Below are 71,547 nucleotides of genomic sequence, written 5' to 3' on the forward strand. Positions count from 1 at the left end.
AATCCAGTCAACTGCATGTCTCAAAATGCAAGCCAGGTTATAGCCTCTAATATTTGGTAGTTTGATCCCCCCCCTCTCCGTTGGTAGCATTAACTTATTAGCGTTAATCCTCGGTCTCTTTCCCTTCCACAAAAAGTGAGAGAATGCCTTTGTCAATCTTTTTATGTCTGTATGTTTGAGAAGTAATGGGATTGTCTGCATGGGGTAAAGGAGCCTAGAGAAGCTCATCATTTTTATCAGATGATTTCTTCCCAAAAGGGTCAGCGGAAGATTAGCCCATCCCTGCAGTTCTTTCTCTATACGTTCGATTAGTGGGGAATAATTTAAGGAATATAAAGCTTTTGGATCCCTCCCCACCAGCACTCCCAAGTATTTAATTGTTTCTGGCAATAGGAATTTCACATGTTGAGCCTCTCTCTCCGCTCTTTTTTCTCCCAAAAAGAGTATTTCACATTTATTTTTGTTAAGTCTGAATCCTGTCAGTTTCCCAAACCCCTCAATTTGTGCTATAACTTCACTCAGTTGTGTTTTGGGCCTACTCATAAACAGGACAATATCATCAGCAAACAATGCCGAACACAGTGCTCTGCCCCCACTTTGATCAATTCAAACCATCGTCCACCGTTCAAATGTCTAGCCAATGGTTCGATAGCTAAATTGAATAACAAAGGTGACATCGGGCAACCCTGCCTGTTTCCCTTTAAAAAGTAAACGTTCTTGATAAGAATCCCGGGGTGTTCACCTTAGCTTGAGGATTCGCGTACAGCACCTGCACAAAATTTCTAAAGGCTCCATGCAAACCCAGATGATCTAACACCTGTTCCAGCCATGACCACCTCACATTGTCAAATGCTTTTTCCGCATCCAAGGTGATCAAGGATGGAGTTTCTCCCCCTCTCCACTTAGCTATGTCAACTGCCAACATTACTTTCCAGATGTTCGTCACTGCTGAGCGCCCCTTGACAAATCCCTCCTGGGGGAGATCTATAATCTCTGTCAATATCGATGCCAATCTATTAGCCATCAACTTTGCCAAAACTTTCAGATCCTGGTTGATTAAAGAGATATGCCTATAACTAGTTGGGTCCTCTAGGTCCTTTCCTGCTTTAGGGATGAGCTTTATGTATGCTGTGTTAAGGGTAGCCGATACTCGCTCTCCCCCTAATATCTTATTAAATAACTCCTTAAATACAGGTGAAATTTGTTCCTTTAAAATCTTGAAGAAACTGCCATTGAACCCGTCTTGTCCCGGGGCTTTCGTTGAACTCATCTTTCCTATGATTTCCCCTATTTCTTCCTCCGTCACCTCCCTATTCAATATCTGTAGATGCTCCTCCGTAAACCTAGTCATTTGCGTTCCCCTTAGCCATTCCTCTCCTTCCCCCCTCCTAACTAACCCCTCCTCTTTGTATAGATCTGCATAGAAGTCTCCCAGGATATCATTTATTTCCTTTGGATCTGTTGTTTTTTTTCCCAAAGCATTCCTCAGTGTCATTATATGAGTCATTGGTCGCCTTCCCCTTGCCAAGTTTGCCATTAATTTCCCTGCCTTATTCCCGTAGCGCGTCAACTCAGCCTCCTGTTGCGTTCTGTACATATTCTCTTTCCTTTCCGCCCAGTTTTCAAAGTCTCCCTTCGCCTCCACCCACTTTGCTTTTGTCACCCTTGATGGTTTTTCCAGATAGACCGTATATGCTTCCCTAACTAACTGACTGGCTTCTTGAAATTTTACTTGCGCCTGTTGTTTTGCCTTCATCGTGCATCCCATCACCTTCCCCCTCAGTACTGCCTTGGCTGTCTCCCAAAACAACCCTATCTCTCCTCTATGTTCCTGATTCGTCAGTGTGTACTCCACCCACCACTCTCTCAATATCCTGTGAAAGTTTTTGTTTGTCGCCAAGAAAGTGGGGAATCGCCAAATGTAGTCCTGTCCTCTCTGAGATTTGTCAGCTACACTTGCTACCACTGGACTATGGTCTGAAATCACCATGTTTTCTATGTCAATCCCTTCCACCCTCTGCATCAAAGTCTCACTTGTCAAAAGATCAATCCACGACCACGAATCATGCGGGTGTGAGTAGTGCGTAAACTCTCTTTCTTGTGGGTGATACATTCTCCAGCAGTCGTGTAGGGTCGTGGTTTCCAATATCGCTTTTAAAGGTCCCTCTGTATGCCTCCCCTGTTTCCCCTGGCTTCTCCTGTCTTCTTCCTGGGAGACTACAGTGTTGAAATCACCACCCACCATTTTACACACTTCTCCACCAAGTAATAACCTGTTTGTTATGTTTTCAAAAAATTTTTTTGTTCCGTGTTGGGAGTGTAAACATTGTGGATGCTAAAAGTGCCCTGAGTGTCTACGATTTTGATATGTAGGTATCTTCCTTCCTCATCTGATTCTTGTGACTCCACCGTGTGTGCCAAGCTGTTATTGATCAGAGTGAGCACTCCTGCCTTCCTACCTTGTGATGCCGACCCATACACCTTTCCCACCCACATCTTGTTCATATGGAAGAAATCCTCTTTCCGCAAGTGTGTCTCTTGCAATAAAGCAATATCAGTTTTAAGCTTTTTAAGATGACGTAAAATCATATTTCGTTTGTGTGGAGATCTGAGTCCCTTAACATTTCATGTTACTATCCTAACAATAATCCTTTAAAATGATTGCTCTTTTTCCGAGCCGTGTCGCATGAGCTAGAAAAACTACTGTCCAAATCCCCCCTCAACTGATTGCTTGAAACCACCCTCGTTTTCAACTGTACATAAACATTTTTCCACTTCCATTTTTTCTGAGATGTTTAATTTACCTCCCAAGCTTCTGCGATAAGTCAAACCGTCTTGATTGACACCCCTTTCCTGATGTCTCCCTCCTCCCCTCTCACAATCTCCCACCAATTCCATCCCCTTCCATCATTTTTTGCAGATTTACCAAGATATGACACTTCTAGTTAGAAGACAGAGAGAAGCACAAGACATAACGATACGCTTATCACCGTATTCCTCCTCCCAATGTTCCAAAAATTACAATCTTTGCTTCCTCATTTCAAATCACCAGCGACTGCTTCTTCCTTCTTTCTTCCCAGTTGACGTGGCTATGTGTCGTTTTTCTTTTTGACTTTCCGCCCTGGTGCCTGCTTGACTCCACTCTGATTCTGGATCCGGTCTGTCTGAAGATGGTCTGTAAGGCCTCTTTCACACTTCAGTTTTTTGCATCAGTTCAAATCCGCCAAAAAGGCAGACAAGCGGATCCGTTCTCAACTGATGTGAACGGATGGCACAGGATCCGTTTTCAGACGGATCCTGAAAATGAGGAAATTTAAAGTAACTGCTGGCCGGGAAGGAGAGAGAGAGAGAAAGAGAAAGAGAGAAAGAGAGAGAGAGAAAGAGAGAGAGAAAGAGAGAGAGAGAGATAGATTTTTTTTTTGTCCGGCACCCAGAAAGAATTTCGGGTTAAATCAGTGTCTGGAGGATCCGCCAGAAAAAAAACATTGCAAGCTCCGTTTTCAAATCTTTGAGGATGGTGACGGACAGCAACCGCCAATAATGGAAGTCAATGGGGAAAAAAAACGGATCCTCAAAAGAAAACTGAGGATCCGTTTTTTTCAAAACCTGGCGGATTGTGACTGATTGTAAAAAACTGAAGTGTGAAAGAGGCCTTAGAAACGGAGCCTCCTCCATCCGATTCCGTGACAGTCCCCTCTTTCGGGTTCTTGTCCTGTCGCCGTGAACTCCCCTCCTGGGTTAGCATCCGCTTCGCTTCCAACTGCTCCCGAAAAGTCTTAGTCACTCCATCTGGCCCTCTTACCCTCAATATTGCAGGGTAGAGGAGCTGGAATTTGATGTGTTTGTGGTAAAGAGTTGTGCACACCTGACTAAAATCTTTTATTTTCCGGGTGACTTCCGCAGAGTAGTCCCCAAATATTAAGATCTTATGTCCTTGGATACACAGAGGTTGCTTTCTGTTCCTGAAGGCACTCATGATTTCTTCCTTGTCTTTTTATTCTAGATATTTGACTATGACCTGACGTGCTCTGGACCTTTCATCTTGCTTGGATGTATCGTCTGTAGTGGTCCTTCTCTCCTCCTACCTCGTCATCGGTCCCACTCTGTGGGCTCTTTCCACACGACAGCTGTGTGTTAGGCCCAGGGCCTGTGGAAGTTCTTTCTCACAGATTGCATCCAGCTGGCTTGGCATCACTGACTCCGGCAGTCCCACCACTCTCAGATTGCTCCTCCTTGACCTGTTTTCCAGGTCATCCATTTTTTTTTTCATCAACTGGGTGCTCGTGTCTAATTCTTTAAATCTGCTCTCCAGCCATGCCAGTGTATCTTCAGCATCGGACACCCTCTGTTTTGCCTCAGTCAGCCGGACATTCTGATGTTCTATGTCCTCCTGCAATCCTGCTAAAGCCTCCTTCACGGTATCCTTCAGAGCCTCTCTGACCTCTGCAGCCAGGTGATCTGCTACTTCTCTGGCCAGTCTGGAATAGTTGATCTCTCCCCCACTCAGCCTCTGTGATTCATTATCAGGTACAGTGTTAATGCTCCTCTGTCTGTCAGCGTTCTCTCCCTGGAGCTGCTGCTTCTCCCCCTCAGCTCCCTCCTCTTTCCTCTCTACCGGTGCCATCTTGAGACCGCTCACTGCCCCCACTCTGGACGCTGTCTCAGCCCTGCTCGGCGTACCCCCACTCCTGAGAAGATACCACTCCATGCACTGACACTCTGTGAGGTTATCAGCTGTTTTCACGCCGTCCTGGGGAGTCTGCTTGTCTTTTTGTGAGATTTAGTGCAGTGGCCAGCCGGAGCTTCTCACCTCCCTCACCTCACATCACAGCGCCGGAACTGGAAGTCAAAAGGTGTTTTTAAATGTAATACACCAAACTGCTTATGCTGTGCCACCATCTGCCATAAGAAAACATATTTTTCTGCTCTACATTACAGACTTTTGCCATAAAAACCTTAAGAACCTGCCAGACAGATTTTGTTATTTACCTTATTGAGTGTCCATATCAAAAACAATATATTGGTAGAACAAACCAAAAACTACACTAATGAATTAGTTCGCACAGTTCCAATGTCTTAAAAGGGTTTCACTTTCATGGTCTATCAAGACATTAGCCCATAATAGGTGTTATAACATACTCAGCTTTATTCCAATTGAACATTTTCATCACAATATACCCAAACGTCATGAACATCTCAATAGGAAAGAAGTATTTTGGATCTACAAGCTTAACACACTTAAACTACATGGTCTCAATGAACTAACAGATATTTTTTATAAAATTTTATTGAATTCTGTATGCTAATATTTTATCTTTCTATTATATGTATTTTAATTAAGATTTTTTAAACAATTTAACAAACACTGCTCACAAAAATAAAGGGAACATTTAAACAACACAATGAAGCAACACCAATTGTGAATCAATCTATCCTGCTGTTGTGCAAATGGCACAGACAACAGGTAGAAATGATAGGCAATTAGCAAGAAAACTATAAAGGAGTAGTTCTTCAGGGAGTTAACATAGATCATTTCTCTGTTCTCATCCTTTTTGGCTGTTGTTTGGTCACTTTTTGCACTTTGTCATTGTTCTTATCCTTAGAGGTACAGAGCATGGAGAAGATATCAGGAGACAGACCTGTACACCAGATGTGGAGGGGGTCATAGGAGGGCAACAATCCAGCAGTAGGATCACTACCTCCTCCATTGTGCAAGGAGGAACAGAAGGAGCAGTGCCAGAACCCCGCAAAATCAACTCCAGCAGGCCACTAACATCCATATGTCTGCTCAAACTGTCAGAAACAGAGTCCATAAGGGTGGTATGAGGGCCCAACGTCCACAAGTGGGTGTTGCGCTTACAACCCAACACTCTGCAGGGCGATTGGCATTTGCCAGAGAACACCAAGATTGACAGATTCAACCCTGTGCTCTTCACGGATGAGAGTAGGTTCACACTGAGCACATGTCACAAACGTTATAGAGTCTGGAGACGCCGTGGAGAACATTCTGATGTCTTCAGCATCCTCCAGCATGACCAGTTTGGCAGTGTATCAGTGAGGGTGTGGGGGGGAATTTATTTGGAGGGTTGCTCACCCCTCCATGTGCTAGCCAGATGTACCCTGACTTCCAATAGGTACCGGGATGAGATCCTCAGACCCATTGTGAGATCATATGTAGGTGCACTGGGCCCTGGGTTCTTCTGATGCATGACAATGATATTCCTCATGTGGCTGAAGTGTGTTTGCAGTTCCTGCATGATGAAGGCATTGATCCTATGGACTGGCCTTCCCTTTCCCCAGATCTGATTCAAGTCGAGCACATCTGGGACATCATGTCTCGTTCCATCCACCATGTTGCACCATAGACTGTCCAGGAATTGACTGATTCTATAATCCAGGTCTGGAAGAAGATTCCTCAGGATAACATACACTGCCTCATCAGGAGCATGCCCAGGAGTTGTGGGGAGGTCATACGGGCACAGGGAGGCCACACACAACTGAGCATCATTTCCTTGTCTTGAGGCATTTCCACTGAAGTTGGATCAGCCTGTAATTTGATTTTCCACTTTGATTTTGAGTATCATTCCAAATCCAGACCTCCATGGGATATTCATTTTGATTTACATTGATCATTTTTATGTTTTATTGTTCTCAATGCATTCCTCTATGTAAGGAATAAAGATTTGCAGCTGGAATATTTCATTGTGTAATATCGAGGATGTTGGATTTTAGTGTTCCCTATATTTTTTGAGCACTGTATGTGTATATAATGCAAGGAGTTTGTATGTTCTCCCCGTGTTTGCGTGGGTGTCTTCCGGGTTCTCCAGTTTCCTCCCACACTCCAAAGACATACTGATAGGGGAATTAGATTGTGAGCCCCATTGGGGACAGTGATGATAATGTCTGAAAAGCGCTGCAGAATATCACTATATAAGCAAAGCATAATAAACAAATAATATGTATTTACCTAATATATACTTACAGTACCTTGTAATGTCTTCACATCCTGTTCCATCCAGATGTGTCCGGATCCCAGAATTCCAAGCGGTGGAAGTTCACCAACCGCCATATTGGGACACCCAAGTGATAGGTGTCTCAATATGGAAACTGCTGGTAGTACCAGCTACTTGCACGTTACCACCAGCGGAACACCGTCGCACCACACACACAGTTTATGCTGTACGCACTACACACTGTATATGCCATACACACACACAAACTATATATGCCGTACACACCACACACATTATATGTCGTACGCACTACACGCACACAAACTGTATACGCCATACGCACCGCACACACACACTGTATACACCGTCCACACCAGACGTACACTGTATACGCCGTCTGCACCCCACACTGTATACAGTACACCAGGTCAAAGAAGAGATGAGAGAAGACAGCAGATTGGGGAGAGAGACGGAGTCCAGGAGGGAGACAGCTCAAACGGGACAGCACATGAGGGGAGAACACAGCACAGTAAAGTGAGAGACAACCCACAAGGGGGATAGCACATGGGGTAGACAGGTCAAAGAAGAGAGCACAGACGGGAGAAGTCAGCACATGGTGAAAGAGAGAGTGGATAGGTGGGTGAGCACGTGGGGGGGAGAGATTCTCAACGCTGCAAAGCCTGCCCCCATCGTGACATTACCGCCCTCCCGATACTATCGCATCGGGCCTCGATCTAGTTTGCATATATGCATTTTTATCTGTACACATAAGTATATATATTATTAATATATTATATTTTTCATATCTCATTTTTTGCTTGTATGGATGCAGTGTTTTATCTTGTTTCCGGTAATCCAAATAATGTTGATTCAATGACGTTTTCAGCACAGTCCAACATGTGCACAGGATTTTTATACAAATTCTTCAATGATTATTATATTCACTTCTTTATTCATTTCCTCACAACTACATGATCTAAACAGACATTTTATTATTATTAATTATTATAGCGCCATTTATTCCATAGTGCTTTACATGTGATGAGGGGTATACACAATAAAAGCAAGCACAATAATCTTAATACAAGTCATGATTGGTACAGGAGGAGAGAGGACCCTGCCTACGAGGGCTCACAATCTACAAGGGATGGGTGAGGATACAATAAGTGAGGGCACAGCTGGTTTTGCAGCGGTTTGGTGGATAGGTGGTTACTGCAGGTTGTAGGCTTGTCGGAAGAGGTTGGTCTTCAGGTTCCTTTTGAAGGTTTCCACAGCAGGTGAGAGTATGATATGTTGGGGTAGAGAGTTCCAGAGGCAGGGGGATGCGTGGGAGAAAGCTTGTATGCGATTGTGGGAAGGAGATAAGAGAGTAGAGATCTTGTGAGGTTGGAGGTCATAGCTATATGGAGCAGACAGGTTGCTGATGGCTTTGTATAACATGGTTATGGTTTTGAACTGGAGTCTCTGGGTAATGGGGAGCCAGTGAAAGGATTGACAGACTAGAGGCCGGGAAATAGCAGGGGAATAGGTGGATTAGTTGGGCAGCAGAGTTTAGGATAGATTGGAGAGGCACGAGAGTGGTAGAGGGGAGACCACAGAGCAGGAGGTTGCAGTAGTCAAGGCGGGAGATGATGAAGGCATGCACTAGAGTTTTTGCTGATTATAGGTTGAGGAATGTACAGATCCGGGAGATGTTCTTGAGCTGAAGTTGGCAGGAAGTGGAAATGGCTTAGATATGTGGTTTGAAGGAGAGATCAGAGTCAAGGTTTACTCCGAGGCAGCGAGCTTGTGGAACTGTGGAGAGTGAGCAGCCATTTACTTTAATGGATAGATTTGTTGGGAGAGTCGAGTGAGATGGGGGAAAGATGATGAATTCTGTTTTGTCCATGTTTAGTTTTAGAAATTAGTGGAGGATGAAATAGCAGACATTGTGGGATTTTGGTTAGCAGGGAGGTGATTGTATTGTAAGGGTTCCAATGGATTGTGATGACTAAGAAAATGCTCACACAAGAATTGAATTTACTAAATTGATTTACTATATAAAGTGATAAGATCAAATAATAAACAATATAAAACTATAAATACATATGCATTAATCAGAAACAGGTATTATTCATACATTACATTATTCAGATAGTCTCATCTCTGTGTCCTCATGTCCTCTCTGGTCTGTCACATCTCTTTCTTTGTGTCTCATCCCTCTGCTAATCAGTACCCTCCTTTTATATGTAAGAACTTCTCTAAAACCTTTGATGTCCCAAAGTAAGTGTGAGACTTAAACAGTATCTATCCTTGGATGCCAGTGAGACGACCCCCTGAGGCCAAATAGATGAGATTTCACCAGTTGACAATCCATGGGGAAAGTTAACACACCCAATCTAATTATGGCAACGAAGGTCCTTTGTTGGTAGATAAGTGTAAGCCAGTTATTTGCTCTGCTTGGACAATCTGACCATCTCGTTGAAACAAGTTTCAATGACCTTCTAGGAAGGTTCAAAGAGCTGATTGAAACTATATCTATAGTTGGTATTAATTAATTGGAGTGTTGAAACCATTAAGAATAAATCATAGTATACAGTGATATCTGGTCCAGAGAGGTAGATCTGTGTATCATAAATACAGAGGTGAATACTGCAAACCGTGAGATTCTATGAGCTCTCCCAGTCCAAAGGTGTAAATGGAAAAGAGCAGGGGCCCTAGAACTGAACATTTGAACCTTGAGGGACTGACAGATAGGGGGCGAGGTGAGGAGGTGGTGTGTGAGGGGGAGACATTGAATGTCCGGTCTGTTAGGTATGATGCGATCCAAGATAGGGAAAAATGTTGTGATGCGAAGAGATGAAAGGGTCTGTAGTAATAGGGAGTGGTCCACTGTGTCAATGGCAGAGGACAGGTCCAGAAGAAGGAGGACAGAGTAGAGTCGCTTGGCTTTGGCAGTCAGCAGGTCATTGGTGACTTTAGTTAGGGCAGTTTCATTGGAGTGATACAGTCAGAATAGATTGTAAGCGGTCGAAGAGGGAGCAGGAAGAGAGGTGGGAGGACAGTTCGAAATGGACATGTTGTTCCAGTAGTCTTGAGGCAAAGGGGAGAAGGGATATAGGGCGATAGCTAGCTACAGAGGATGGGTCAAGAGAGGGCTTTTTTAGGATGGGTGAGATTGTGGCATGTTTGAAGCATGAGAGGAAAACACCAGTTGTTATTGATAGGTTGAAGAGATGGGTTAGAGTTGGGATGAAGACTGTGGTGAGGTTTGGGATGAAGTGGGATGGGATTGGGTCAAGTGCACAGGTGGTGAGATGTGATCTCAAAAGTAGGGAGAAAAGTTGGGGTTCCATAATTATTATTATTATACAGCCATTTATTCCATGGTGCTTTATATGTTAATTGGGTATACATAATAAAAACAAGCACAATAACCTTAAACATAGTAACATAGTTAGCAAGGCCAAAAAAAGACATTTGTCCATCCAGTTCAGCCTATATTCCGTCAGAATAAATCCCCAGATCTACGTCCTTCTAAAGAACCTAATAACTAAGATACAGTATTATTACGCTCCAGGAAGACATCCAGGCCTCTTTTGAACCCCTCCACTGAGTTCGCCATCATCACCTCCACAGGCAAGGAATTCCAGATTCTCACTGCCCTAACAGTAAAGAATCCTCTTCTATGTTGGTGGAAAAACCTTCTCTCCTCCAGACGTAGAGAATGCCTCCTTGTGACTGCCAAGATTAGGGAAGATCCTCTCCGAGGATTTCCGCTCCGTCCAAAGCGCAAGGAATGCGCTACGTGGAAACTCACCATAAGCCTTCACAACAATACAGGTTTTTCTTTAATAAAAGCAGGAATATTCTCCTTCATCACTCCACAATGCTTGAGTTTTCATAATTGTACTTTTTTCATTAAAAGCAAACATCTTTTTCTTTCATCACTCCACAATATTTTTAGCTTTTTTAATTGAAAATGTTTTTCTTTACCCCCCATTTTTTATCTTCTCATCCCCCTTTTTCCTTTTCACCCCCTCTTTTTTTCTAATACCTTTACTGATGAAGAGGTATGATCACCTTGAAATGCATTGACTAATAAAACCACATCTGGCTTCCTATTGTACAGGGTGGGCCTAAATAAAATGGGAATGGTAGATGATATCAACTTCCTGTTTGTGGCACTTTAGTATATGGGAGTGAGAAACTTTTCAAGATGCATGGTGACCATTTTGAAGTCGGCCATTTTGGATCCAACTTTATTTTTTTCAATGGGAAGAGGGTCATGTGACATCAAACTAATTGAGAATTTCACAAGAAAAACAATGGTGTGCTTGGCTTTAACGTAATTTTATTCATTCATGAGTTATTTACAAGTTTATGACCTCTTATAAAATGTGTTCACAGTGCAGCCCATTGTGTTGGATTGTCAATGCAACCCTCTTCTCCCTCTCTTGACACACTGACAGCAACACCACAGAAGAAATGCTAGCACAGTCTTCCAGTATCCATTGTTTCAGATGCTGCACATCTCGTATCTTCACAGCATAGACAATTGCCTTCAGATGACCCCAAAGATAAAAGTCTAAGGGGGTCAGATTGGGAGACCTTGGTGGCCATTCAACCTGCCCACGATGACCAATCCACTTGCCAGGAAACTGTTCATGTAGGAATGCTTGGATCTGACACCCATAATTGATGGTATGGTGTGGTATTTGGGGTACAAAGATAGTGGGGCCATTTTTCATCAATGGAAACCTCAATGCCACTGGATATCTGAAATTGCTGTATGATGATGTGTTGCCCTCTTTATGCACTGAAGATGGCACGTCCCCTGAGTTTTTCCAGCAAGATGGTGCACCACCACATTCTGACCCCCTTAGACTAGCATTTCTTCTGCGGTGTTGTCTGTTTGGTGGATCTGCAGCACTTCACTTACATACTCTTTACTTACAAGCTAACAAAGAGGTTGTGCCTTTCACAACCCTAACCAGGTAAGCAAATCCCATTTTACTCTTTCTTTTGTAATCTGGATAAGACCTTATTGAGCTTATTGTCATTCCAGTTTTTATCTACCCACTGTTATCATGTGCGACTTCAACGTCCCCATTGACATTTCCCACTCACCTGTGTCTAAGCTTCTAACTCTCACTTCTTTCTTTGGCTTTGCTCAATGGTCCTCAGCAGCCGTTGAAGTTGGCCACACAATGGACCTCATCTTCACCCGCCTCTATTTGCTATCTAATCTCGCTAACTCACCTCTCTCCTATCTGACCACAACCTACTACATTCTCTTTCCTCTCATATCCATGTGCACAATCCCCAAACCAAAAACTTTCACACTTTTGCAGAAAATTCAAACACCTTGATTTACATTCACTTTCTGAGCCCCTTCTAATTTTTGCAGACATAGGTTCCTTACACAATGAAGATGCTGTTGATGCTCTATATAACACCGCTACATCTATTGAATAGGTTGCCCCCTCACACATACTGTAGCTTGAGAAATAACAAGTAACCCCGGCACCTCAGTCTGACTATTCTTGTCCTTGACCTATTCTTGATGTCTTGCTATGGCTCCATATCACTTCTCCAATTTGCCTCAACCATACTGGAACAACACGGCCATCTTGAACTGTCCCACCTCTCCTTCTGCTCCCTCTTTGACTGCTTACAATCTGGCTTGACTGCATCATTCCACAGAAACTTCCCTGACTAATGTCACCAATGACCTACTATCCACCAAATCCAAATGACGCTACTCTGTCCTCTTCCTCCTGTACCTTTCCTCTGCCTTCAACACAGTAGACCACTGAGTGATCAGTGATTAGGAAGGACACTATCTCAGCATTCTCCTCTATCACGGAAAGCTGCCTACAGTCAAGAGGCACTCACTTATTAACAAGATTTTATTCATAATAAAAGCATGTCTAATAGTCAAAAAACATGGTAAGTTCTAAAGTTATTACCCTTTCTCAATAAATTATATGACTTTCTTACCAGGAAGGGGGAGGCGGTGGAACAGAGTCACAGGAGGCAGGGTCTCTGCTGCAGGGAGCTGGCAGTGGTAGTAGAAGTGGCACAATGTACGGGAGCTGAGATCTCAATCTTCGCATGCTCCACCAGAGGCGGCCTTTTTCCTAAAAGCTACTGCCAAGAAATCAATGGGAAATGCAGGCACTGCAGCATTGCCCCACTCCTGCCACCACCGTCCTCCTGCAGGACTGACCCTGCCCACTCCATGACAGAGACCTCCGCCCCCCTGGTGAGCTACATTCGGATTATGAGATGCACTCCCATTCTCCTCCCAAATCTGGGAGGGGGGAGTTATTCTTTTTATCTGAAAAATACAGTATATAGTTTTTCCCCGTCTGAGTTATTTTTGATGATCAACAAAATATGATTTTCCAGTCATTTGTTTTTCACACCCTAGGTATGATAATGCCACCTCTCTGTGTGGGATTTTTAATGTTTAAAATTGTTATTCACTACTTGGCCAACCCCTTCTTAGGCCAGGTTCACATTGCGTTATGCAGACCGTTCAACGCAATCGCGTTAATGCTGTACCGCTAGCGCAGATGCTTTATCTGTGCTAGCCGTGACGGAGCCTCAGACGCTCTAGCCCGCGTCCGAGGCTCCGTTACTGAATGACGGCACAACGCGAACGTGTGCCGCTTTATGGCATGCCTCGCGATGCGCCCGACAATGGAGGGAATTGGCAGCGTTAACTGACTGCGTTACACCGCGTTATGCTGCGGTGTAATGCAGTCCGTCTAGTGGACTGCCTAAACGTAATGTGAACCCAGCCTTATTCCTCTTGTTTAGTTCTATAAAAAAAAAAAAAAATCCTTACACGAACCTCCCATGCAGGTGCAGTTCCAGCGGTGTCAGCATGTTTGTTCCTTGGGCTCATGTGAGATTGTTACATTATATGAGCCCTACACTCAATCTGTGTTGGTGTAACTGTCCCCTCCCTCGGACAAATTGAACATCATGAGGAAGTCAGAGAGTAGCTGAAGTACTGGCTTCCTTTTGATGAAATATGTCCGTAGGTGGGGACAATGAAGTCTGCACTCATTGGATGCAGGTCATGTGTGATGTAACAATATCACGTGAGCCCCAGGAATGCTCGTTCTAACGCCGGCAGAATGGCGCTGACATGGAAGCTGAGTATATTTTTTTATTTAACTAGGCCACACATGATGAATGATAACGGATTATCCTAGTAGAGGACAATTCCATTAAGAAGATATAATTTTCTGTTAAAACATTTCCAAAATTCTGAACATGAAAAATGCTTCTTCCCTGTGTGACTGCTCTGGTGACTTAAAAAAAGATGATTTCTTCTCAAAACATTTTCATATTCTGAACAGGAAAAAGGCTTCTCCCCTGTGTGGGTTCTCTGATGTCTATCATGATGCATTTTCTGATTAAAACATTTCCCACATTATGAAAGAGTAAAAAAGTTCTCCCCTGTGTGAGTTCTCAGGTGCTTAACAAAATTTGATTTCTGTATAAAATATTTCCCACATTCTGAACAGGAAAAAGGTTTATCCTCTGTGTGTGTTCTCAGATGCCTGATAAGACTTGAATTCTCTGTAAAACATCGTCCACATTCTGAACAAGAAAAGGGCTTCACCCCTGTGTGAGTTCTCTGATGTGTAAAAAGATTTGATTTATCTAGAAAGCATTTCCCACACTCTGAACATGAAAAAGGCTTTTCCCCTGTGTGAGTTCTCTGATGTGTAACAAGATTTGATTTTTCTAGAAAACATTTTCCACATTCTGAACAAGAAAAAGGCTTCTCCCCTGTGTGAGTTCTCTGATGTCTGTTAAGACTTGATTTCTCTGTAAAACATTTTCCACATTCTAAACAGGAAAAAGGCTTCTCTCCTGTGTGGGTTCTCTGGTGGTTATCAAGATGCGCTTTCCGTTTAAAACATTTCCCACATTCTGAACATGAAAAAGGCTTCTCCCCTGTGTGAATTCTCTGGTGCTTAACAAAATCTGATTTCTCAAATTTTGAACATGAAAAAGGCTTATTCCCTGTGTGAGTTCTTTGATGTATAACAAGAATAGATTTCTGGTTAAAAGATTCCCCATATTCTGAACAGGAAAATGGCTTCTCCGGTGTGTGAGTTATTTGGTGACTAACAAGATTTGATTTCTGGTTAAAACATTTTCCACATTTGGAACAAGAAAATCTATTCTCCGCTGTGTGAATTTTTTGATGTGAAACAAAAGACTTTTTAAGGGGAAAACTATTTTCATATTCTGAACTTGAAAATGGCTCCTTTGCTTTGAGAATAGCTTGTTTTTTAATGCTTAATTTGTGACTTTGATTTTCCTTAGAAGTCGGTAGTGAATCAGAACACGGGACCTGTTTCAAAGGATCAGATGACAGATCTTTGCGCTGAAGGAATGATGTTGTATCTGTAGTAATGGCATTCTGTTCAATTGTATCCTGTGGGATCTCAAGATCATCTGATTTAAAAATTGAAGATGTCAGCTGTTCCTCTGATCTCCTGGTACAGTCATCTGCTAAGAATGAAACCAATTATTATATCCTTGAAATGTATACGTTTGAAAATTTCTACTATTTCTACTTAAACTGTCTAAGAATGGCAAGGTATATAAAAAAAATTGTAATTATTTACCAAGACAATGAGAGAACACAGTCTAATGGAAAACCTCAAAGTATCAACCAGTAGAGCATGGTGTTCAATTGTTTGTTCATTCTACCTCCCAAATATGGAATAAAAAGCCACCAAACAATGTTATGTAGGTGAAAATAATACGAGTAAAAACTTCAACTCATCTCACAAAAAGCAAGTTCCCACTCAAGTCCATTATCTGTCAGTGCAAAAAAGAGGTTTCCAAATTATTAGTAGATCAAAGGCTCTTAAAAAGCAACATGGATTTCATAAACCAGTGCAGCAAAATCTCTGCCATAGTCAAATGTCCCCCTTGTTTCTGAGCCTTGCAGTGCCCCCAAACCACATTTCTCATCCATGTATTTGGCATTACTATAGGGAGAAGAACCCACTTCATTTGTGCGTGTGTCTTCTTAAGCACAATCTGGTATTATGTATTGGATAACAAAACGGAAAATGTGCAATTTTCACTCTCCAACATGTAATGCATGCTAATTTATGAAAATAGACTTTGGAGTCAAAATTGTCACCATTTCTAAAGATTAGCTCATTGAGGGTTATAATTTCCAAAATGGAGTCACTCTATGGGAATTTCTACTTTTCTGTTATTTTGTTATATTAGGGCTTCTGCAAATGGTGTGTCCCATCTCCTTTGGGATCTGCTCTAGTGACGTCTGCTTCTGATCTCGGGCATTTGGAAAATGCAATGGAGACCTTCTCTTAAAGACTATCAGGAAGTTGCAGACTCACATAAGTGAGGCAGGCCGATCCCACCACAAATCATATGAAATGAAAGCACGGGTATTAGGCCTGTTTCACACTTACGTTTTTCTTGTCAGTTGTAATCTGCAAAACAGGCGGAGAACGGATCCGTAGACGTCGAAATACCAACGGGAGCCACTGGACCGTTGGTGCGCCGGGATCCGCCGATCTGGTTAAGTTAAAGGAGGCGCGCTTAAAAAAAATACCGCCGATGAGAGCCGGATATCGCGGGAGAGAGAGAGAATTCTCCAGCGGTAGATTGGATTTAGGGTTAAATATGTAGCAAGAGGCAAAAATGCGGATCCGGCTCCCAAAAAAACGTTGCATTGTCCGTCCGGTGATGTCAGCGGACGCCAAAATTTTGGCGGATCCGCAGAAATACGGATGCAACGGACGACCGTCAGTCAAAATCCGCCGCTAATGCAAGTCAATGGGGAAAAAAACGGATCCGCCAAGAAAAAAAATTATTTCCTTTATTCAAATATCAATAATAAAAAGAAAGGATACTGATTTTACAAAAATGCAGGGACATTACACCATAGAGTACCAACTGTGCAGGCAACACCAAAAGACTATACATGACAACAATGCCACAAAATAAGATTATTAAATCCGCTTAAAGATGATGTCTGCAATCATGCACAAAATCCTGCCAAAAAATGTCCAACACTTTCTGATAACGAAAACCCTGAAGTCGCTAGACTTCAATTCCCTATATCAGCACTCTGGTATATTCTGAAGACAGAGCAAAAAGAGACCAATCTGATCAGGGACAAAAAGCAAACTGGCATAAACAGAGACATAAGAATGGAAATTCAGCACAGCCCCAGCAGGGGCTGGCTGACCACAAAAACTAAGTAAACCAGACCAAATCTCATGTGAAAAAATAGCAAAGCACACTTAGCTTGAGAAGGCAGGAACAGAACTAGAAACCAGAACCTCAGGGCAGGAAAAAAAATCACCAGCACAAAATTAGGGAGTCGGCTGTCTTAAATCCAGTCAGAGACTCCTGATGTCCACTCACAGTCCTCCTCCTCAGGTGGCAGGTCCATTTAGATCAGCTTCATTACCTACTGTCACCACTAGAGGGAGCCCAGATGGAGAACTCACAACTCCTCTGTCAACACAGCCAGCTCCACCACCCTCACCAGAAGCCAGAGGTAAACCAGAAAATGAGTTCACAACAGGACCCTGTGTTAGGAGGTCGTGGTCCTCCGGGAACACCCATGGGTCCGTCAATGACATCACTCTCAGCCAGTAAAACCATAGTCTTTTCGGCCAAAAGGTAGCTATCATAATCACTCTGGCTCTGTCCTCCCTGTTCTTCCTCAGAACTGTTGGAATGAGGCATACTGGAGGGAAGGCGTACAGGAGACCTGATGTCCACTCTATTCTGAAGGCATCTACTGCCAATGGCCTGTCTGCCGGACTTAGGGAGCAGAATTTTTGAACCTTTTGAGGCGAAGAGATCTATGTTGGGTTTCCCCCACATATGCACAATCCATTGAAAAATGGACTCTTTTAGGCACCATCCTCCTTGCCTCAAGTGGTTCCTGCTCAGAAAGTCTGCCTTCAGGTTGTCCACGCCTCGGATATGCAGGGCCGATAATGAGAGGAACTGGTGTTCTGCCAGAGTCAGGATCCTTTTTGCTATTTGCATCAAGGACTGAGAACGGGTGCCCCCCTGGTGGTTCACATATGCGACCGCCGTTCGGTTGTCTGATAGGACTCTTACATGGTGTCCTCTTAGATGTGTCAACAATCCTTTCAGTGCCCTTTCAATTGCTAGCAGTTCCCAATCGTTTGAGGGTAGATTTCTTTCCTCCTGGCCCCAGGGATCCTGGAGCCATATAGTGTGTCTAGGTGGGCTTCCCACCCCCAAGGACTGGCGTCCGTTGTGACTACATTGGAGGCTGTGTATGTCCAGGGTACTCCTTTCAGAGAGGACTCTATCTGTAACCACCACCTGAGTGTACAGGGTCCAGGAGGGTGAGCTTTTGCTCTCACTGTCCCTGGAGCCTCAGGTCGTTTTGTAGTACACACCACTGAAGTTCTCTTGTGTGGAACTGGGCCCATTTCACTGCTGGTATGAAGGAGGTTAGGGACCCCAACACTGACATGGCCCTTCTCAGAGTCATTTCCGTTTTTTTTTTTATGTTGTCATGATTAAATTTTTGATTTTTTCTTCTTTTTCCTCTGAGAGGTGACACTCCTGCACCACTGAGTCCATTATTAATCCCAAGAAATTTTGGATCATAGCTGGTTCCAGTTTGGATTTTTTGAGGTTCAGCTGCCATCCCAGCATCTGTAGTGTCTCCATTACTATTTTGACTTGTTCTTGACAGTGAGAGTAATTTCTTCCCACTATCAAGAAGTCGTCCAGATATGGTATTACCAGAGTGTCTTTTTCTCTGAGATGTGCTGTGACCTCTGCAATTAATTTCGTGAAAATTCAGGGGCTATTGCTACCCCAAAGGGCAGAGCCCTGTACTGAAAGTGACGCCACTGAGACCTCATCTGGACCGCCACCCTGAGATATTTGCGATCTTGTTGCCGGATCAGGACATGATAGTAAGCATCATTGAGGTCCAGGACTGCCATGTGGCACTGAGGAAAGAGGAGCTTCACCGCTGATGTCATCGTTTCCATCTTGAATGATGGAACTATCAGATATTTGTTGAGGCCTTTCTTCCTCGTCAGATCTGCTATCCGAATAGCGGTATTTATCTGAGTCCTCCTCTGACCTTGTGGAGTCCTCCTGAGAGACTACTGAGGGGCTGGATCTCTTACTTTGCCATCTGTATCCGCTGATTGAAACTCCCTCATTGACTAGCAGACCTCTGTTTGAATTATGGATCTCAGGTTGTCAGAAAAGAAGGGTGTCTCCTCCGCTACTGTTTTATTAATACAGTCCAGGCACAATCTTTTACTCCAAGATGCTCCTAAGGGACTATTGCATAAGGGACATTCCTTATTCTTGGATTTTGACCTACTCTTCTTAGGGACCTCCTATACTCCACCCCACCAATGTATGTAAAAAGAGGGGAGAGAGGAGACAAGAGAGAGAGAGAACAGATATTAGCGTGCTGGACTTTCTCGAAGCTCACTCACCACTCGGACGCTTCACAGAACGGGTACCGGATCTGGAGGCTGACTGGTATTCTCACTGTCTCCCAAAGAGACTAAGGATCCCTCCTTTTTGCGGTGATGATCCACCCGTGCGCTGCCCGAGTGGCTCCCACCGCTGCTGCAGCGTGTTTGGCTCTTCTCTTCTAAACGAGCCCGCCTTTCCTGCACCTTCTGGTGCGGTTACAAGTGGTCTGGTGAAGTGCTCCCCATCCTATAAGCTGCTTGGCTGCTGCCGTCGCATCCTGATGAGAGCAGTCACATCTACCCCAATGATGGTGCAGTGACACCTACCAGCACTTCCTGCTGCCTTTAAATAACTGCATTTCCCCTTTTTTTTTTTTAAATTAATTGACCACATGGTTGATCCTGCACCTGCCGCTTGCGCTTCCTGGCTGTACCCCCACGCATGCGCACTACCGCTGGTCTACGCGCGCACCCGGCAACCATCTCCGGTGCGCGCGACCCCTTCGGGTGTATGTGCGGCTGCTGAATGCACACGCGCACCCAGTGACCACTTCCGATGCGTGCTTCCGGCTCTGCACTGCTTGTGTCAGCTGGGTGTATCTAGTAGCTGCGCGCTCCCTTTACTTCTGGTGCGCATCAGGGGTCACTTCCGGTACGTGCCCGGAATGCGGAATGCGTATCTGCGGCCTGTTCCAGGCGTTCCGACGCCATGACATTTAATACAGCGCTGCAATGGACATGGTTCGCTGTTGCCCGTCATACCTGTGGCCCGGTCTTACCGGGAGAGGCATCAGCACTGCCACCACTGATTTCAGGTACTGGATCAGAGAGCCCCGCTGTCGCCCGTCATACCTGTGGTCCGGTCTCACCGGGAGAAGCATCTGCACTGCCACCACTGATTTCAGGTACTGGATCAGAGAGCCCCGCTGTCGCCCGTCATACCTGTGGTCCGGTCTCACCGGGAGAAGCATCTGCACTGCCACCACTGATTTCAGTTATTTCCTCATCAGGGCCGTTCCGTAGTGCCTGTCTCAACAGGGAGGGTATACCCTCATAGCCTCCGAGGAGCTTTAATTCTGCCTGGGCACCGATGTGCCTCACAGGCTGCATGGCCACTATACGTCGACAGGGAAGGAGCACAAAAAGTGGCCTCCGCGGACTTCTATGGGGCATGTTGGTCATCAAGGAGGGTACACTGAACGTGGTCTCCGAGGCTCCAATTTCACCCGGGCATTTGCCTCACGGGCTGTGGCCATGCACTCGCTCAGGGGGGGCATAGGAATATATGGCCCCCGAAGCGACTACCGGTAAATGGTGACGGGTGTAGCAGACCGGTGCCTGCCAGTAATCACCCGACCCAGGCATCCTCTTCTTTCTTCTTTTTTCCAGAATCTTCAAGAGGTTTTCATCTTGAGGGTTCCCCATCGAGGACAGGAAACCAACTGATGTGGAGAGAGGAGCCGCCCCTTTTATCTTGAAGGTTTCCTGTCCTTGTGGGGCGGATCCCCTCTTCTCGTGGTGCCGTAATGTATGATGGAAAAAAAAATGCAGTCAAATAGACACAGAATAAAAACAACATGTTACATCCGCAAAAAGAACTTGTTATGAGGAGCAAGCTCCAACAGTGAAGCGGAGTTGCAGTCATTTATTGTGGACCAGTGGAGCTATTATGAGTCCTGACCAGAAGAGTACAGTTAGTATTAGTGCTCCCCATTTCAGGAGAGATTGTGCAGTAATCTGAATTCCTTATGATAGAAAACATAATGGAATTTATGTCATAGAGAGAATGCATGAAACCAGGGCTCGAGCCATGCCAATATACAGTCATATGTTAAAGTTTGGGCACCCCTATTAATGTTAACCTTTTTTCTTTATAACAATTTTGTTTTTTGCAACAGCTATTTCCGTTTTATATATCTAATAACTGATGGACTCAGTTATATTTCTGGATTCAAATGAGGTTTATTGTACTAACAGAAAATGTGCAATCTGCATTTTAACAAAATTTGACCGGTGCAAAAGTATGGGCACCTCAACATAAAAATGACATTAATATTTCGTAGATCCTCCTTTTGCAAAAATAACAGCCTCTAGTCGCTTCCTGTAGCTATTAATGAGTTCCTGGATCCTGGATGAAGGTATTTGTTGTTATTGTACAGAAATTCACACTTGGCCCTCACTGCACATTTAATGTTCTCAATCATAAAAGTGAAGTTTGGTCACAAGACTGGACCTCGTCTTGAAGGGACCATATGAGGACATTCAGCAGCACAGAAGGGAGAGAAGGTAGATTCATCCAATAAGATATCAGGGTTCTAGGAAGCCAACAGCATCATTACCTTCCGGTTTCTCCTACAGGACCATCATAATATTTTTCTTCAAGTGATTTTCTAACTTGTCAGCACATTCTACGTACGCTGGCTTTGTAGTTTACAGATTTGGGCAGGTAACGGACAGCGTCTCCTAATATCAGAGGGGAGGTGGATCCTCCAGGTTGTAAGTAGAGATGGGCGGAAACCTGAATGATCGGGTCCAGGTTCGGCCAAACAGTTACAAAAAGTTTGGGTTCTGGTACCAGAACAGTACTCGAACCTGGACTCCATTCACTTGAATGGGGGGGGCGTGAATATCCAATGTTTGCTGCGCTGTTATGTGTATGACAGCGCGGCAAACACCGCTTCTGGGAGAGCCGCGGTTCCCACGCTGTCAAAAGACAGCGAGAGCAGAAGCAGCTGATGGGAGTATTCATCAGCCGCTCCTGCGCTGTAAATAAATAATTAAAAAAACAACCCAGCATGAATTCCCCCACATATTTTTCATAACCAGCCAGGCAAGACTCACAGCTTGGAGCTGCAAACCTCAGCTGTCAGCTTCGGCAAGGCTTAGTTATCAAGAATAGAGGGGTCCCCACGTTGTTTTTTTAATTATTTAAATAAATAATTTAAAAAAACGGCGTGGGTTCCCCCCATTTTTGACAACGAATCTGGCTAAAGCAGACAGCTGGGGGCTGGTATTCTCAGGCTGGTAAGAGGCCATGGATATTGGCCCTTCAGCCTAAAAATAGCAGTCCACAGCTGCCCAGATAAGGCACATCTATTAGTTGCCCCAATTCTGGCGCTTTGCCCGGCTCTTCCCAATTGCCCTGTAGCGGTGGCAAGTGGAGTTCATATTTGTGGGGTTGATGTCACCTTTGTATTGTCAGGTGATATCAAGCCCACAGCTTAGTAATGTGACTTCTCTGCATTTAGTGGTTTCTACTCACCTGGGTAGTCATATGTAGGAATCTCTTTACACCGCTCATCACCCCTCACATATGTCTCTGTAGTATTAATATGGGTCAGATCTTCACCCTGAAACAAATATTGTAAAAGTCACAGACAGATGGAGAAGTCACATCTATGATCAGCTCTAATCCTACCATCTCCACCGTTCTCATTACACAAGTATAAACCATATAATACTGGAGGATAAAACAAGACTGAGCACAAGACCTTCACAGCCGTCTACACATCATAGGGGAGATCTCATGACACCTTCTCTCCATCTACCTGATGATCCTGAGGAACACTGAGATCTTCTTGTTTACAGTCCTGTGGAAGAAGAGGACGGGGCCATCTCTCTGGTGTTGGCCTCTTACTGGATAGATCTGGAGGAAACACATACAGGGACTGAATTCATTCTTTACATACAGATAATTATAGGCCGTGTGTATTTAGTCCTGTCTATTACCTGGTGATGTGAGGGGCTGGGGAACCTCCATCATGACGTCCTTGTACAGATCTTTGTGTTCTTCTAAATATTCCCACTCCTCCATGGAAAAATAGACAGCGACATCCTGACACCTTATAGGAACCTGACACATACAGTGGGGGAAATAAGTATTTGATCATAGACTGTAAGCTTGCGAGCAGGGCCCTCATTCCTCTTGGTATTTGTTATAATCTATGTGATTATTGTTATGCTGTAATGTCTATCGTCTGTACAAGTCCCCTCTGAAATGTAAAGTGCTGCAGAATATGTTGGCGCTATAGAAATGTATTATTATTATTATCCCTTGCTGATTTTGTAAGTTTGCTCTCTGACAAAGACATGAAAAGTCTATAATTTTAAGGGTAGATTAATTTTAACATTGAGCAAAAGAATATCAAACATAAAATCAAGAAAATCACATTGTCTAAATTATATAAATTTATTTGCATTTTTCAGTGAGAAATAAGTATTTGATCCCCTACCAACCATTAAAGGGAATCTGTCACCCTTTTTTTAGCTTTGCAGCTGCTGGCATAGACATCGGGGGCTTATCTACAGTATTCTGTAATGCTGTAGATAAGCCTCCGATGTAACCTGAAAGAGAAGAAAAACACGTCATATTATACTCACGGAGGTGGGCGGTCCGGTCCGATGGGTGTCGCTGTCCCGTCCGGCGCCTCCCTTCTTCATGCGATGACGTCCTCTTCTCCCATCCTGTAATGGCTCCGGCGCAGGCGCACTGCTCTGCCCTGTTGAGGGCAGAGCAGAGTCCTGCAGTGCGCAGGCGTCGGGACAGGTCTGGCGCTTGCGCACTGCAGAATTCTGCTCTGCCCTCAACAGGGCAGAGCAATGCGCCTGCGCCGGAGCCATTTCAGGACGGGAGAAGAGGACGTCATCGCATGAAGAAGGGAGGCGCCGGACCGGACCGCAACACCCATCTGACCGGACCGCCCACCTCGGTGAGTATAATATGACGTGTTTTTCTTCTCTTTCAGGTTACATCGGGGGCTTATCTACAGCATTACAGAATGCTGTAGATAAGCCCCCTATGTCTATGCCGGCAGCTAATAGGGGATAAAAAGGGTGACAGATTCCCTTTAAGAGTTCTGGCTCCTACAGACCAGTTAGATGCTCCTAAACAACTCCATACCTGCATTAAAGACAGTTGTCTTACAATCATCTTTATAAAAGACTCCGGTCCACAGTCTCAATTAATCAGTCAAACTCTAACTTCTACAACATGGGCAAGACCAAAGAGCTTTCTACGGATGAAAAGGACAAGATCATAGACCTGAACAAAGCAGGAATGGGTTACAAAACTATAAGTAAGGTGCTGGGTGACAACTATTGGCGCAATAATAAGAAAATGGAAGAAATACAAAATTAGTGTCAATCGACATTGATCTGGGGAACTGTGAAAGTAGTTAATTTCTGTTTGACTAAAATACAAGAAAATAGTATGATGCTGGAATGGCCTATGATCCAGTTATCATCTGTCTACGTGCTAACATTTTTATGGCTAGTGGTCAGTTCCTAAAATTCCCAGAAATTGTGAAGGGCATGTTATTGTTTCCAAATCTGAGTCAAATTGTCTGTAACCACCCACAAATTCTGTTTGTTCAGCTAAAATCTCTTGAGAAGTTCAACTTTTGAACTAGAACAAATTGACAGTAGGGAAGCACCTCTGCATTATGTCATGATATGCCAGGATGTTTTTGACAACCCATTGTATAACCTATATTTTTGCCAAATTATTATATAACCCTGTATTTCCTTTGATCTTTTGGTATAAAAGACCACCCCATTTTACTCATTAAAGCAGACTATTTGGAAAGACAACGCGCAGTCTGTCTCTCTGATTATTGCTTCATTGTGTGGGTACCCATAAGAGAAAATACCTGAGGAGAAATAGAAATCCCTCCTCTAACAGGCACCATGCAAAATCTCACCTTGTGGGGTATCCTTGATCATGAGGAAGGTGAGAGATCAGCCTAAAACTACACAGGGGGAACTTGTTAATGACCTCAAGGCAGCTGGGACCACAGTCACCAAGAAAACCATTGGTAACACATTACGCCGTAAAGGTTTACAATTCTGCAGTGCCCGCAAGGTCCCCCTGCTCAAGAAGGCACATGAGCAGGCCTGTCTGAACTTTGCCAATGAATACATGGATGATTCTATGAGTGACTGGGAGAAGGTGCTGTGGTCAGATGAGAAAAAAAATTGAGGTCTTTGGCATTAACTCAACTCACCGTGTTTGGAGGAAGAGAAATGCTGCCTATTACCCAAAGAACATGGAGGTGGAAACATTATGTTTTGGGGGTGTTTCTCTGCTAAGGGCACAGGATTACTTCACTGCACCAATGGGAGAATGGATGGAGCCATGTACCATAAAATCCTGAGTGACAAGCTCCTTCCCTTTGCCAGGACATTAAAAATGGGTCGTGGCTGGGTCTTCCAGCAAGACAATGATCCAAAAAACATACAGCCAAGGCAACAAAGTAGTAGCTCAAAAAGAAGCACATTAAGGTCATGGCGTGGCCTAGCCGGTCTCCAGACCTTAATCCCATAGAAAACTTATGGAGGGAGATGAAGCTCCGAGTTGCCAAGCAACAGCCTCAAAATCTTAATGATTTAGAGATGATCTGCAAAGAGGAGTGGACCAAAATTCCTCCTGACATGTGCGCAAACATCATCATCAACTACAGAAAAAAAGTCTGACTGCTGTGCTTGCCAACAAGGGTTTTGCCACCAAGTATTAGGTCTTGTTTGCCAGAGGGATCAAATACTTCTTTCTCACTGCAAAATGCAAATAAATTTATATAATTTATACAATGTGATTTTCTGGATTTTATTTTTGATATTCTCTCATTGTTAAAATGAACCTACCCTTAAAATTATATTGTATAGGGATCAGGATATCTGATTTGTCTCTACGCATAATTGTTATTGGACGGAAATTCAAAACATTCTTTGCAGACATGGGTCTATTTTGAAAACTGACCCAACACTAAAGGTACAGCTATCAGAAAGACCTATGGTGACGGCCAGGAGAGATAGGAATCTTGGGGACATGTTGATACATAGTCACTATGTAGTGAAGGTGTCTAATCCCCTTGCTCCTCTGGGTAGTAAACCACGAAAAGGATTCTTTCCTTGTGGAGTGTCTAGCTTGTGGTAATATGGTCAGAAGTACTCATTTTTGCACTTCTGATCGCCAAAAACAATTTGAAATTAAACAATATATGTCATTTATTATGCCACATGTCTGTGCAAAAAAATCTATGTTGGCTTCAGGGCTGTGGAGTCGGAGTCGTGGAGTCGGAGCTCATTTTGGTGGAGTCAGAGTCGGAGTCGGTATAAAATGGTCCGACTCAGACTTCTAAAATATATAATAAATTGGGTACAGTAGTTCAATGCAGAATGTGCAGAATATTTTTTCATAGGAATTTGGGAAAGTTATGAAATGTCCTATAAATGGCTGTTCTATTCCTGATCTAAGGCTACATTCACACACAGCGTTTCTCCTGCGTTTTTTGAGAATACGTTTTTCAGCTGCAAAAGCAGATCAGATTTTTAAAAAACCGCATCACCTGAAAGGTTTTTGAGGTCATAGATAATGTTTTCAATAGCAAAAGCAGATTAGAAATCTGCTCCATCCATTTATCCATATCTGTCTATCCATATCATATCTGTACCAAAAAGAATGAAAGCCGGGTAGCACACAGACTAACACTCCTTTTTTTTTAGCACCAGTCAGGTACACCTCATAGCTGCCCAAAAGGACTCCCAGGACAGGCACTGCTCATCTTCAGTAACACATCAACATAGTTGGAATAAATAGACTGCATTCACCACATCTTAAGGTGCAGGCTTTATTTTCAAGTGTAGGGGTGTGCAGTATAAGGTTCTGCAGCAGCTGAGGTGTGCAGTATTAGATTCTGTGGAACAGTATGAGGTTCTGCCCCCCCCTAGTTATGATCCTGGCTAAAACCGTTTCTTATAGATATGACGAACCCTCAGGTAACCCTAAATGAAGGTCAATGGACACAGGTGGCTCAAATGAAGGAATTGCTTAATCACCCATTTACCGTGACTAAAAAAATTACAAGCTGAGGATTTAACTCCTGGCATTTTCATAAGGGAGTGGAAGAACTTGCTATTTTGCCTGTCCCAAAGAGGAGATTTAATCGCAGATGGCATTTCTGCTTCAATGAAACAGAGAGAAAAACAGCTATTGGAAAATAAAATTTTTCTGGCAGCTGTTTATGTGGACCCAAGTCATCGTATATTGCTTGATGATCAACAGCTTACTAAAGGAAAAGAAGCTCTGACGGAGGTAGCAGTTAGGATGAGTGGCCTACAGGAGGACTGCCAGGCGCAAAAGGACTTGGGTCCTGACAGTGCTACTGCTGCCATATCTTCATCCTCATCAGATGAGGAGTTTGACTTTGACATGTATTTGGATGATATGAAGCAGGCAAAGCGTTGCCGCAAGGAAAAAGATTTCACTCCGTCTCCTATAGCAAGCAGATTGACCATATTTCAGCAAAATGTTTCACTTGCTCTCAAAAGAAAAATTCAACCGTTCATCAAAACCGACTGTGCATGAGGCAATTCCTTTATACTTGGAAATTGTTAGGCTAAGTGCACACGTACTTTTTTGCCCTGCGGATTTTTCCACGCAGAATTGAAGAAATCCGCAGGTCAAGTGACCTGCATTTTTCCTGCAGATTTCTTCTTTTTTCTTGCGGTTTTTGTGCGGTTTTCCCCTGCGGATTGGAGAATGGAGCAGGTGGAAAACCGCACAAAAGAAGTGACATGCTGCATATTTTGAACCACAAGAAAACCGCGCGGAAAAATCTGCAGCGTCTGCACAGCGTTTTTTTTTTTTCTATTGATTAACATGCTACTGTACATTACAATGCAGATATGCAGCGTCTCTGCACGGTAAAATCCGCTGCGGATCCGCTGGAAATCTGTATCGTGTGCACATGGCCTTAGAGATGTTACCCATGTGGTTATGGCTTTGCCTCCAACCCAAGTTAGTGTAGCGAGGTTGTTCTCTGGCCTTAAAATCATTAGGTCAGATGTGAGGTCATCTATGAAGGAGAATCTGATGGAGGCAATTCTATTTCTTAGAACAAATTCATAGACTGCACAAATGTTATTTAGTATGATTTTGTTGAAAACTGTTTTTTGCCACTTACACAGTTTATTACATAGTATTATTTATATATATATATATATATATATATATATATATATATATATATATATATATATTTATATATACATACAGTCATATGTTAAAGTTTGGGCACCCCTATTAATGTTAACCTTTTCTTCTTTATAACAACTTTGGTTTTTGCAACAGCTATTTCAGTTTCATATATCTAATAACTGTTGGACTCAGTTATATTTCTGGATTCAAATGAGGTTTATTGTACTAACAGAAAATGTGCAATCTGCATTTAAACAAAATTTGACCGGTGCAAAAGTATGGGCACCTCAACATAAAAGTGACATTAATATTTCGTAGATCCTCCTTTTGTAAAAATAACAGCCTCTAGTTGCTTCCTGTAGCTATTGAGTGCCTCCCGCCTCCACACCTCAGCAGCCTCCCGCCTCCACACCTCAGCAGCCTCCCGTCTCCACACCTCAGCAGCCTCCCGTCTCCACACCTCAGCAGCCTCCCGTCTCCACACCTCAGCAGCCTCCCGTCTCCACACCTCAGCAGCCTCCCGTCTCCACACCTCAGCAGCCTCCCGTCTCCACACCTCAGCAGCCTCCCGTCTCCACACCTCAGCAGCCTCCCGTCTCCACACCTCAGCAGCCTCCCGTCTCCACACCTCAGCAGCCTCCCGTCTCCTCACCTCAGCAGCCTCCCGTCTCCTCACCTCAGCAGCCTCCCGTCTCCTCACCTCAGCAGCCTCCCGTCTCCACACCTCAGCAGCCTCCCGTCTCCACACCTCAGCAGCCTCCCGTCTCCACACCTCAGCAGCCTCCCGTCTCCACACCTCAGCAGCCTCCCGTCTCCACACCTCAGCAGCCTCCCGTCTCCACACCTCAGCAGCCTCCCGTCTCCACACCTCAGCAGCCTCCCGTCTCCACACCTCAGCAGCCTCCCGTCTCCACACCTCAGCAGCCTCCCGTCTCCACACCTCAGCAGCCTCCCGTCTCCACACCTCAGCAGCCTCCCGTCTCCACACCTCAGCAGCCTCCCGTCTCCTCACCTCAGCAGCCTCCCGTCTCCTCACCTCAGCAGCCTCCCGTCTCCTCACCTCAGCAGCCTCCCGTCTCCTCACCTCAGCAGCCTCCCGCCTCCACACCTCAGCAGCCTCCCGCCTCCACACCTCAGCAGCCTCCCGCCTCCACACCTCAGCAGCCTCCCGTCTCCTCACCTCAGCAGCCTCCCGTCTCCTCACCTCAGCAGCCTCCCGTATCCTCACCTCAGCAGCCTCCCGTATCCTCACCTCAGCAGCCTCCCGTATCCTCACCTCAGCAGCCTCCCGTATCCTCACCTCAGCAGCCTCCCGTCTCCACACCTCAGCAGCCTCCCGTCTCCACACCTCAGCAGCCTCCCGTCTCCACACCTCAGCAGCCTCCCATCCCCTCAGCAGCCTCCCATCCCCTCAGCAGCCTCCCATCTCCTCACCTCAGCAGATTCCCAACTTCTCACTCACATCAGCAGATTGCCATCTCCACACCTCACTCCCCTCTGCAACTTCCTGCAAGTCCTCACACACTGCCCACCTCCTCTGCCTCTGCCGACTTCAGCATCTTCTGTCTCCCAGAAACGTGACATGTTGCTGCTCTGCTCGAGGATGAAGAGAGTGCAGTGAGTCACATGACCTGCGTCAGGACCATGATGCACTTGGTCCCGCTGCTGCTTTAAAGGTACAGCACCGATTTCTGGCTGCTGCATTCACTAACAACACTGTAGGTGTATCTTTAAATCACCGCAGTGTTGTTATGTATCTGGCTTGCAGCGGCCATGAACTATTGCACCTGTAGCCCAAACAGCAGTATCAAGAGAGGAGGGCCCGGGCTGCCAGCTCATCCAGGCCCCTCCTTTTGCTACTGTTCATGGGGCCCCATACAGTAGTAAGGGCAGTAATGACCTGATGGCGGCCCTGTCCATCATGAGTGTAATCCAAAAGTAAGGGCCATAGATTGTGTTCAGTGTGGCATTAGATGGGGGAATCTTAAACGGATCCTGGCACAGAAGGAATGCCACTGGATAGTCACCTTGGACACAATGACCCCTAAAGGATTGAATGAGAAGCTCAGCTTCTCTTCATTTTAGTAAAATTTATAAAGCTGTAGATAACTGGCGTATCTGTTATCTTTATGATTCCTTTACTTTAATTATGTCTGTCTTTTCTTTCTTTTTAGTTTTTAGTCCAACGGAAGTCACGTGTGTTCAGATGAAAGAATACCTATATGCATTTTTTCTGATCTTTCCCGCTACCAGGAAATAATATGGGATATGTCTACGCGGAAATATTTGATAATTTTTTTTAATACACTGTATATTCATGAAATTAACGTCTGTCGTGTTTCTTATGCTATACACATTTTCTTGCTTTTTGATTATAATATGATGATCATACACTTTTTTGTCTTTTTTATACTCTGGTATATCGGTGCTGTATTATAATGCACCTCTGCACTTTATTAACTGGAATGATGGCGACTTCCTGAGGACTTCTTTAAAATGGCTGCCGTTGTGGGCATGCCCACTGTGACCACATACCCGCCCATCATACCCGACGTCTACACTGATACACTGATAGTGCGCAGATCTGTGACGTCATGGGACGTTTGTTCCCTGACCTGCGTCCTCCCAGAGCCGCCTGATTGTAATGCTGAGTTCCTTGATTGCGGTTCACGTTGCGCATGCGCCGTTTTCGGTGCTTCACTGATTATCTCTAATACAAAAAGGGCAGACCGTGATTGCTAGCTACCCCTGTTGAAAAAGTAGCACAAGAAACACGCATCCAGGGGCTCTCCTGGGGAGTGTGCACTTGCAATTGATTATGGGTAAGCTTTGCTGACTGTTGTATGGCAAATGTATTTAGCACTATGCACTTTATTTGTTCTATTTAAGTCAGTCTCCTCACTCTGAGCTTTCAGGTGATGGGTTTTGTTCTCGAATGTTCCATACCCATTTCAGCTTAGCTTCCCTAATATACCTATCCCCAGGCGATATTTGGGAATCCTGCCTTGCCCACTTCTAATTGTATTGTCTGTTCAATATTTTGTAAATTGTACCAATAAAGTAATTATATTATATGATATTATGAAGTCAGCACTCCTTTTGTCTCTTTTTGACCTAAAAATTATAGACTGTTCATGTCTTTGTCAGAGGGCAAATTACAAAATCAGCAAGGGATCAAATACTTATTTCCCCCACTGTACAATGATACCGTCATCCCCCCGATCCCTTCATAGCATTACTGTATAATGTCCCAGAATTCCCAGCAGTGTCACCTCTCCAGTCAGCAGCTCAATCATCTTGTTGGTGAGTTCTAGGATCTTCTGGTCATTGATGTCCTCATGTATCAGGGGGTGAGGTGGAGGCCCCGTGATTGGGCTCAGGGGTCTTCCCCATCCCTCAGACACAGGGTCCTGACAGCGCTCACTAGAGGTCTTCTTCACTACTGTGTAATCCTGGTTATGGAGAGACACATTAATAAATCTCACTACAGACATTTCCAGAGTCCTCACCTCTCCAGTTCTGTCCATCTGTTATTCCCATAGATAAGAATGATGTAATGTGACGTCATCAGAATCTCTCACCTCTCCAGTAAGCCGGAAGAGGATCTCTAGGGTGAGGTGTAATATCCTCTCCGCCATCTTGTCCCTCTCCATATCCATCATTGATGGGTAAATCAGGAAAATTCTCTTACATCTTATATCAGATCTTCACTGAGAGGATCCGATATTGTAGAGACCTGAATGAGAAGAAGATGAGCCGATGTTTCCAGGACTCTTCTTGTGGGAATTGGCTGCGATATCCCCTGTGCAATATATTTCTAGTATTAATGCACCTGTAACGGGAATCTCCAGCACCTACCTCCACCTGCAGAGCCGCACTCCACATATATGGCTGCTCTGTGAGCACAGGACCTGTGATGAGGTCACAGGAGGGGAGGAGTCAGGGGTCACATGATCAGGGGCCTCAGTGTATGCAGGACTCTGCTGTGCTGGTTGTCATGGTGCTGGATGAGGGGAAGTTTATGTGTGGGGTCAGGAGGGGTTTACAGGGTGGATGTAGCAGAGCTGTGTGTGTACAAGGTGTACGGAGCGGAGCCGCGTGTGTACAAGGTGTACGGTAGTGATGGGAAGTTCGGCTCTTTTTGGCGATCTGGCTCATTCGGCTCCGCTCACCATAAAGAGCCGGCTCTTTTGGCTCTTTTAACGGCTCTTTTTTTAATATTAATCCGTTTACCACAGTCCTCGTTCCAGGTCTTTGCCTGTAAAGTGAGGCCTCATTATACTCCTGTATAAGGATCTAGTGACGCAGTGTAGACTGTTATTCAGCATTGCTGTTTCCTCAGATTGTCAGCTCTTGTGATCAGGCCCCTGCTCCTCGCTCCGGTCTCTCCTGTACAGTGAGGCCTCATTATCCTCCTGTATAAGGCTCTAGTGACGCAGTGTAAGCTGTTATTCAGCATTGCTGTTTCCTCAGATTGTCAGCTCTTGTGATCAGGCCCCGGCTCCTCGCTCCGGTCTCTCCTGTACAGTGAGGGCCTCATTATACCCCTGTATAAGGATCTAGTGACTCAGTGTAGACTGTTATTCAGCATTGCTGTTTCCTCAGATTGTCAGCTCTTGTGATCAGGCCCCTGCTCCTCGCTCCGGTCTCTCCTGTACAGTGAGGCCTCATTATACTCCTGTATAAGGATCTAGTGACGCAGTGTAGACTGTTATTCAGCATTGCTGTTTCCTCAGATTGTCAGCTCTTGTGATCAGGCCCCTGCTCCTCGCTCCGGTCTCTCCTGTACAGTGAGGCCTCATTATACTCCTGTATAAGGATCTAGTGACGCAGTGTAGACTGTTATTCAGCATTGCTGTCTCCTCAGATTGTCAGCTCTTGTGATCAGGCCCCTGCTCCTCGCTCCGGTCTCTCCTGTACAGTGAGGCCTCATTATACTCCTGTATAAGGATCTAGTGACGCAGTGTAGACTGTTATTCAGCATTGCTGTTTCCTCAGATTGTCAGCTCTTGTGATCAGGCCCCGGCTCCTCGCTCCGGTCTCTCCTGTACAGTGAGGCCTCATTATACTCCTGTATAAGGATCTAGTGACTCAGTGTAGACTGTTATTCAGCATTGCTGTTTCCTTAGATTGTCAGCTCTTGTGATCAGGCCCCTGCTCCTCGCTCCGGTCTCTCCTGTACAGTGAGGCCTCATTATACTCCTGTATAAGGATCTAGTGACGCAGTGTAGACTGTTATTCAGCATTGCTGTTTCCTTAGATTGTCAGCTCTTGTGATCAGGCCCCTGCTCCTCGCTCCGGTCTCTCCTGTACAGTGAGGCCTCATTATACACCTGTATAAGGATCTAGTGACGCAGTGTAGACTGCTATTCAGCATTGCTGTGTCCTCAGATTGTCAGCTCTTGTGATCAGGCCCCGGCTCCTCGCTCCGGTCTCTCCTGTACAGTGAGGCTTCATTATACTCCTGTATAAGGATCTAGTGACGCAGTGTAGACTGTTATTCAGCATTGCCGCTTCCTCAGATTGTCAGCTCTTGTGATCAGGCCCCTGCTCCTCGCTCCGGTCTCTCCTGTACAGTGAGGCCTCATTATACCCCTGTATAAGGATCTAGTGACGCAGTGTAGACTGTTATTCAGCATTGCTGTTTCCTCAGATTGTCAGCTCTTGTGATCAGGCCCCTGCTCCTCGCTCCGGTCTCTCCTGTACAGTGAGGCCTCATTATACTCCTGTATAAGGATCTAGTGACTCAGTGTAGACTGTTATTCAGCATTGCTGTTTCCTCAGATTGTCAGCTCTTGTGATCAGGCCCCTGCTCCTCGCTCCGGTCTCTCCTGTACAGTGAGGCCTCATTATACTCCTGTATAAGGATCTAGTGACGCAGTGTAGACTGTTATTCAGCATTGCTGTTTCCTCAGATTGTCAGCTCTTGTGATCAGGCCCCGGCTCCTCGCTCCGGTCTCTCCTGTACAGTGAGGCCTCATTATACTCCTGTATAAGGATCTAGTGACTCAGTGTAGACTGTTATTCAGCATTGCTGTTTCCTCAGATTGTCAGCTCTTGTGATCAGGCCCCTGCTCCTCGCTCCGGTCTCTCCTGTACAGTGAGGCCTCATTATACTCCTGTATAAGGATCTAGTGACGCAGTGTAGACTGTTATTCAGCATTGCTGTTTCCTTAGATTGTCAGCTCTTGTGATCAGGCCCCTGCTCCTCGCTCCGGTCTCTCCTGTACAGTGAGGCCTCATTATACACCTGTATAAGGATCTAGTGACGCAGTGTAGACTGTTATTCAGCATTGCTGTCTCCTCAGATTGTCAGCTCTTGTGATCAGGCCCCGGCTCCTCGCTCCGGTCTCTCCTGTACAGTGAGGCTTCATTATACTCCTGTACAAGGATCTAGTGACGCAGTGTAGACTGTTATTCAGCATTGCCGCTTCCTCAGATTGTCAGCTCTTGTGATCAGGCCCCTGCTCCTCGCTCCGGTCTCTCCTGTACAGTGAGGCCTCATTATACCCCTGTATAAGGATCTAGTGACGCAGTGTAGACTGTTATTCAGCATTGCTGTTTCCTCAGATTGTCAGCTCTTGTGATCAGGCCCCGGCTCCTCGCTCCGGTCTCTCCTGTACAGTGAGGCCTCATTATACTCCTGTATAAGGATCTAGTGACTCAGTGTAGACTGTTATTCAGCATTGCTGTTTCCTCAGATTGTCAGCTCTTGTGATCAGGCCCCTGCTCCTCGCTCCAGTCTCTCCTGTACAGTGAGGCCTCATTATACTCCTGTATAAGGATCTAGTGACGCAGTGTAGACTGTTATTCAGCATTGCTGTTTCCTTAGATTGTCAGCTCTTGTGATCAGGCCCCTGCTCCTCGCTCCGGTCTCTCCTGTACAGTGAGGCCTCATTATACTCCTGTATAAAGATCTAGTGACGCAGTGTAGACTGTTATTCAGCACTGCTGTGTCCTCAGATTGTCAGCTCTTGTGATCAGGCCCCTGCTCCTCGCTCCGGTCTCTCCTGTACAGTGAGGCCTCAATATACCCCTGTATAAGGATCTAGTGACGCAGTGTAGACTGTTATTCAGCATTGCTGTCTCCTCAGATTGTCAGCTCTTGTGATCAGGCCCCTGCTCCTCGCTCCGGTCTCTCCTGTACAGTGAGGCCTCATTATACCCCTGTATAAGGATCTAGTGGCGCAGTGTAGACTGTTATTCAGCATTGCTGTGTCCTCAGATTGTCAGCTCTTGTGATCAGGCCCCGGCTCCTCGCTCCGGTCTCTCCTGTACAGTGAGGCCTCATTATACCCCTGTATAAGGATCTAGTGGCGCAGTGTAGACTGTTATTCAGCATTGCTGTCTCCTCAGATTGTCAGCTCTTGTGATCAGGCCCCGGCTCCTCGCTCCAGTCTCTCCTGTACAGTGAGGCCTCATTATACCCCTGTATAAGGATCTAGTGGCGCAGTGTAGACTGTTATTCAGCATTGCTGTGTCCTCAGATTGTCAGCTCTTGTGATCAGGCCCCGGCTCCTCGCTCCGGTCTCTCCTGTACAGTGAGGCCTCATTATACCCCTGTATAAGGATCTAGTGACGCAGTGTAGACTGTTATTCAGCATTGCTGTGTCCTCAGATTGTCAGCTCTTGTGATCAGGCTCCGGCTCCTCGCTCCGGTCTCTCCTGTACAGTGAGGCCTCATTATACCCCTGTATAAGGATCTAGTGACGCTGTGTAGACTGTTATTCAGCATTACTGTTTCCTCAGATTGTCAGCTCTTGTGATCAGGCCCCTGCTCCTCGCTCCGGTCTCTCCTGTACAGTGAGGCCTCATTATACCCCTGTATAAGGATCTAGTGGCGCAGTGTAGACTGTTATTCAGCATTGCTGTGTCCTCAGATTGTCAGCTCTTGTGATCAGGCCCCGGCTCCTCGCTCCGGTATCTCCTGTACAGTGAGGCCTCATTATACACCTGTATAAGGATCTAGTGACGCAGTGTAGACTGTTATTCAGCATTGCTGTGTCCGCAGATTGTCAGCTCTTGTGATCAGGCTCCGGCTCCTCGCTCCGGTCTCTCCTGTACAGTGAGGCCTCATTATACCCCTGTATAAGGATCTAGTGACGCAGTGTAGACTGTTATTCAGCATTACTGTTTCCTCAGATTGTCAGCTCTTGTGATCAGGCCCCTGCTCCTCGCTCCGGTCTCTCCTGTACAGTGAGGCCTCATTATACACCTGTATAAGGATCTAGTGACGCAGTGTAGACTGTTATTCAGCATTGCTGTGTCCTCAGATTGTCAGCTCTTGTGATCAGGCTCCGGCTCCTCGCTCCGGTCTCTCCTGTACAGTGAGGCCTCATTATACCCCTGTATAAGGATCTAGTGACGCAGTGTAGACTGTTATTCAGCATGACTGTTTCCTCAGATTGTCAGCTCTTGTGATCAGGCCCCTGCTCCTCGCTCCGGTCTCTCCTGTACAGTGAGGCCTCATTATACCCCTGTATAAGGATCTAGTGACGCAGTGTAGACTGTTATTCAGCATTGCTGTGTCCTCAGATTGTCAGCTCTTGTGATCAGGCCCCGGCTCCTCGCTCCGGTCTCTCCTGTACAGTGAGGCCTCATTATACTCCTGTATAAGGATCTAGTGACGCAGTGTAGACTGTTATTCAGCATTGCTGTTTCCTTAGATTGTCAGCTCTTGTGATCAGGCCCCTGCTCCTCGCTCCGGTCTCTCCTGTACAGTGAGGCCTCATTATACTCCTGTATAAGGATCTAGTGACGCAGTGTAGACTGTTATTCAGCATTGCTGCTTCCTCAGATTGTCAGCTCTTGTGATCAGGCCCCGGCTCCTCGCTCCGGTCTCTCCTGTACAGTGAGGCCTCATTATCCTCCTGTATAAGGCTCTAGTGACGCAGTGTAAGCTGTTATTCAGCATTGCTGTTTCCTTAGATTGTCAGCTCTTGTGATCAGGCCCCTGCTCCTCGCTCCGGTCTCTCCTGTACAGTGAGGCCTCATTATACACCTGTATAAGGATCTAGTGACGCAGTGTAGACTGTTATTCAGCATTGCTGTGTCCTCAGATTGTCAGCTCTTGTGATCAGGCCCCGGCTCCTCGCTCCGGTCTCTCCTGTACAGTGAGGCTTCATTATACTCCTGTATAAGGATCTAGTGACGCAGTGTAGACTGTTATTCAGCATTGCCGCTTCCTCAGATTGTCAGCTCTTGTGATCAGGCCCCTGCTCCTCGCTCCGGTCTCTCCTGTACAGTGAGGCCTCATTATACCCCTGTATAAGGATCTAGTGACGCAGTGTAGACTGTTATTCAGCATTGCTGTTTCCTCAGATTGTCAGCTCTTGTGATCAGGCCCCGGCTCCTCGCTCCGGTCTCTCCTGTACAGTGAGGCCTCATTATACTCCTGTATAAGGATCTAGTGACTCAGTGTAGACTGTTATTCAGCATTGCTGTTTCCTCAGATTGTCAGCTCTTGTGATCAGGCCCCTGCTCCTCGCTCCGGTCTCTCCTGTACAGTGAGGCCTCATTATACTCCTGTATAAGGATCTAGTGACGCAGTGTAGACTGTTATTCAGCATTGCTGTCTCCTCAGATTGTCAGCTCTTGTGATCAGGCCCCTGCTCCTCACTCCGGTCTCTCCTGTACAGTGAGGCCTCATTATACTCCTGTATAAGGATATAGTGACGCAGTGTAGACTGTTATTCAGCATTGCTGTTTCCTCAGATTGTCAGCTCTTGTGATCAGGCCCCGGCTCCTCGCTCCGGTCTCTCCTGTACAGTGAGGCCTCATTATACTCCTGTATAAGGATCTAGTGACTCAGTGTAGACTGTTATTCAGCATTGCTGTTTCCTTAGATTGTCAGCTCTTGTGATCAGGCCCCTGCTCCTCGCTCCGGTCTCTCCTGTACAGTGAGGCCTCATTATACTCCTGTATAAGGATCTAGTGACGCAGTGTAGAGTGTTATTCAGCATTGCTGTTTCCTTAGATTGTCAGCTCTTGTGATCAGGCCCCTGCTCCTCGCTCCGGTCTCTCCTGTACAGTGAGGCCTCATTATACACCTGTATAAGGATCTAGTGACGCAGTGTAGACTGTTATTCAGCATTGCTGTGTCCTCAGATTGTCAGCTCTTGTGATCAGGCCCCGGCTCCTCGCTCCGGTCTCTCCTGTACAGTGAGGCTTCATTATACTCCTGTATAAGGATCTAGTGACGCAGTGTAGACTGTTATTCAGCATTGCCGCTTCCTCAGATTGTCAGCTCTTGTGATCAGGCCCCTGCTCCTCGCTCCGGTCTCTCCTGTACAGTGAGGCTTCATTATACCCCTGTATAAGGATCTAGTGACGCAGTGTAGACTGTTATTCAGCATTGCTGTTTCCTCAGATTGTCAGCTCTTGTGATCAGGCCCCGGCTCCTCGCTCCGGTCTCTCCTGTACAGTGAGGCCTCATTATACTCCTGTATAAGGATCTAGTGACTCAGTGTAGACTGTTATTCAGCATTGCTGTTTCCTCAGATTGTCAGCTCTTGTGATCAGGCCCCTGCTCCTCGCTCCGGTCTCTCCTGTACAGTGAGGCCTCATTATACTCCTGTATAAGGATCTAGTGACGCAGTGTAGACTGTTATTCAGCATTGCTGTTTCCTCAGATTGTCAGCTCTTGTGATCAGGCCCCGGCTCCTCGCTCCGGTCTCTCCTGTACAGTGAGGCCTCATTATACTCCTGTATAAGGATCTAGTGACTCAGTGTAGACTGTTATTCAGCATTGCTGTTTCCTCAGATTGTCAGCTCTTGTGATCAGGCCCCTGCTCCTCGCTCCGGTCTCTCCTGTACAGTGAGGCCTCATTATACTCCTGTATAAGGATCTAGTGACGCAGTGTAGACTGTTATTCAGCATTGCTGTTTCCTTAGATTGTCAGCTCTTGTGATCAGGCCCCTGCTCCTCGCTCCGGTCTCTCCTGTACAGTGAGGCCTCATTATACACCTGTATAAGGATCTAGTGACGCAGTGTAGACTGTTATTCAGCATTGCTGTCTCCTCAGATTGTCAGCTCTTGTGATCAGGCCCCGGCTCCTCGCTCCAGTCTCTCCTGTACAGTGAGGCTTCATTATACTCCTGTACAAGGATCTAGTGACGCAGTGTAGACTGTTATTCAGCATTGCCGCTTCCTCAGATTGTCAGCTCTTGTGATCAGGCCCCTGCTCCTCGCTCCGGTCTCTCCTGTACAGTGAGGCCTCATTATACCCCTGTATAAGGATCTAGTGACGCAGTGTAGACTGTTATTCAGCATTGCTGTTTCCTCAGATTGTCAGCTCTTGTGATCAGGCCCCGGCTCCTCGCTCCGGTCTCTCCTGTACAGTGAGGCCTCATTATACTCCTGTATAAGGATCTAGTGACTCAGTGTAGACTGTTATTCAGCATTGCTGTTTCCTCAGATTGTCAGCTCTTGTGATCAGGCCCCTGCTCCTCGCTCCAGTCTCTCCTGTACAGTGAGGCCTCATAATACTCCTGTATAAGGATCTAGTGACGCAGTGTAGACTGTTATTCAGCATTGCTGTTTCCTTAGATTGTCAGCTCTTGTGATCAGGCCCCTGCTCCTCGCTCCGGTCTCTCCTGTACAGTGAGGCCTCATTATACTCCTGTATAAGGATCTAGTGACGCAGTGTAGACTGTTATTCAGCATTGCTGTGTCCTCAGATTGTCAGCTCTTGTGATCAGGCCCCTGCTCCTCGCTCCGGTCTCTCCTGTACAGTGAGGCCTCAATATACCCCTGTATAAGGATCTAGTGACGCAGTGTAGACTGTTATTCAGCATTGCTGTCTCCTCAGATTGTCAGCTCTTGTGATCAGGCCCCTGCTCCTCGCTCCGGTCTCTCCTGTACAGTGAGGCCTCATTATACTCCTGTATAAGGATCTAGTGGCGCAGTGTAGACTGTTATTCAGCATTGCTGTGTCCTCAGATTGTCAGCTCTTGTGATCAGGCCCCGGCTCCTCGCTCCGGTCTCTCCTGTACAGTGAGGCCTCATTATACCCCTGTATAAGGATCTAGTGGCGCAGTGTAGACTGTTATTCAGCATTGCTGTGTCCTCAGATTGTCAGCTCTTGTGATCAGGCCCCGGCTCCTCGCTCCGGTCTCTCCTGTACAGTGAGGCCTCATTATACCCCTGTATAAGGATCTAGTGACGCAGTGTAGACTGTTATTCAGCATTGCTGTGTCCTCAGATTGTCAGCTCTTGTGATCAGGCCCCTGCTCCTCGCTCCGGTCTCTCCTGTACAGTGAGGCCTCATTATACCCCTGTATAAGGATCTAGTGGCGCAGTGTAGACTGTTATTCAGCATTGCTGTCTCCTCAGATTGTCAGCTCTTGTGATCAGGCCCCGGCTCCTCGCTCCGGTCTCTCCTGTACAGTGAGGCCTCATTATACCCCTGTATAAGGATCTAGTGGCGCAGTGTAGACTGTTATTCAGCATTGCTGTGTCCTCAGATTGTCAGCTCTTGTGATCAGGCCCCGGCTCCTCGCTCCGGTCTCTCCTGTACAGTGAGGCCTCATTATACCCCTGTATAAGGATCTAGTGACGCAGTGTAGACTGTTATTCAGCATTGCTGTGTCCTCAGATTGTCAGCTCTTGTGATCAGGCTCCGGCTCCTCGCTCCGGTCTCTCCTGTACAGTGAGGCCTCATTATACCCCTGTATAAGGATCTAGTGACGCTGTGTAGACTGTTATTCAGCATTGCTGTGTCCTCAGATTGTCAGCTCTTGTGATCAGGCCCCGGCTCCTCGCTCCGGTCTCTCCTGTACAGTGAGGCCTCATTATACATCTGTATAAGGATCTAGTGACGCAGAGTAGACTGTTATTCAGCATTGCTGTGTCCTCAGATTGTCAGCTCTTGTGATCAGGCTCCGGCTCCTCGCTCCGGTCTCTCCTGTACAGTGAGGCCTCATTATACCCCTGTATAAAGATCTAGTGACGCAGTGTAGACTGTTATTCAGCATTACTGTTTCCTCAGTTTGTCAGCTCTTGTGATCAGGCCCCTGCTCCTCGCTCCGGTCTCTCCTGTACAGTGAGGCCTCATTATACCCCTGTATAAGGATCTAGTGACGCAGTGTAGACTGTTATTCAGCATTGCTGTGTCCTCAGATTGTCAGCTCTTGTGATCAGGCCCCGGCTCCTCGCTCCGGTCTCTCCTGTACAGTGAGGCCTCATTATACCCCTGTATAAGGATCTAGTGACGCAGTGTAGACTGTTATTCAGCATTGCTGTGTCCTCAGATTGTCAGCTCTTGTGATCAGGCTCCGGCTCCTCGCTCCGGTCTCTCCTGTACAGTGAGGCCTCATTATACCCCTGTATAAGGATCTAGTGACGCTGTGTAGACTGTTATTCAGCATTACTGTTTCCTCAGATTGTCAGCTCTTGTGATCAGGCCCCTGCTCCTCGCTCCGGTCTCTCCTGTACAGTGAGGCCTCATTATACCCCTGTATAAGGATCTAGTGGCGCAGTGTAGACTGTTATTCAGCATTGCTGTGTCCTCAGATTGTCAGCTCTTGTGATCAGGCCCCTGCTCCTCGCTCCGGTCTCTCCTGTACAGTGAGGCCTCATTATACCCCTGTATAAGGATCTAGTGGCGCAGTGTAGACTGTTATTCAGCATTGCTGTCTCCTCAGATTGTCAGCTCTTGTGATCAGGCCCCGGCTCCTCGCTCCGGTCTCTCCTGTACAGTGAGGCCTCATTATACCCCTGTATAAGGATCTAGTGGCGCAGTGTAGACTGTTATTCAGCATTGCTGTGTCCTCAGATTGTCAGCTCTTGTGATCAGGCCCCGGCTCCTCGCTCCGGTCTCTCCTGTACAGTGAGGCCTCATTATACCCCTGTATAAGGATCTAGTGACGCAGTGTAGACTGTTATTCAGCATTGCTGTGTCCTCAGATTGTCAGCTCTTGTGATCAGGCTCCGGCTCCTCGCTCCGGTCTCTCCTGTACAGTGAGGCCTCATTATACCCCTGTATAAGGATCTAGTGACGCTGTGTAGACTGTTATTCAGCATTGCTGTGTCCTCAGATTGTCAGCTCTTGTGATCAGGCCCCGGCTCCTCGCTCCGGTCTCTCCTGTACAGTGAGGCCTCATTATACATCTGTATAAGGATCTAGTGACGCAGTGTAGACTGTTATTCAGCATTGCTGTGTCCTCAGATTGTCAGCTCTTGTGATCAGGCTCCGGCTCCTCGCTCCGGTCTCTCCTGTACAGTGAGGCCTCATTATACCCCTGTATAAGGATCTAGTGACGCAGTGTAGACTGTTATTCAGCATTACTGTTTCCTCAGTTTGTCAGCTCTTGTGATCAGGCCCCTGCTCCTCGCTCCGGTCTCTCCTGTACAGTGAGGCCTCATTATACCCCTGTATAAGGATCTAGTGACGCAGTGTAGACTGTTATTCAGCATTGCTGTGTCCTCAGATTGTCAGCTCTTGTGATCAGGCCCCGGCTCCTCGCTCCGGTCTCTCCTGTACAGTGAGGCCTCATTATACCCCTGTATAAGGATCTAGTGGCGCAGTGTAGACTGTTATTCAGCATTGCTGTGTCCTCAGATTGTCAGCTCTTGTGATCAGGCCCCGGCTCCTCGCTCCGGTCTCTCCTGTACAGTGAGGCCTCATTATACAACTGTATAAGGATCTAGTGACGCAGTGTAGACTGTTATTCAGCATTGCTGTGTCCTCAGATTGTCAGCTCTTGTGATCAGGCTCCGGCTCCTCGCTCCGGTCTCTCCTGTACAGTGAGGCCTCATTATACCCCTGTATAAGGATCTAGTGACGCAGTGTAGACTGTTATTCAGCATTACTGTTTCCTCAGATTGTCAGCTCTTGTGATCAGGCCCCTGCTCCTCGCTCCGGTCTCTCCTGTACAGTGAGGCCTCATTATACCCCTGTATAAGGATCTAGTGACGCAGTGTAGACTGTTATTCAGCATTGCTGTGTCCTCAGATTGTCAGCTCTTGTGATCAGGCCCCGGCTCCTCGCTCCGGTCTCTCCTGTACAGTGAGGCCTCATTATACCCCTGTATAAGGATCTAGTGGCGCAGTGTAGACTGTTATTCAGCATTGCTGTGTCCTCAGATTGTCAGCTCTTGTGATCAGGCCCCGGCTCCTCGCTCCGGTCTCTCCTGTACAGTGAGGCCTCATTATACACCTGTATAAGGATCTAGTGACGCAGTGTAGACTGTTATTCAGCATTGCTGTTGTGACGAACAGCCCACCGCCGTTCGTGTACTTACGGGCGACACTAACGGGAGTCCCGCTGCCACCAAAACGCGACGGACAGCGGACCCTGTGTCACCACTATGTCACAGTCCTACCACTGACACGGGTGTATCAGCGGACGGAGGGGCGTGACACAATGCCGGCACACGGCTATCACAGGCGCAGTGGGGCTTATCTTAGTTATCCCAACACTGGCACCATGTGACCAAAAATATCCAGCAAGCTAATCTCGCTCTACAATTTGCCGCAGGGGGAGTTTAATTTGGATGCCCCACCACTGCTATCAATCTTCCAAGTACTGCGGGGATTTATGTATATCCCACTTTCTCAGTTCCACTTTGGAACTCACAGCTCTCCGGCGCCCCCCTTACCCTCAGGTCAGTCAGGGAACTGCACCTAGGATAATTGGTCGCCGGACGGGCTGCCTGTTGTGAACCGGCAATTAGGCTTCTGCAGTAAGGGAATTATCAATGCTGTGGCTGCAGACCCTTATTCAGCAATATAAGACCCTTCTGTACTGCCAGCAAGCCGTAATAGCCGTACACAACGCGCTGCCACCAGTCACGGTTACTTAATTCACAGTGTTAAATTAAGAGGGTCCGTGGCAAACCCTTTGAATTAGTAGCGATTATCTATCAAAGGCGTATAGTTCGATTCTTAGAGCATGGAGACAGATCTAAATAATTTCATTTATTTTCCGAAAGAGGACAGTGATTACAGATAAAAGTTGCTATAAAATTGAGACATAAAATATGTACAGTACAGGTATAAAATAAAAGTGGAGAAAACAAAGAGATTACACTCACAGTTCCATATTGTTCCTTAGGCAGACCATGCGGCTATGGTGGGTGGAGGCGGAGCTGCACTTCTCCGCTCATCTGGATCTTTCTAGCACGACGACTTGAGCTGTTCTGAGCTGGTTCTGCCAGGGAATGCCTTATAGACTTTCCTATGTGACATCACAGAGAGGTGCATTCTGGGTTGATCCCACCTCTCTTATCCAAGTTATGTTTTGGCTACAAAACTTAGATTAGCTATAACTTTATGGGAGAAGCTGGTATGGACTCATCAGTGGTATCATGTTTCCCAGCGTAATGAGCCCATCAAGAAAACATCAAACATCTATGCGATATGACCGTCCATTTGGGCGCAAATCATATCTCAGGTTCTGGACATCCGAGAGTTTTGCAACAGGCACCACAGCGAAGCTGGGTCTGCTCGGATCGCAGAAATATGATTTTTATATTTCTGCTGGGTATGGTTTTCGCGGGACAATCCCTTATTGTTTTATTCAAACTCCTGGTTTCAAACAAAGAGTTTAGTTCCCGCACTTTTTTTCTCTTTCAGCTGAGAGAAGCCAAATGGTGTGAGGAAGATGGTCTAGCTAATTAACATTCCTGCTCTTCCAGAGGAAGTGGCAGGGTTGATAAAACCTGGGGGGAAAGAATTCCTACTACTGACAGTTTACAATGTCCTAGGATGGAGGATTTGTTAGCACATTGCAACAGAAAACATATCTTCGGGCATTGTACATCACACCTCCCCCCTTAAGAGGGCGCTAAGGAGGCATTACCTCTCGGTAATCTGCCATGCGCACCTCAGCGGGTTCGCCCCGGCGGGACAACCCATCGGCATTGCCGTTTTCACTGCCCTTCCTGTGTTTTACAGTAAAATCGTACTGTTGAAGGGCAAGGCTCCAGCGGAGCAATCTTCCATTGGTTCCGGACACTGTGTGCAACCAGCTCAGAGGGTTGTGGTCGGTTACCACCGTGAAGGCGCGCCCGTACAGGTAGGGCTGCAAACGTTGCAGTGCCCACACCATGGCCAGACACTCCTTCTCGATGGTCGAGTATGCCACTTCCCTCGGCAGAAGTTTCCGGCTCAGGTACAACACGGGGTGCTCTTGGTTCCCCGAGTCGACCTGGCTAAGCACAGCACCGAGGCCAAACTCGCTGGCGTCGGTCTGTACCAGAAACGGGCGACTGCTGTCGACTGCTCTCAACACTGGAGAGTTGCACAAGGCTGCTTTCAAAGCTTGGAAAGCCGCCTCACAGTCATCTGTCCAGTTGACTGTTTGGGGTAGCCTCTGCTTGGTGAGGTCAGTCAAGGGTTTGGCAAGGGCGCTATAGTCCTGTACGAACCGCCTATAGTACCCTGCAGTGCCCAAGAAGGACTTCACCTGTTTCTTGGTCCTGGGGGTGGGCCAGGACACGATTGCGTCCACTTTTCCTGGCTCCGGACTCATGGAACCCCCGCCTACCCGGTGCCCCAGGTAGTGGACCTTGCGCATGCCTATCTGGCACTTCCCCGGCTTGATGGTCAGGCCTGCCTGATGAAGACGCTTGAGCACCTCCTGGAGGTGCTGAAGGTGTTCCTCCCAGGTGGAACTGAAGACGGCAATATCGTCTAAGTACGCCACGGCGTACTCCTCCAGTCCCCGAAGCAGGTGGTTGACCATCCGCTGGAAAGTGGCAGGGGCATTCTTCATGCCGAAGGGCATGACCGTGGACTCGTACAGTCCAAAGGGGGTGATAAAGGCGGATTTCTCCTGCGCCTCAGGGCTCAGGGGAATCTGCCAGTATCCCCGACTCAAATCCATGATGGATATGTAGTTGGCGTTTGTCAACCGCTCGAGCAGATCCTCGATGCGCGGCATTGGGTGGGCATCAGAGGTTGTGATGGCGTTGAGCCCCCTGTAGTCCACGCAGAACCGGGTGGTTCGATCCTTTTTAGGAACGAGGACTACAGGTGAAGCCCACGCACCTTTTGACCGTCGAATCACTCCCAGCCTTAACATCTCATCGACCTCTCGGCGCATGACTTGTTGCACCGTTTCAGAGATCCGATAAGGTGTTCGCCGTAATGGGGCATGATTCCCGGTGTCCACCTCATGAACCGCTAACTCCGTCCTCCCAGGACGGTTGGTGAACACGGGCCGGAAGAGTTCCAGGGTGGCCATCAACTGCAACCGCTGGGACACGGTGAGCGAACCACTTATCTCCATGTCCTCAATGGACCCATTGGCCTTGGCCTGGGCCAGCATGTCCAGGAGGGAATCTTCCTCCCCATCCTCTGGCAGATTGCAGACCGGTAGGACGCAAGCTTCACGTTCGTAGTGCGCCTTCAGCATGTTGACGTGAAAGGCCTTGCGCCTACCCCGAGCATGGTCAAGCGTGACCACGTAGGTGACCGGGTTGAGCTGTTGGTGGACGACGTACGGGCCTTCCCAGGCTGCCTGAAGCTTATCCGTTGGTACAGGGACCAGCGCCCACACCTTTTGACCCACCTGGTAGGTCCGCTCCCGGGCGTTCTGGTCGTACCAGTGCTTCTGGTCAGCCTGAGCCTGCGTCATGTTGTCATGCACCAACTGCGTCAAGGTCTGCATCTTGTCACGGAAGCGCATGACATAATCCACGATGGACACTTCTGTGGGGTTTGGCTCATCTTCCCAGGATTCTCTTATCAACCCAAGGGGTCCCCGGACTCGCCTGCCATACAGGAGCTCGAAGGGGGAGAACCCGGTCGAAGCCTGCGGAACTTCTCTGTAAGCGAACAGCAGGTGTGGGAGGTACCGCTCCCAGTCGCGCCCTTGGGTCTCAACCAGTATGCGGAGCATCTGTTTGAGGGTACCGTTGAAACGTTCACACAAACCGTTAGTCTGTGGGTGATACGGACTCGATACCAGCTGCGTCACCTGCATTTTCTCACAGAGAGCCTCCATTAGGCGAGACATGAATTGGGGCCCTTGATCGGTAAGCATCTCCCTGGGAAATCCTACTCTTGAAAAGATGGTCACCAGTGCGTCAGCCACCTTATCTGCCCTGGTTGAAGACAGAGCTACTGCCTCTGGGTACCGGGTAGCGTAGTCTACCACGGTGAGAATGTATCGCTTTCCGGAGCTGCTGGGGACGGACAGCGGTCCTACAATGTCCACCGCGATTCTCTGGAAAGGCTCCTCTATCACCGGCAAAGGAATAAGGGGAGCCTTAAGAGCAGGCCCCGCCTTACCCACTTTTTTACAGGTGGCACAGGAGCGGCAGTAGTGTGTTACATCTGTCCCCATCTTGGGCCAATAGAAGTGTTGAGACAGCCGTGCCTTTGTTTTGCTGATCCCCAAGTGTCCAGCGAGTGGAATCTCATGGGCAATCCGCAACAACTCAGTTCTGAACTGATAGGGGACGACCAGCTGTCTTTCCCTCAACCACTCCTTTTTAGGATCTCCGGGTACTGTCTCCCGGTACAACCTTCCTCGTTCCCAGAACACCCTCTCCTTATCAGACTTGGAGGTGGGCGTCTCGGCGAGACCTCTCAATTTCTCCAGGCTGGCATCTGAGTGCAGAGCAGCCTGGAACTCCCTGCTGGAGGCTGCCAGAAGTGACGTCAGGGTCCCCTCTTTACTGGGACCCTCTGGAACCGGCTCTGGGTTCACCTCTGGTTCAGTCTCTCCTGTAGCAGCAGAGGGTCCAGAAGACAGTGCGTTACCTGCGATCTGGGCACTCTGACTGCGTGTGACAGCTGCTATGTATGCTGTCTCCCTGGGGATTTCTTCAGACCCACCAGCTGGTGCTGCCCTGGGCTCTACCTCCCCATCCACCCCCAACACTTTAGGAGCAGTGCTACTTATGGGCCAGTTACCTTCCTCGGTGGCACTGGTCAGCTGCATGGCATTACCTTCCTCATGGTCCCCATGCACCTCCCCATTCTCTTGAGCACCGTTGCTTGCTCCTGCCAGGGGTTCCTCAGCCGTCTCACTCCGCAGAGTGACGGGGCTGAGCACCTCGGTACCTGTGGACACATCTACCGTTTCAAAGAAAGGGTTAACGGGTTCAGTCGGCACAGATACATCAACATCATCATTCCTAGGAAAAGAATGGTTATCAGTTTGCTTTGGTACATTCACATCAGCATCAGCATCATACCTTGGGAAAGAATGGTTGTTAGTTGCATCATTACTCATCAAGGCATTAGCAGGTAACACATTCAGTTTCCCATCATCAACATCATCAGGGTTAACGTTACCCTTATTATCAGTTTGGGGAAGGGTGTCAGGGACATAGTATGCAACCATCCTCCCCAAGTCAGTCCCCAATAAAACATCAGTGGGCAGGTTTTCAGACACTCCCACCTCCCTCAACCCGCTCCCGGCACCCCAGTCAAGAAAAACTCGTGCCACTGGCAAGGGACAACGGGTGCCTCCAATTCCGGTGACAGTCAGGGTTTTCCCCTCAACAAACTCTTCAGGGGCCGCCAGTCCAGGACGGATGAGGGTTCGTTCAGCCCCGGTGTCCTTGAGGCCTGTAGCAAGACGGGCCCCCACCTGAACAGGTTGAACGTTGTCGTCAGCCCTCCCAACCACACCTCCCACCAAAAGAACAGAGGCATTGGGCCCGGGGGCCTTGGCTGGGGGGTTCTTCGGCCTGTTCGGACAGGTGTAAAAGAAGTGACCAGGCCGCTGGCAGTGGTGACACAGGCGACTGTCAGTAGCCGGCCTGTTGTTGGCAACAGGGACAGGGCCTCCGGAGGGACGGCTAGCTGGGGCATTGGGGTTGGTTGCTGGCTTACCCCCTTTCCCGCTGGTGGCGACTGGCCTCCGCGTCTCGGGCTTCCGGTTGGCCTCGTGGTTGTCGGCGATCTGCGCCGCTTTGTCTGCGTTCGTTGGTTCGCGGTCCAGGATGAACTGTCGGACCTCAGCTGGGCAGAGATGCAGGAACTGGTCTTTGATCATCAGGTCCCGTAGCTGCTCAAAGGTTTCAACGGACAGTCCATGGATCCACTGGTCAAAGTGGGTCCTGAGTCCTTGCACCACATCACTGTAGCTATCGTGTGGGCCACGTTGGAGGTGTCGGAACTTCTTTCGGTATACCTCAGGTGTCAGCCGGTATTTGGCGATCAGCGCCTGCTTTATGGCGTCATAGTCGTCATCGGCTTCTGGCGGAAGAGAGGCAAATGCCTCCAGGGCTTTGCCTTTTAGCCCTGGGGTCAAGTACCTTGCCCATTGGTCTCTAGGCAGCTGGTACTGTCTGCAGGCTTTCTCAAAGGCTCGCAGAAATGTGTCCAAGTCCCCATCCTTTTCCATCACGGGAAAATGCTCTGGCCGGGGTTTAGGAGTCTGGACGCTGCTGGGCTCACTGCTTCGGGCTGTGGGGGCATTCCCACCCCGCTGGAGTACCTCCAGTTCATGGGCCCTCTGCGCCTCCCTCTCGGCTCGCTGCTCTGCTCTCTCAGCCTCCGCTCGGCGCTCAGCTCTCTCAGCCTGGGCTTGACGCTCGGCTTGGGCCTCCTGCCGATATTGCTGGATCAGCCTCACCCGCCCATCACTGTCTTCGGCGGGGAGTGCGTCCAAGGCCATTTGCAGATAGGGGTCCACCCCGTCCTGGTTGAATGTGGGGCCAGCGCTCAGGAGTGGAGCCTCTGCTGCAGCCCCATTGCCACTTGGGCCAACTTCTGCGCTCGCTGGATTCTGGTCGTTGTCCAGCTGCACTAGAGCCGCGATCATTTGAGCTCTGTTTTTGTTCGTGGCGTCAAGGCCTTGGTACGTGCATAACCCAGCAAGAACTTCCTTTGTCTGCCGGTTGTACCAAGGTTCTCCTTTTGCCGCCATGGTTGCCAAATAAAAGATAGAAAAAGAAAAATGAAGAAATGGGAGGGAATACTTGTATGTACACACAAATGTCTCAGAACTAGTAACCACTGAGTCTGTTCTCCAAAACCTATGATGCAGGATTCCCGCAGGAACCGTGCAGGTTTTTAGTGAGAGGAATGATTGCTCAAACCAAATCACTAATGCTCTAGGATTATCCCACCGCTCTGCCACCAATATGTGACGAACAGCCCACCGCCGTTCGTGTACTTACGGGCGACACTAACGGGAGTCCCGCTGCCACCAAAACGCGACGGACAGCGGACCCTGTGTCACCACTATGTCACAGTCCTACCACTGACACGGGTGTATCAGCGGACGGAGGGGCGTGACACAATGCCGGCACACGGCTATCACAGGCGCAGTGGGGCTTATCTTAGTTATCCCAACACTGGCACCATGTGACCAAAAATATCCAGCAAGCTAATCTCGCTCTACAATTTGCCGCAGGGGGAGTTTAATTTGGATGCCCCACCACTGCTATCAATCTTCCAAGTACTGCGGGGATTTATGTATATCCCACTTTCTCAGTTCCACTTTGGAACTCACAGCTCTCCGGCGCCCCCCTTACCCTCAGGTCAGTCAGGGAACTGCACCTAGGATAATTGGTCGCCGGACGGGCTGCCTGTTGTGAACCGGCAATTAGGCTTCTGCAGTAAGGGAATTATCAATGCTGTGGCTGCAGACCCTTATTCAGCAATATAAGACCCTTCTGTACTGCCAGCAAGCCGTAATAGCCGTACACAACGCGCTGCCACCAGTCACGGTTACTTAATTCACAGTGTTAAATTAAGAGGGTCCGTGGCAAACCCTTTGAATTAGTAGCGATTATCTATCAAAGGCGTATAGTTCGATTCTTAGAGCATGGAGACAGATCTAAATAATTTCATTTATTTTCCGAAAGAGGACAGTGATTACAGATAAAAGTTGCTATAAAATTGAGACATAAAATATGTACAGTACAGGTATAAAATAAAAGTGGAGAAAACAAAGAGATTACACTCACAGTTCCATATTGTTCCTTAGGCAGACCATGCGGCTATGGTGGGTGGAGGCGGAGCTGCACTTCTCCGCTCATCTGGATCTTTCTAGCACGACGACTTGAGCTGTTCTGAGCTGGTTCTGCCAGGGAATGCCTTATAGACTTTCCTATGTGACATCACAGAGAGGTGCATTCTGGGTTGATCCCACCTCTCTTATCCAAGTTATGTTTTGGCTACAAAACTTAGATTAGCTATAACTTTATGGGAGAAGCTGGTATGGACTCATCAGTGGTATCATGTTTCCCAGCGTAATGAGCCCATCAAGAAAACATCAAACATCTATGCGATATGACCGTCCATTTGGGCGCAAATCATATCTCAGGTTCTGGACATCCGAGAGTTTTGCAACAGGCACCACAGCGAAGCTGGGTCTGCTCGGATCGCAGAAATATGATTTTTATATTTCTGCTGGGTATGGTTTTCGCGGGACAATCCCTTATTGTTTTATTCAAACTCCTGGTTTCAAACAAAGAGTTTAGTTCCCGCACTTTTTTTCTCTTTCAGCTGAGAGAAGCCAAATGGTGTGAGGAAGATGGTCTAGCTAATTAACATTCCTGCTCTTCCAGAGGAAGTGGCAGGGTTGATAAAACCTGGGGGGAAAGAATTCCTACTACTGACAGTTTACAATGTCCTAGGATGGAGGATTTGTTAGCACATTGCAACAGAAAACATATCTTCGGGCATTGTACATCACAGCTGTGTCCTCAGATTGTCAGCTCTTGTGATCAGGCTCCGGCTCCTCGCTCCGGTCTCTCCTGTACAGTGAGGCCTCATTATACCCCTGTATAAGGATCTAGTGACGCAGTGTAGACTGTTATTCAGCATTACTGTTTCCTCAGATTGTCAGCTCTTGTGATCAGGCCCCTGCTCCTCGCTCCGGTCTCTCCTGTACAGTGAGGCCTCATTATACCCCTGTATAAGGATCTAGTGACGCAGTGTAGACTGTTATTCAGCACTGCTGTGTCCTCAGATTGTCAGCTCTTGTGATCAGGCCCCGGCTCCTCGCTCCGGTCTCTCCTGTACAGTGAGGCCTTATTATACTCCTGTATAAGGATCTAGTGACGCAGTGTAGACTGTTATTCAGCATTGCTGTCTCCTCAGATTGTCAGCTCTTGTGATGAGGCCCCGGCTCCTCGCTCCGGTCTCTCCTGTACAGTGAGGCCTCATTATACCCCTGTATAAGGATCTAGTGGCGCAGTGTAGACTGTTATTCAGCATTGCTGTGTCCTCAGATTGTCAGCTCTTGTGATCAGGCCCCGGCTCCTCGCTCCGGTCTCTCCTGTACAGTGAGGCCTCATTATACTCCTGTATAAGGATCTAGTGACGCAGTGTAGACTGTTATTCAGCATTGCTGTGTCCTCAGATTGTCAGCTCTTGTGATCAGGCTCCGGCTCCTCGCTCCGGTCTCTCCTGTACAGTGAGGCCTCATTATACCCCTGTATAAGGATCTAGTGACGCAGTGTAGACTGTTATTCAGCATTACTGTTTCCTCAGATTGTCAGCTCTTGTGATCAGGCCCCGGCTCCTCGCTCCGGTCTCTCCTGTACAGTGAGGCCTCATTATACCCCTGTATAAGGATCTAGTGACGCAGTGTAGACTGTTATTCAGCATTGCTGTCTCCTCAGATTGTCAGCTCTTGTGATCAGGCCCCTGCTCCTCGCTCCGGTCTCTCCTGTACAGTGAGGCCTCATTATACCCCTGTATAAGGATCTAGTGACGCAGTGTAGACTGTTATTCAGCATTGCTGTCTCCTCAGATTGTCAGCTCTTGTGATCAGGCCCCGGCTCCTCGCTCCGGTCTCTCCAGTACAGTGAGGCCTCATTATACACCTGTATAAGGATCTAGTGACGCAGTGTAGACTGTTATTCAGCATTGCTGTGTCCTCAGATTGTCAGCTCTTGTGATCAGGCCCCTGCTCCTCGCTCCGGTCTCTCCTGTACAGTGAGGCCTCATTATACCCCTGTATAAGGATCTAGTGACGCAGTGTAGACTGTTATTCAGCATTGCTGTTTCCTCAGATTGTCAGCTCTTGTGATCAGGCCCCTGCTCCTCGCTCCGGTCTCTCCTGTACAGTGAGGCCTCATTATACTCCTGTATAAGGATCTAGTGACGCAGTGTAGACTGTTATTCAGCATTGCTGTGTCCTCAGATTGTCAGCTCTTGTGATCAGGCCCCTGCTCCTCGCTCCGGTCTCTCCTGTACAGTGAGGCCTCATTATACTCCTGTATAAGGATCTAGTGAGGCAGTGTAGACTGTTATTCAGCATTGCTGTCTCCTCAGATTGTCAGCTCTTGTGATCAGGCCCCTGCTCCTCGCTCCGGTCTCTCCTGTACAGTGAGGCTTCATTATACTCCTGTATAAGGATCTAGTGACGCAGTGTAGACTGTTATTCAGCATTGCCGCTTCCTCAGATTGTCAGCTCTTGTGATCAGGCCCCGGCTCCTCGCTCCGGTCTCTCCTGTACAGTGAGGCCTCATTAAACTCCTGTATAAGGATCTTGTGACGCAGTGTAGACTGTTATTCAGCATTGCTGTTTCCTCAGATTGTCAGCTCTTGTGATCAGGCCCCTGCTCCTCGCTCCGGTCTCTCCTGTACAGTGAGGCCTCATTATACTCCTGTATAAGGATCTAGTGACGCAGTGTAGACTGTTATTCAGCATTGCTGTCTCCTCAGATTGTCAGCTCTTGTGATCAGGCCCCTGCTCCTCGCTGCGGTCTCTCCTGTACAGTGAGGCCTCATTATACCCCTGTATAAGGATCTAGTGGCGCAGTGTAGACTGTTATTCAGCATTGCTGTGACCTCAGATTGTCAGCTCTTGTGATCAGGCCCCGGCTCCTCCCTCCGGTCTCTCCTGTACAGTGAGGCCTCATTATACCCCTGTATAAGGATCTAGTGGCGCAGTGTAGACTGTTATTCAGCATTGCTGTGTCCTCAGATTGTCAGCTCTTGTGATCAGGCCCCGGCTCCTCGCTCCGGTCTCTCCTGTACAGTGAGGCCTCATTATACCCCTGTATAAGGATCTAGTGGCGCAGTGTAGACTGTTATTCAGCATTGCCGTGTCCTCAGATTGTCAGCTCTTGTGATCAGGCCCCGGCTCCTCGCTCCGGTCTCTCCTGTACAGTGAGGCCTCATTATACCCCTGTATAAGGATCTAGTGACGCAGTGTAGACTGTTATTCAGCATTGCTGTGTCCTCAGATTGTCAGCTCTTGTGATCAGGCTCCGGCTCCTCGCTCCGGTCTCTCCTGTACAGTGAGGCCTCATTATACCCCTGTATAAGGATCTAGTGACGCAGTGTAGACTGTTATTCAGCATTACTGTTTCCTCAGATTGTCAGCTCTTGTGATCAGGCCCCTGCTCCTCACTCCGGTCTCTCCTGTACAGTGAGGCCTCATTATACCCCTGTATAAGGATCTAGTGACGCAGTGTAGACCGTTATTCAGCATTGCTGTGTCCTCAGATTGTCAGCTCTTGTGATCAGGCCCCGGCTCCTCGCTCCGGTCTCTCCTGTACAGTGAGGCCTCATTATACCCCTGTATAAGGATCTAGTGACGCAGTGTAGACTGTTATTCAGCATTGCTGTGTCCTCAGATTGTCAGCTCTTGTGATCAGGCCCCTGCTCCTCGCTCCACTCTCTCCTGTACAGTGAGGCCTCATTATACCCCTGTATAAGGATCTAGTGACGCAGTGTAGACTGTTATTCAGCATTGCTGTTTCCTCAGATTGTCAGCTCTTGTGATCAGGCCTCTGCTCCTCACTCCAGTCTCTCCTGTACAGTGAGGCCTCATTATACACCTGTATAAGGATCTAGTGACGCAGTGTAGACTGTTATTCAGCATTGCTGTTTCCTCAGATTGTCAGCTCTTGTGATCAGGCCCCTGCTCCTCGCTCCGCTCTCTCATGTACAGTGAGGCCTCATTATACTCCTGTATAAGGATCTAGTGACGCAGTGTAGACTGTTATTCAGCATTGCTGTTTCCTCAGATTGTCAGCTCTTGTGATCAGGCCCCTGCTCCTCGCTCCGGTCTCTCCTGTACAGTGAGGCCTCATTATACTCCTGTATAAGGATCTAGTGACGCAGTGTAGACTATTATTCAGCATTGCTGCTTCCTCAGATTGTCAGCTCTTGTGATCAGGCCCCTGCTCCTCGCTCTGGTCTCTCCTGTACAGTGAGAGCCTCATTCTCCACCTGTATAAGGATCTAGTGATGCAGTGTAGACTGTTATTCAGCATTGCTGGTCCCTCAGATTGTCAGCTCTTGTGATCAGGCCCCGGCTCCTCGCTCCGGTCTCTCCTGTACAGTGAGGCCTCATTATACCCCTGTATAAGGATCTAGTGACGCAGTGTAGACTGTTATTCAGCATTGCTGTTTCCTCAGATTGTCAGCTCTTGTGATCAGGCCCCTGCTCCTCGCTCCGCTCTCTCCTGTACAGTGAGGCCTCATTATACCCCTGTATAAGGATCTAGTGACGCAGTGTAGACTGTTATTCAGCATTGCTGTTTCCTCAGATTGTCAGCTCTTTTGATCAGGCCCCTGCTCCTCGCTCCGCTTTCTCCTGTACAGTGAGGCCTCATTATACCCCTGTATAAGGATCTAGTGACGCAGTGTAGACTGTTATTCAGCATTGATGTTTCCTCAGATTGTCAGCTCTTGTAATCAGGCCCCTGCTCCTCGCTCCGGTCTTTCCTGTACAGTGAGGCCTCATTATACCCCTGTATAAGGATCTAGTGACGCAGTGTAGACTGTTATTCAGCACTGTCATTTCCTCAGATTGTCAGCTCTTGTGATCAGGCCCCTGCTCCTCGCTCCGGTCTCTCCTGTACAGTGAGGCCTCATTATACACCTGTATAAGGATCTAGTGACGCAGTGTAGACTGTTATTCAGCATTGCTGTGTCGTCAGATTGTCAGCTCTTGTGATCAGGCCCCTGCTCCTCGCTCCGGTCTCTCCTGTACAGTGAGGCCTCATTATACCCCTGTATAAGGATCTAGTGACGCAGTGTACACTGTTATTCAGCATTGCTGTGTCCTCAGATTGTCAGCTCTTGTGATCAGGCCCCTGCTCCTCGCTCCACTCTCTCCTGTACAGTGAGGCCTCATTATACCCCTGTATAAGGATCTAGTGACGCAGTGTAGACTGTTATTCAGCATTGCTGTTTCCTCAGATTGTCAGCTCTTGTGATCAGGCCTCTGCTCCTCGCTCCAGTCTCTCCTGTACAGTGAGGCCTCATTATACACCTGTATAAGGATCTAGTGACGCAGTGTAGACTGTTATTCAGCATTGCTGTTTCCTCAGATTGTCAGCTCTTGTGATCAGGCCCCTGCTCCTCGCTCCGGTCTCTCCTGTACAGTGAGGCCTCATTATACTCCTGTATAAGGATCTAGTGACGCAGTGTAGACTGTTATTCAGCATTGCTGTTTCCTCAGATTGTCAGCTCTTGTGATCAGGCCCCTGCTCCTCGCTCCGGTCTCTCCTGTACAGTGAGGCCTCATTATACTCCTGTATAAGGATCTAGTGACGCAGTGTAGACTGTTATTCAGCATTGCTGTGTCCTCAGATTGTCAGCTCTTGTGATCAGGACCCTGCTCCTCGCTCCGGTCTCTCCTGTACAGTGAGGCCTCATTATACCCCTGTATAAGGATCTAGTGACGCAGTGTACACTGTTATTCAGCATTGCTGTGTCCTCAGATTGTCAGCTCTTGTGATCAGGCCCCTGCTCCTCGCTCCACTCTCTCCTGTACAGTGAGGCCTCATTATACCCCTGTATAAGGATCTAGTGACGCAGTGTAGACTGTTATTCAGCATTGCTGTTTCCTCAGATTGTCAGCTCTTGTGATCAGGCCTCTGCTCCTCGCTCCAGTCTCTCCTGTACAGTGAGGCCTCATTATACACCTGTATAAGGATCTAGTGACGCAGTGTAGACTGTTATTCAGCATTGCTGTTTCCTCAGATTGTCAGCTCTTGTGATCAGGCCCCTGCTCCTCGCTCCGGTCTCTCCTGTACAGTGAGGCCTCATTATACTCCTGTATAAGGATCTAGTGACGCAGTGTAGACTGTTATTCAGCATTGCTGTGTCCTCAGATTGTCAGCTCTTGTGATCAGGCCCCTGCTCCTCGCTCCACTCTCTCCTGTACAGTGAGGCCTCATTATACCCCTGTATAAGGATCTAGTGACGCAGTGTAGACTGTTATTCAGCATTGCTGTTTCTTCAGATTGTCAGCTCTTGTGATCAGGCCTCTGCTCCTCGCTCCAGTCTCTCCTGTACAGTGAGGCCTCATTATACCCCTGTATAAGGATCTAGTGACGCAGTGTAGACTGTTATTCAGCATTGCTGTTTCCTCAGATTGTCAGCTCTTGTGATCAGACCTCTGCTCCTCGCTCCGGTCTCTCCTGTACAGTGAGGCCTCATTATACACCTGTATAAGGATCTAGTGACGCAGTGTAGACTGTTATTCAGCATTGCTGTTTCCTCAGATTGTCAGCTCTTGTGATCAGGCCCCTGCTCCTCGCTCCGGTCTCTCCTCTACAGTGAGGCCTCATTATACTCCTGTATAAGGATCTAGTGACGCAGTGTAGACTGTTATTCAGCATTGCTGTGTCCTCAGATTGTCAGCTCTTGTGATCAGGCCCCTGCTCCTCGCTCCACTCTCTCCTGTACAGTGAGGCCTCATTATACCCCTGTATAAGGATCTAGTGACGCAGTATAGACTGTTATTCAGCATTGCTGTTTCCTCAGATTGTCAGCTCTTGTGATCAGGCCCCTGCTCCTCGCTCTGGTCTCTCCTGTACAGTGAGGCCTCATTATACACCTGTATAAGGATCTAGTGACGCAGTGTAGACTGTGATTCAGCATTGCTGTTTCCTCAGATTATCAGCTCTTCTGATCATGCCCCTGCTCCTCGCTCCGGTCTCTCCTGTACAGTGATGCCTCATTATACACCTGTATAAGGATCTAGTGACGCAGTGTAGACTGTTATTCAGCATTGCTGTTTCCAAAGATTGTCAGCTCTTGTGATCAGGCCCCCGCTCCTCGCTCCGGTCTCTCCTGTACAGTGAGGCCTCATTATACCCATGTATAAGGCTCTAGTGACGCAGTGTAGACTGTTATTCAGCATTGCTGTGTCCTCAGATTGTCAGCTCTTGTGATCAGGCCCCGGCTCCTCGCTCCGGTCTCTCCTGTACAGTGAGGCCTCATTATACACCTGTATAAGGATCTAGTGAGGCAGTGTAGACTGTTATTCAGCATTGCTGTTTCCTCAGATTGTCAGCTCTTGTGATCAGACCCCTGCTCCTCGCTCCGGTCTTTCCTGTACAGTGAGGCCTCATTATACCCCTGTATAAGGATCTAGTGACGCAGTGTAGACTGTTATTCAGCATTGCTGTTTCCTCAGATTGTCAGCTCTTGTGATCAGGCCTCTGCTCCTCGCTCCAGTCTCTCCTGTACAGTGAGGCCTCATTATACACCTGTATAAGGATCTAGTGACGCAGTGTAGACTATTATTCAGCATTGCTGTTTCCTCAGATTGTCAGCTCTTGTGATCAGGCCCCTGCTCCTCGCTCCGGTCTCTCCTGTACAGTGAGGCCTCATTATACACCTGTATAAGGATCTAGTGACGCAGTGTAGACTGTTATTCAGCATTGCTGTTTCCTCAGATTGTCAGCTCTTGTGATCAGGCCTCTGCTCCTCGCTCCAGTCTCTCCTGTACAGTGAGGCCTCATTATACACCTGTATAAGGATCTAGTGACGCAGTGTAGACTGTTATTCAGCACTGTCATTTCCTCAGATTGTCAGCTCTTGTGATCAGGCCCCTGCTCCTCGCTCCGGTCTCTCCTGTACAGTGAGGCCTCATTATACTCCTGTATAAGGATCTAGTGACGCAGTGTAGACTGTTATTCAGCATTGCTGTGTCCTCAGATTGTCAGCTCTTGTGATCAGGCCCCTGCTCCTCGCTCCACTCTCTCCTGTACAGTGAGGCCTCATTATACCCCTGTATAAGGATCTAGTGAGGCAGTGTAGACTGTTATTCAGCATTGCTGTTTCCTCAGATTGTCAGCTCTTGTGATCAGGCCCCTGCTCCTCGCTCCTGTCTCTCCTGTACAGTGAGGCCTCATTATACACCTGTATAAGGATCTAGTGACGCAGTGTAGACTGTTATTCAGCATTGCTGTTTCCTCAGAATGTCAGCTCTTGTGATCAGGCCCCTGCTCCTCGCTCCGGTCTCTCCTGTACAGTGAGGCCTCATTATACTCCTGTATAAGGATCTAGTGACGCAGTGTAGACTGTTATTCAGCATTGCTGTGTCCTCAGATTGTCAGCTCTTGTGATCAGGCCCCTGCTCCTCACTCTGGTCTCTCCTGTACAGTGAGGCCTCATTATACTCCTGTATAAGGCTCTAGTGACGCAGTGTAGACTGTTATTCAGCATTGCTGTGTCCTCAAATTGTCAGCTCTTGTGATCAGGCCCCTGCTCCTCGCTCCGGTCTCTCCTGTACAGTGAGGCCTCATTATACACCTGTATAAGGATCTAGTGACGCAGTGTAGACTGTTATTCAGCATTGCTGTCTCCTCAGATTGTCAGCTCTTCTGATCAGGCCCTTGCTCCTCGCTCCGGTCTCTCCTGTACAGTGAGGCCTCATTATACCCCTGTATAAGGATCTAGTGACGCAGTGTAGACTGTTATTCAGCATTGCTGTTTCCTCAGATTGTCAGCTCTTGTGATCAGGCCCCGGCTCCTCGCTCCGGTCTCTCCTGTACAGTGAGGCCTCATTATACTCCTGTATAAGGATCTAGTGACTCAGTGTAGACTGTTATTCAGCATTGCTGTTTCCTCAGATTGTCAGCTCTTGTGATCAGGCCCCTGCTCCTCGCTCCGGTCTCTCCTGTACAGTGAGGCCTCATTATACTCCTGTATAAGGATCTAGTGACGCAGTGTAGACTGTTATTCAGCATTGCTGTTTCCTCAGATTGTCAGCTCTTGTGATCAGGCCCCGGCTCCTCGCTCCGGTCTCTCCTGTACAGTGAGGCCTCATTATACTCCTGTATAAGGATCTAGTGACTCAGTGTAGACTGTTATTCAGCATTGCTGTTTCCTCAGATTGTCAGCTCTTGTGATCAGGCCCCTGCTCCTCGCTCCGGTCTCTCCTGTACAGTGAGGCCTCATTATACTCCTGTATAAGGATCTAGTGACGCAGTGTAGACTGTTATTCAGCATTGCTGTTTCCTTAGATTGTCAGCTCTTGTGATCAGGCCCCTGCTCCTCGCTCCGGTCTCTCCTGTACAGTGAGGCCTCATTATACACCTGTATAAGGATCTAGTGACGCAGTGTAGACTGTTATTCAGCATTGCTGTCTCCTCAGATTGTCAGCTCTTGTGATCAGGCCCCGGCTCCTCGCTCCAGTCTCTCCTGTACAGTGAGGCTTCATTATACTCCTGTACAAGGATCTAGTGACGCAGTGTAGACTGTTATTCAGCATTGCCGCTTCCTCAGATTGTCAGCTCTTGTGATCAGGCCCCTGCTCCTCGCTCCGGTCTCTCCTGTACAGTGAGGCCTCATTATACCCCTGTATAAGGATCTAGTGACGCAGTGTAGACTGTTATTCAGCATTGCTGTTTCCTCAGATTGTCAGCTCTTGTGATCAGGCCCCGGCTCCTCGCTCCGGTCTCTCCTGTACAGTGAGGCCTCATTATACTCCTGTATAAGGATCTAGTGACTCAGTGTAGACTGTTATTCAGCATTGCTGTTTCCTCAGATTGTCAGCTCTTGTGATCAGGCCCCTGCTCCTCGCTCCAGTCTCTCCTGTACAGTGAGGCCTCATAATACTCCTGTATAAGGATCTAGTGACGCAGTGTAGACTGTTATTCAGCATTGCTGTTTCCTTAGATTGTCAGCTCTTGTGATCAGGCCCCTGCTCCTCGCTCCGGTCTCTCCTGTACAGTGAGGCCTCATTATACTCCTGTATAAGGATCTAGTGACGCAGTGTAGACTGTTATTCAGCATTGCTGTGTCCTCAGATTGTCAGCTCTTGTGATCAGGCCCCTGCTCCTCGCTCCGGTCTCTCCTGTACAGTGAGGCCTCAATATACCCCTGTATAAGGATCTAGTGACGCAGTGTAGACTGTTATTCAGCATTGCTGTCTCCTCAGATTGTCAGCTCTTGTGATCAGGCCCCTGCTCCTCGCTCCGGTCTCTCCTGTACAGTGAGGCCTCATTATACTCCTGTATAAGGATCTAGTGGCGCAGTGTAGACTGTTATTCAGCATTGCTGTGTCCTCAGATTGTCAGCTCTTGTGATCAGGCCCCGGCTCCTCGCTCCGGTCTCTCCTGTACAGTGAGGCCTCATTATACCCCTGTATAAGGATCTAGTGGCGCAGTGTAGACTGTTATTCAGCATTGCTGTGTCCTCAGATTGTCAGCTCTTGTGATCAGGCCCCGGCTCCTCGCTCCGGTCTCTCCTGTACAGTGAGGCCTCATTATACCCCTGTATAAGGATCTAGTGACGCAGTGTAGACTGTTATTCAGCATTGCTGTGTCCTCAGATTGTCAGCTCTTGTGATCAGGCTCCGGCTCCTCGCTCCGGTCTCTCCTGTACAGTGAGGCCTCATTATACCCCTGTATAAGGATCTAGTGACGCTGTGTAGACTGTTATTCAGCATTACTGTTTCCTCAGATTGTCAGCTCTTGTGATCAGGCCCCTGCTCCTCGCTCCGGTCTCTCCTGTACAGTGAGGCCTCATTATACCCCTGTATAAGGATCTAGTGGCGCAGTGTAGACTGTTATTCAGCATTGCTGTGTCCTCAGATTGTCAGCTCTTGTGATCAGGCCCCTGCTCCTCGCTCCGGTCTCTCCTGTACAGTGAGGCCTCATTATACCCCTGTATAAGGATCTAGTGGCGCAGTGTAGACTGTTATTCAGCATTGCTGTCTCCTCAGATTGTCAGCTCTTGTGATCAGGCCCCGGCTCCTCGCTCCGGTCTCTCCTGTACAGTGAGGCCTCATTATACCCCTGTATAAGGATCTAGTGGCGCAGTGTAGACTGTTATTCAGCATTGCTGTGTCCTCAGATTGTCAGCTCTTGTGATCAGGCCCCGGCTCCTCGCTCCGGTCTCTCCTGTACAGTGAGGCCTCATTATACCCCTGTATAAGGATCTAGTGACGCAGTGTAGACTGTTATTCAGCATTGCTGTGTCCTCAGATTGTCAGCTCTTGTGATCAGGCTCCGGCTCCTCGCTCCGGTCTCTCCTGTACAGTGAGGCCTCATTATACCCCTGTATAAGGATCTAGTGACGCTGTGTAGACTGTTATTCAGCATTGCTGTGTCCTCAGATTGTCAGCTCTTGTGATCAGGCCCCGGCTCCTCGCTCCGGTCTCTCCTGTACAGTGAGGCCTCATTATACATCTGTATAAGGATCTAGTGACGCAGAGTAGACTGTTATTCAGCATTGCTGTGTCCTCAGATTGTCAGCTCTTGTGATCAGGCTCCGGCTCCTCGCTCCGGTCTCTCCTGTACAGTGAGGCCTCATTATACCCCTGTATAAAGATCTAGTGACGCAGTGTAGACTGTTATTCAGCATTACTGTTTCCTCAGTTTGTCAGCTCTTGTGATCAGGCCCCTGCTCCTCGCTCCGGTCTCTCCTGTACAGTGAGGCCTCATTATACCCCTGTATAAGGATCTAGTGACGCAGTGTAGACTGTTATTCAGCATTGCTGTGTCCTCAGATTGTCAGCTCTTGTGATCAGGCCCCGGCTCCTCGCTCCGGTCTCTCCTGTACAGTGAGGCCTCATTATACCCCTGTATAAGGATCTAGTGACGCAGTGTAGACTGTTATTCAGCATTGCTGTGTCCTCAGATTGTCAGCTCTTGTGATCAGGCTCCGGCTCCTCGCTCCGGTCTCTCCTGTACAGTGAGGCCTCATTATACCCCTGTATAAGGATCTAGTGACGCTGTGTAGACTGTTATTCAGCATTACTGTTTCCTCAGATTGTCAGCTCTTGTGATCAGGCCCCTGCTCCTCGCTCCGGTCTCTCCTGTACAGTGAGGCCTCATTATACCCCTGTATAAGGATCTAGTGGCGCAGTGTAGACTGTTATTCAGCATTGCTGTGTCCTCAGATTGTCAGCTCTTGTGATCAGGCCCCTGCTCCTCGCTCCGGTCTCTCCTGTACAGTGAGGCCTCATTATACCCCTGTATAAGGATCTAGTGGCGCAGTGTAGACTGTTATTCAGCATTGCTGTCTCCTCAGATTGTCAGCTCTTGTGATCAGGCCCCGGCTCCTCGCTCCGGTCTCTCCTGTACAGTGAGGCCTCATTATACCCCTGTATAAGGATCTAGTGGCGCAGTGTAGACTGTTATTCAGCATTGCTGTGTCCTCAGATTGTCAGCTCTTGTGATCAGGCCCCGGCTCCTCGCTCCGGTCTCTCCTGTACAGTGAGGCCTCATTATACCCCTGTATAAGGATCTAGTGACGCAGTGTAGACTGTTATTCAGCATTGCTGTGTCCTCAGATTGTCAGCTCTTGTGATCAGGCTCCGGCTCCTCGCTCCGGTCTCTCCTGTACAGTGAGGCCTCATTATACCCCTGTATAAGGATCTAGTGACGCTGTGTAGACTGTTATTCAGCATTGCTGTGTCCTCAGATTGTCAGCTCTTGTGATCAGGCCCCGGCTCCTCGCTCCGGTCTCTCCTGTACAGTGAGGCCTCATTATACATCTGTATAAGGATCTAGTGACGCAGTGTAGACTGTTATTCAGCATTGCTGTGTCCTCAGATTGTCAGCTCTTGTGATCAGGCTCCGGCTCCTCGCTCCGGTCTCTCCTGTACAGTGAGGCCTCATTATACCCCTGTATAAGGATCTAGTGACGCAGTGTAGACTGTTATTCAGCATTACTGTTTCCTCAGTTTGTCAGCTCTTGTGATCAGGCCCCTGCTCCTCGCTCCGGTCTCTCCTGTACAGTGAGGCCTCATTATACCCCTGTATAAGGATCTAGTGACGCAGTGTAGACTGTTATTCAGCATTGCTGTGTCCTCAGATTGTCAGCTCTTGTGATCAGGCCCCGGCTCCTCGCTCCGGTCTCTCCTGTACAGTGAGGCCTCATTATACCCCTGTATAAGGATCTAGTGGCGCAGTGTAGACTGTTATTCAGCATTGCTGTGTCCTCAGATTGTCAGCTCTTGTGATCAGGCCCCGGCTCCTCGCTCCGGTCTCTCCTGTACAGTGAGGCCTCATTATACAACTGTATAAGGATCTAGTGACGCAGTGTAGACTGTTATTCAGCATTGCTGTGTCCTCAGATTGTCAGCTCTTGTGATCAGGCTCCGGCTCCTCGCTCCGGTCTCTCCTGTACAGTGAGGCCTCATTATACCCCTGTATAAGGATCTAGTGACGCAGTGTAGACTGTTATTCAGCATTACTGTTTCCTCAGATTGTCAGCTCTTGTGATCAGGCCCCTGCTCCTCGCTCCGGTCTCTCCTGTACAGTGAGGCCTCATTATACCCCTGTATAAGGATCTAGTGACGCAGTGTAGACTGTTATTCAGCATTGCTGTGTCCTCAGATTGTCAGCTCTTGTGATCAGGCCCCGGCTCCTCGCTCCGGTCTCTCCTGTACAGTGAGGCCTCATTATACCCCTGTATAAGGATCTAGTGGCGCAGTGTAGACTGTTATTCAGCATTGCTGTGTCCTCAGATTGTCAGCTCTTGTGATCAGGCCCCGGCTCCTCGCTCCGGTCTCTCCTGTACAGTGAGGCCTCATTATACACCTGTATAAGGATCTAGTGACGCAGTGTAGACTGTTATTCAGCATTGCTGTTGTGACGAACAGCCCACCGCCGTTCGTGTACTTACGGGCGACACTAACGGGAGTCCCGCTGCCACCAAAACGCGACGGACAGCGGACCCTGTGTCACCACTATGTCACAGTCCTACCACTGACACGGGTGTATCAGCGGACGGAGGGGCGTGACACAATGCCGGCACACGGCTATCACAGGCGCAGTGGGGCTTATCTTAGTTATCCCAACACTGGCACCATGTGACCAAAAATATCCAGCAAGCTAATCTCGCTCTACAATTTGCCGCAGGGGGAGTTTAATTTGGATGCCCCACCACTGCTATCAATCTTCCAAGTACTGCGGGGATTTATGTATATCCCACTTTCTCAGTTCCACTTTGGAACTCACAGCTCTCCGGCGCCCCCCTTACCCTCAGGTCAGTCAGGGAACTGCACCTAGGATAATTGGTCGCCGGACGGGCTGCCTGTTGTGAACCGGCAATTAGGCTTCTGCAGTAAGGGAATTATCAATGCTGTGGCTGCAGACCCTTATTCAGCAATATAAGACCCTTCTGTACTGCCAGCAAGCCGTAATAGCCGTACACAACGCGCTGCCACCAGTCACGGTTACTTAATTCACAGTGTTAAATTAAGAGGGTCCGTGGCAAACCCTTTGAATTAGTAGCGATTATCTATCAAAGGCGTATAGTTCGATTCTTAGAGCATGGAGACAGATCTAAATAATTTCATTTATTTTCCGAAAGAGGACAGTGATTACAGATAAAAGTTGCTATAAAATTGAGACATAAAATATGTACAGTACAGGTATAAAATAAAAGTGGAGAAAACAAAGAGATTACACTCACAGTTCCATATTGTTCCTTAGGCAGACCATGCGGCTATGGTGGGTGGAGGCGGAGCTGCACTTCTCCGCTCATCTGGATCTTTCTAGCACGACGACTTGAGCTGTTCTGAGCTGGTTCTGCCAGGGAATGCCTTATAGACTTTCCTATGTGACATCACAGAGAGGTGCATTCTGGGTTGATCCCACCTCTCTTATCCAAGTTATGTTTTGGCTACAAAACTTAGATTAGCTATAACTTTATGGGAGAAGCTGGTATGGACTCATCAGTGGTATCATGTTTCCCAGCGTAATGAGCCCATCAAGAAAACATCAAACATCTATGCGATATGACCGTCCATTTGGGCGCAAATCATATCTCAGGTTCTGGACATCCGAGAGTTTTGCAACAGGCACCACAGCGAAGCTGGGTCTGCTCGGATCGCAGAAATATGATTTTTATATTTCTGCTGGGTATGGTTTTCGCGGGACAATCCCTTATTGTTTTATTCAAACTCCTGGTTTCAAACAAAGAGTTTAGTTCCCGCACTTTTTTTCTCTTTCAGCTGAGAGAAGCCAAATGGTGTGAGGAAGATGGTCTAGCTAATTAACATTCCTGCTCTTCCAGAGGAAGTGGCAGGGTTGATAAAACCTGGGGGGAAAGAATTCCTACTACTGACAGTTTACAATGTCCTAGGATGGAGGATTTGTTAGCACATTGCAACAGAAAACATATCTTCGGGCATTGTACATCACACCTCCCCCCTTAAGAGGGCGCTAAGGAGGCATTACCTCTCGGTAATCTGCCATGCGCACCTCAGCGGGTTCGCCCCGGCGGGACAACCCATCGGCATTGCCGTTTTCACTGCCCTTCCTGTGTTTTACAGTAAAATCGTACTGTTGAAGGGCAAGGCTCCAGCGGAGCAATCTTCCATTGGTTCCGGACACTGTGTGCAACCAGCTCAGAGGGTTGTGGTCGGTTACCACCGTGAAGGCGCGCCCGTACAGGTAGGGCTGCAAACGTTGCAGTGCCCACACCATGGCCAGACACTCCTTCTCGATGGTCGAGTATGCCACTTCCCTCGGCAGAAGTTTCCGGCTCAGGTACAACACGGGGTGCTCTTGGTTCCCCGAGTCGACCTGGCTAAGCACAGCACCGAGGCCAAACTCGCTGGCGTCGGTCTGTACCAGAAACGGGCGACTGCTGTCGACTGCTCTCAACACTGGAGAGTTGCACAAGGCTGCTTTCAAAGCTTGGAAAGCCGCCTCACAGTCATCTGTCCAGTTGACTGTTTGGGGTAGCCTCTGCTTGGTGAGGTCAGTCAAGGGTTTGGCAAGGGCGCTATAGTCCTGTACGAACCGCCTATAGTACCCTGCAGTGCCCAAGAAGGACTTCACCTGTTTCTTGGTCCTGGGGGTGGGCCAGGACACGATTGCGTCCACTTTTCCTGGCTCCGGACTCATGGAACCCCCGCCTACCCGGTGCCCCAGGTAGTGGACCTTGCGCATGCCTATCTGGCACTTCCCCGGCTTGATGGTCAGGCCTGCCTGATGAAGACGCTTGAGCACCTCCTGGAGGTGCTGAAGGTGTTCCTCCCAGGTGGAACTGAAGACGGCAATATCGTCTAAGTACGCCACGGCGTACTCCTCCAGTCCCCGAAGCAGGTGGTTGACCATCCGCTGGAAAGTGGCAGGGGCATTCTTCATGCCGAAGGGCATGACCGTGGACTCGTACAGTCCAAAGGGGGTGATAAAGGCGGATTTCTCCTGCGCCTCAGGGCTCAGGGGAATCTGCCAGTATCCCCGACTCAAATCCATGATGGATATGTAGTTGGCGTTTGTCAACCGCTCGAGCAGATCCTCGATGCGCGGCATTGGGTGGGCATCAGAGGTTGTGATGGCGTTGAGCCCCCTGTAGTCCACGCAGAACCGGGTGGTTCGATCCTTTTTAGGAACGAGGACTACAGGTGAAGCCCACGCACCTTTTGACCGTCGAATCACTCCCAGCCTTAACATCTCATCGACCTCTCGGCGCATGACTTGTTGCACCGTTTCAGAGATCCGATAAGGTGTTCGCCGTAATGGGGCATGATTCCCGGTGTCCACCTCATGAACCGCTAACTCCGTCCTCCCAGGACGGTTGGTGAACACGGGCCGGAAGAGTTCCAGGGTGGCCATCAACTGCAACCGCTGGGACACGGTGAGCGAACCACTTATCTCCATGTCCTCAATGGACCCATTGGCCTTGGCCTGGGCCAGCATGTCCAGGAGGGAATCTTCCTCCCCATCCTCTGGCAGATTGCAGACCGGTAGGACGCAAGCTTCACGTTCGTAGTGCGCCTTCAGCATGTTGACGTGAAAGGCCTTGCGCCTACCCCGAGCATGGTCAAGCGTGACCACGTAGGTGACCGGGTTGAGCTGTTGGTGGACGACGTACGGGCCTTCCCAGGCTGCCTGAAGCTTATCCGTTGGTACAGGGACCAGCGCCCACACCTTTTGACCCACCTGGTAGGTCCGCTCCCGGGCGTTCTGGTCGTACCAGTGCTTCTGGTCAGCCTGAGCCTGCGTCATGTTGTCATGCACCAACTGCGTCAAGGTCTGCATCTTGTCACGGAAGCGCATGACATAATCCACGATGGACACTTCTGTGGGGTTTGGCTCATCTTCCCAGGATTCTCTTATCAACCCAAGGGGTCCCCGGACTCGCCTGCCATACAGGAGCTCGAAGGGGGAGAACCCGGTCGAAGCCTGCGGAACTTCTCTGTAAGCGAACAGCAGGTGTGGGAGGTACCGCTCCCAGTCGCGCCCTTGGGTCTCAACCAGTATGCGGAGCATCTGTTTGAGGGTACCGTTGAAACGTTCACACAAACCGTTAGTCTGTGGGTGATACGGACTCGATACCAGCTGCGTCACCTGCATTTTCTCACAGAGAGCCTCCATTAGGCGAGACATGAATTGGGGCCCTTGATCGGTAAGCATCTCCCTGGGAAATCCTACTCTTGAAAAGATGGTCACCAGTGCGTCAGCCACCTTATCTGCCCTGGTTGAAGACAGAGCTACTGCCTCTGGGTACCGGGTAGCGTAGTCTACCACGGTGAGAATGTATCGCTTTCCGGAGCTGCTGGGGACGGACAGCGGTCCTACAATGTCCACCGCGATTCTCTGGAAAGGCTCCTCTATCACCGGCAAAGGAATAAGGGGAGCCTTAAGAGCAGGCCCCGCCTTACCCACTTTTTTACAGGTGGCACAGGAGCGGCAGTAGTGTGTTACATCTGTCCCCATCTTGGGCCAATAGAAGTGTTGAGACAGCCGTGCCTTTGTTTTGCTGATCCCCAAGTGTCCAGCGAGTGGAATCTCATGGGCAATCCGCAACAACTCAGTTCTGAACTGATAGGGGACGACCAGCTGTCTTTCCCTCAACCACTCCTTTTTAGGATCTCCGGGTACTGTCTCCCGGTACAACCTTCCTCGTTCCCAGAACACCCTCTCCTTATCAGACTTGGAGGTGGGCGTCTCGGCGAGACCTCTCAATTTCTCCAGGCTGGCATCTGAGTGCAGAGCAGCCTGGAACTCCCTGCTGGAGGCTGCCAGAAGTGACGTCAGGGTCCCCTCTTTACTGGGACCCTCTGGAACCGGCTCTGGGTTCACCTCTGGTTCAGTCTCTCCTGTAGCAGCAGAGGGTCCAGAAGACAGTGCGTTACCTGCGATCTGGGCACTCTGACTGCGTGTGACAGCTGCTATGTATGCTGTCTCCCTGGGGATTTCTTCAGACCCACCAGCTGGTGCTGCCCTGGGCTCTACCTCCCCATCCACCCCCAACACTTTAGGAGCAGTGCTACTTATGGGCCAGTTACCTTCCTCGGTGGCACTGGTCAGCTGCATGGCATTACCTTCCTCATGGTCCCCATGCACCTCCCCATTCTCTTGAGCACCGTTGCTTGCTCCTGCCAGGGGTTCCTCAGCCGTCTCACTCCGCAGAGTGACGGGGCTGAGCACCTCGGTACCTGTGGACACATCTACCGTTTCAAAGAAAGGGTTAACGGGTTCAGTCGGCACAGATACATCAACATCATCATTCCTAGGAAAAGAATGGTTATCAGTTTGCTTTGGTACATTCACATCAGCATCAGCATCATACCTTGGGAAAGAATGGTTGTTAGTTGCATCATTACTCATCAAGGCATTAGCAGGTAACACATTCAGTTTCCCATCATCAACATCATCAGGGTTAACGTTACCCTTATTATCAGTTTGGGGAAGGGTGTCAGGGACATAGTATGCAACCATCCTCCCCAAGTCAGTCCCCAATAAAACATCAGTGGGCAGGTTTTCAGACACTCCCACCTCCCTCAACCCGCTCCCGGCACCCCAGTCAAGAAAAACTCGTGCCACTGGCAAGGGACAACGGGTGCCTCCAATTCCGGTGACAGTCAGGGTTTTCCCCTCAACAAACTCTTCAGGGGCCGCCAGTCCAGGACGGATGAGGGTTCGTTCAGCCCCGGTGTCCTTGAGGCCTGTAGCAAGACGGGCCCCCACCTGAACAGGTTGAACGTTGTCGTCAGCCCTCCCAACCACACCTCCCACCAAAAGAACAGAGGCATTGGGCCCGGGGGCCTTGGCTGGGGGGTTCTTCGGCCTGTTCGGACAGGTGTAAAAGAAGTGACCAGGCCGCTGGCAGTGGTGACACAGGCGACTGTCAGTAGCCGGCCTGTTGTTGGCAACAGGGACAGGGCCTCCGGAGGGACGGCTAGCTGGGGCATTGGGGTTGGTTGCTGGCTTACCCCCTTTCCCGCTGGTGGCGACTGGCCTCCGCGTCTCGGGCTTCCGGTTGGCCTCGTGGTTGTCGGCGATCTGCGCCGCTTTGTCTGCGTTCGTTGGTTCGCGGTCCAGGATGAACTGTCGGACCTCAGCTGGGCAGAGATGCAGGAACTGGTCTTTGATCATCAGGTCCCGTAGCTGCTCAAAGGTTTCAACGGACAGTCCATGGATCCACTGGTCAAAGTGGGTCCTGAGTCCTTGCACCACATCACTGTAGCTATCGTGTGGGCCACGTTGGAGGTGTCGGAACTTCTTTCGGTATACCTCAGGTGTCAGCCGGTATTTGGCGATCAGCGCCTGCTTTATGGCGTCATAGTCGTCATCGGCTTCTGGCGGAAGAGAGGCAAATGCCTCCAGGGCTTTGCCTTTTAGCCCTGGGGTCAAGTACCTTGCCCATTGGTCTCTAGGCAGCTGGTACTGTCTGCAGGCTTTCTCAAAGGCTCGCAGAAATGTGTCCAAGTCCCCATCCTTTTCCATCACGGGAAAATGCTCTGGCCGGGGTTTAGGAGTCTGGACGCTGCTGGGCTCACTGCTTCGAGCTGTGGGGGCATTCCCACCCCGCTGGAGTACCTCCAGTTCATGGGCCCTCTGCGCCTCCCTCTCGGCTCGCTGCTCTGCTCTCTCAGCCTCCGCTCGGCGCTCAGCTCTCTCAGCCTGGGCTTGACGCTCGGCTTGGGCCTCCTGCCGATATTGCTGGATCAGCCTCACCCGCCCATCACTGTCTTCGGCGGGGAGTGCGTCCAAGGCCATTTGCAGATAGGGGTCCACCCCGTCCTGGTTGAATGTGGGGCCAGCG

The 71,547-nt window shown here is 48.3% G+C and overlaps 1 protein-coding gene across 3 annotated transcripts; it reads right to left on the reverse strand.

Moving 5' to 3' along the window:
- Positions 1–11,269: 11,269 nt before the first annotated feature.
- On the reverse strand, positions 11,270–32,375 carry LOC141055901 (uncharacterized). 3 transcript variants are annotated; one of them, XM_073552616.1, is made up of 7 exons: positions 32,277–32,375; positions 32,000–32,154; positions 31,691–31,870; positions 23,174–23,297; positions 22,993–23,090; positions 22,707–22,794; positions 11,270–15,476 (listed from the first exon to the last, which is right to left on the reverse strand). In XM_073552616.1, exons 2-7 carry the CDS (start codon positions 32,078–32,080, stop codon positions 14,383–14,385), a joined length of 1,665 nt encoding a protein of 554 aa, XP_073408717.1. In that variant the 5' UTR covers positions 32,081–32,154; positions 32,277–32,375; the 3' UTR covers positions 11,270–14,382. The 3 variants fall into 3 exon arrangements, with proteins under 3 accessions (XP_073408717.1, XP_073408718.1, XP_073408716.1); XM_073552617.1 differs by lacking the exon at positions 32,277–32,375 and having other exon boundaries at positions 11,270–15,473; positions 32,000–32,264; XM_073552615.1 differs by lacking the exon at positions 32,277–32,375 and having other exon boundaries at positions 32,000–32,264.
- Between the last annotated feature and the right edge of the window lie 39,172 nt (positions 32,376–71,547).

This window comes from Dendrobates tinctorius, unplaced genomic scaffold, assembly GCF_039654945.1.
Source record: "Dendrobates tinctorius isolate UK_male_01 unplaced genomic scaffold, ASM3965494v1 ptg000192l, whole genome shotgun sequence".
Classification (NCBI taxonomy): Eukaryota; Metazoa; Chordata; class Amphibia; order Anura; family Dendrobatidae; genus Dendrobates; species Dendrobates tinctorius.

Excerpts from the sequence above, each read along its gene's own strand:
- LOC141055901 (XM_073552616.1), bottom strand. The coding sequence starts at position 32,080 with ATGATGGATATGGAGAGGGACAAGATGGCGGAGAGGATATTACACCTC. Across the intron at positions 23,091-23,173 it reads CCAGCCCCTCACATCACCAG|ATCTATCCAGTAAGAGGCCA; the intron begins GTAATAGACAGG and ends TGTTTCCTCCAG. Across the intron at positions 15,477-22,706 it reads TCCTACATATGACTACCCAG|CAGATGACTGTACCAGGAGA; the intron begins GTGAGTAGAAAC and ends TTTCATTCTTAG.